This window comes from Rhipicephalus microplus, chromosome X, assembly GCF_043290135.1.
Source record: "Rhipicephalus microplus isolate Deutch F79 chromosome X, USDA_Rmic, whole genome shotgun sequence".
In the NCBI taxonomy this organism is placed as follows: domain Eukaryota; kingdom Metazoa; phylum Arthropoda; class Arachnida; order Ixodida; family Ixodidae; genus Rhipicephalus; species Rhipicephalus microplus.
Window position 1 is genome coordinate 305,341,858 of NC_134710.1, and position 72,089 is coordinate 305,413,946.

General features: G+C 44.0%; 1 protein-coding gene across 2 annotated transcripts; it reads left to right on the forward strand.

Moving 5' to 3' along the window:
- Positions 1-19,140: 19,140 nt before the first annotated feature.
- LOC142776214 (uncharacterized) lies at positions 19,141-37,052 on the forward strand. 2 transcript variants are annotated; one of them, XM_075879464.1, is made up of 4 exons: positions 19,141-19,392; positions 22,271-22,380; positions 25,668-25,877; positions 30,283-37,052. In XM_075879464.1, the coding sequence occupies exon 4, from the start codon at positions 34,529-34,531 to the stop codon at positions 35,669-35,671; it is 1,143 nt and encodes a 380-aa protein (XP_075735579.1). In that variant the 5' UTR covers positions 19,141-19,392; positions 22,271-22,380; positions 25,668-25,877; positions 30,283-34,528; the 3' UTR covers positions 35,672-37,052. Both variants share the same exon structure in this region, with proteins under 2 accessions (XP_075735579.1, XP_075735580.1).
- Positions 37,053-72,089: the final 35,037 nt, after the last annotated feature.

The window sequence follows — 72,089 nt, forward strand, 5'->3', positions numbered from 1 at the left end:
GAACTAACATAGTTTCGCATCATTTTTCACAGCTCGTTTTATGGAAATACCCGAATTTCCGCGATCTTCATCCCGATTTTAAGTGCCTCCCTGATACGCTGATTGTGTACGCAGTGGTCGCGGACAAGTTTGTATGTACAGTATTTTCGTAAGCTATCTCTGTTTGTAGGTAAGCGCTTGGGTATGACACTTATCCATATTGAAGTCACACCTGAAAATGCAAAGATCAACAAATTTCTTCAACAAATTTTTCTTAATCTGCGCCAGCCAAACACGCCGGTATTTTTCAGAAAGTCGTAATGTGCTTTCACAATTTTAGGTAATAACGTTCGGTGAAGTAACCCCCCGAAGCGCTCCTCCCTCTTCGTGGACTACTAAATCAACTTGCCACACTAGCAGCTGATAATTCCTCAAACTTGCATCGTGAGGCAAAACTAAACGGTAGGAAGCACAAGGAAACAACACAGCAATGGTAGGCGATGGAGTCGGTAGGTACCCGAACATGTCGGTGGCGCATTTCGGAAGTTACGAAGGGGCGCTGCGTGACGCACGTGCACACCATGTATACGCACCGCCGACCGCCTATCGACACAGTTGCGCGGGGGCGGTGCTGCCATCTTTAGCCCGATCACGCCGCCGATAGAGGTGAATGGTCGAACATGAAACTGGCTGGAGAAGGCTATGTCATAGTCTCGAAGTCAAGTTTGTTTCTTTTTTTATACTGTCGCACAGAAAGAAAGGACTGTGATGACAAAAAAGCTGTGTGTTAAAACAGCTTGGCTATAGTTAACAGCCCCATACAAAAAATAAAGCAGAAAAATAAAGTGAAACTCGCAGCAGTAGCAACCATGCGGTAAACATGGTGATACGGCACAGCAGGGCACATCTCGGGCCGTGTCACGGACAGTGCGTCACAACAGAGCATACACATTAAAGCTGTGATTTTTATACACTTATGAACAGCAGATTCAAAACGAACATGGCAACGTGATTGTCATTCAGAAACAAAGGGTAAGGCATACAATACACTGCATAAAAAAGACATTATATAGATTACAACACTATACAGTATATAGATTACAGTCGAAAACTTGCCTACATGTATACAATTGAAAAAGCAAATATATATCTAAGAGTTTTTGGACTGAGAGAAAGATGTAATTGAATGTGCTACTGATTTGAAGACCAAGTATTTGCGCCCCCCCCCCCTCCCATTCTCTTGGGTGATTTACGAAATACGCCTATTGGTTAAAAGAGGATCTCGCACACAACAAGTTTATGCTTTGACTTATTTTTGGGTCGAAGGCATTTTTTTGTGTGTGGGCATTTTAATAGGTAGTTGACAAAGTATGATCCGAAGTTTCTTTTTTTAAATAAAAAAAGAAGAAAGCTGGGGCTGGCTCATATTACCGCTAAATGTAACCCAGGTTCCACTTCCGGATTTTGCTCACCGAATACAGTCAAATAAAGATGAAGGAAAGCCACCAATGGAGTTGTGGCATAGCGTACATCGCAAATACGCTATGCCACTTCGAAGTTTCCGGCATGAGGAAATAAAAGAAACCAGAACCTGTGCTCCCGGGTTTTATTATCCGCGAAACACATCACAGCACACAGACTGTGCGTATCAATCATGAATTTAATTTTAATAAACCTCGTTTTTCAAGATGTTGAATCGGGTTTCGAACGCATACTTCACCGGAACAGACATATATAATATTGCTAATGATGAACACGGTGCAAGTTGGCATGCTGCTGACGAGTAAAGAAGAAAGTTGTAAGCAGAAAAGTGGCTAAAGAAAATGGTGGACCTCACAATCGAGCATAGATGGGGAGAACAATCAACGTGTCACAAATATTAACCGAATATGAGATATTCCTACCCAACCAGACAGACTTCTGTCAAATCCACTGGCAGAAACCAGAACAGCAGTCCAAACGGCTGCACAAATGGGACCCGGAAATGAAGTTCTGTACGCCTCACAAGTTAAAGCGAAGCATCTCATGCATTATCCACCGCATTCACCACGGTGTGGCTTACACGAGACACATACACCCACTTGATTGGCTGTAATGACACAGGTCCCGATTGTGGTCACTGTCGGTTGGCAGAAGCGCTCGAACATATATTTTGCGATTGTTCAGCGTATATGCAAGTGAACGTCAGCAACTGATATCTTCGATTGGCCGATATATTAGTCGAGCATCAACCGATGAGGTTGTGTTAGGTCGTTGGCTTGACGCCAGCAGCACACATGTGGTTATACGAACCGACAACGCTTTCTTAGAAGCCACTGAACTGGATGCAGGTCTGTAGAGTTACCCAGCCTAATAAGAACATATCATCTCTCTACCTTACCATCGTCAATCATCACTCTTCTACTCCCCAGTCACCCTTCCCCAGTTTAGTTTCAGTTTTATTGAGCATTTTCTTCAGAGAGTTGCAAAAAAGAAAACGCAAGGTTAAGAGCAAAAAGCTGCTATGTTAGCAGCTTGACGAGGCTCCTACCCCTTTTCACTTGGCATTACAAATCCGCAGAGCACAAACATGTAAAAACAATTTGACGTCGATTTTCAAAACTTCAAGAAATTAGGAAATAAAAAGAAACTGCATCAGAATTACATCAGTTTCAGGTTTACACGCCATGTTACACACGAGCACCATTATAGGGTGTTTCTTTTACATATAGTATAATAACCGGACAATGAGAAGCTAAACTACACGCCGCCATTCTGAATGAGAAGGTTCTTAAGTTATTTTTATGTATAATAAAGATGTCGATGTTTTTATTTTGAAACATGTTAAAACACGCAGGAATACAGTGTTCAAGTCTTCTCAAACCACGATTAGTTCGCGAATAAGGAACGAACCAGGAAGGCCTTTTTCGAATGTCATAATGAGATTGTGTATTTTTTCTGAGGTTACACAGTTTAAGAAAACAAGCATTTTTGATAGCAAGATTTGTTTGTATTCCATAATAAGGTTGAAGCTGTGTATGTGATCGATCGGTAAAAAGTTATATTCTCTGAATAAATTCCTTTTATGTGCGTCGTATGGTACGTTTGCAATATGACGAATCGCTTTTTTCTGCAGTAAAAATATTTTGTTCTGATTTGATTTAGATTTATCTGCCCACACTAGACTACAATAGTTTATGTGAGATGAGAACAACGTATTATAGAGTAAAAGTTTATTGCTTGCTGGAAGCCTCTGTCGAAGTTTACAGAGTGCACCACACGTCCTAGCTACGTTTTTAGTTACTTTATTAACGCGTTCGTCCCAAATAAGGTTTTCATTAAAATTTACTCCTAATGATGAAAGTTCTTTGACAACCTCCATTTTTTCGGGCCCTAGATGTATATCCAAACCACGACATACAGCCTTCTGAACCGGGGCGAATACCATAGCTTTGGATTTGTTTGTGTTGATCATTAAATGATTTACAGTACTCTATATGAAGATGTCGTTAAGAATGTTGTTGGCTGTGTCTGCAAGCTTACCTAAATCATTACCATGAAAAAATGTACTAGTTTCATCTGCTTTAATTATAAATTCCAAATATTTGCTGACATTTGTTATGTCGTTTATATAAATATTAAACAGTAGGGGCCCTAATATGCTGCCCTGAGGTACACCCGACGTTATGGTTAGTAGGGAGGATTGGCTGTCATTTATAACTACAGATTGCTTTCTTTGTGATAAATAAGATTTCAGAATGTCAAGTGGGGTTCCGCGAAAACCATAATGACGCAATTTTGCATAGAGTACTTCGTGGTTGATTCTATCGAATGCTTTGGAATAGTCAATAAAAACACCCAGTGTTAACATTTTCTCTTCAAATGAGTTAAGTATGAGTTACTTTTGTGTCAGGAGAGCCAGTTCCGTGGACATGCCCCATCGGAAGCCGAATTGATGCGGTGATATTATAGAGTACTTTTCACAAAAGACGTGGCACATTGATATACGATTTTCTCTAGCCCTTTAGATATGAGAGGAAGTATGGAAATCGGACGATAATTAGAAAAGATAATTCAGTGACCAGATTTGTACAAGACACTAACTCTCGCATGCTTCATTCTTTCTGGGAAAACTCCCGTAGATAAGCAGATATTAAACAGATGGGTAAGAACAGGTAACAAAAGATCAAGTGCTGCTTTATTAGGCTAAATTTGTAGGTCATCTATGTCCAGAGCAGGAGTGTTTTTAGTGACATAAATACACACAATACTTCTTCACGAGTTGTGTTCAAAAAATATGCAGTGCTCATGTTTGGCACACCTAGAAAGTCCCTGTAATCACTATTACAGGCACGAGAAGGGTTTGATAAATTGGAAGACACCAGCGTTGTGAAGTACACGTTAAAGTTATTTGCAACTTCTTCACCTTTTACCATCTTGTGTCTGTGTTTAATTCAAATGCGTTGTCTCTAGAGCAACTTCTATTTAGAAGCTTATTCATTACTCGCCAAAGCACGTCGCCACGAGTGCTAACCCTCTTGAAGAGAGCTTCATAGTACGCATTCTTAGTTTTTCTCAGGTGTTTTGTTACAGAATTTCTATACCGCTTCAATTCCGAAAGATCGTTATAGTGTCTTATTTTCACGAATGTTGCGTACACTACATTTTTCTTCCTAATCATTTCCAGACATTCTCGCGTCATCCATTGTTTCCGACCTTTCTTTAGTGTTTCGACCGTTTTATATTCAAAGCACTTATGGTAAGTTTTCCTTAACAGGCACATGAATATTTCATTTGCCTCATTAGCGTTAACTGATTTATAGGCAGGGTTCCAACTAATCTGGGCAATTTCACGCCTAAAAGTGTCTAATGTTTTGTTATTAACTTTCTGTATTCTGATGATTCTGGAGTTGATACTTTTGCACGAATAAGATACTCGTTGCGATTTTGAAACATGTATATAGGGTAGTCTAATATCGGCATCAACAGCTCCAGATACGGTTGAATCACTTATGTCATTTGTAATAAGTAAGTCGATAAGGCTTTCAGTATATGAAGTGACACGTGTAGGTTCAGTAATAATAGTAGCGCACGCAAAAGAATCAAATAGTAGTTTGAAATTACCAAAGGTTTTAGTTTGCTGTAGAAGGTGAATGTTGCAGTCGCCTTCTATCATAATGTGCAACTTGTTAGTGCCCGCATACGTAAGCAGATTGTTGAGAAATCGAAAAAAAAAAACGCTTCTGTTTTTCCGTCAGGTGGACGATAAACTACCACATATACATACTTGTGACATGCTAGTGATAATGCTTCATAGTCTGGTGTAATCGCTGAAAAGTCTGAGAGAAGGCTGCAAACTAAATGGTCAGCAATTAGTTGCAACACACCTCCCCCTCGACGAGAGGGCCTGTTTAGAAAGAACGATTTATACGTTGGCAAGCATAGTACCTCGTCATCGCACGTGTACCAAGTTTCAGAAATCATAAAGATGTCGAATTTAAACGAGAATTCGTCGAGAAACGTAGGTATATCATCGTGCTTGTTGCGAGCTGATCGAGCATTTAAGTGCATGATACTGCAATATCTACTAGTGTAAGGTATATGGATATCACGTGGTAATATCGCCATCTTAACAAACGGAAAAGAGAAAAGGAAAAAATTGGTCATGCCGCAAAAAACGAAAGCGCTAATCAGATAAGCCTACGGCATGCTAGATGCCCCGTGGCTGCTTGAAGTGGCCGCGCGCATCTTATGCAAGTCGGCTTCACATGCGATTTTGAACTGCACGAAATGTTTCACTTTTACGCAAAAATATTTTGTCACCACTTGCCCACGCGAAGCGCCAGTTCATTTCCCGTTTCCGAGCAATTGTCATACCAGCAATTTTTTCAGTTGCGGACAAAGGTGCTCATTTACGAAAACAGACTGTTTAGTTGTGAATCCCAGTTCCTGAGCTGTGAATCGAGTTCTCTGTGCTTTTTTAACGATGACATCCCTCTTAGCTCGGCGATTGGAAACAACCACGATGATTTTGTTCAGGGGGGCGTCACTGCCAGCTGTGCTACCCCGATCGGCAACAGCGCTTGCGCGAGGGCGTACCTCGTTGTTCTTTGCAACACCTGTGCCTGGCGCCGTGTTACTTTGCAAAGCGGCACTCCTCGCTGGCAAACGGTAGCATATTTCTATGTCTTGTTCACTTATTAGCTCCCCCAAGGCGTCACCAACTTTGGCAAGCAATTGCACAAGGTTTTCATTAGGGGTACGTGGGATCCCTTTAATTTTTATATTTTTGTTTCGGGAGTATTGATCCTGAGCAGTTAGGCGCATAGAATTTTTGGTCACCGACTTTCTCAAACGGTCTATCTCACATTGCATTCCCCCTTGAGATGCCCTGAGAGCAGCGTTTTCCTTCCTAATTTCAGTGCACTCTTGTTTTATTTTTTCGTAGTCTTTGTTTCTGTAGTCAAGGCTTTTGTTTAACTCTCTGATTTCTTTCCGAATGTCGCGTTTAAAGTCCGCGAACTCAGTACCCATGATTAAAGGCCAGTTTACAGATTCAACAGTGGGCAAAACAAGTACGAACTTTGAAAATCGGCAACAGAGACAGCGTTAGGATAGCGAATGAACTATACAAAACAGGAGGGCAAATGCCTAACCTGGGAAAACAACAGCAATAAGCGTCCCCGTCGTATGCTGTCCCTGCTGCCAAGTGAACGAGGGAGGCGTTTCCGCTGTCTTATTGAAGGGCCAGGGGTGGTTGATGTGACGTGGTATGGTGCCGGGAGCAAAAACGTAGCCGGTCGGTCAGTGCGGCACTCTTGCAAGGCGCTGGATGCAGCACGTTCCGCTATCAATGTTGATGGTCGGCCACGGGTGCGCGTCGAACACCTGGGAAAACAACAACAATAAGCGTCCCCGTCGTATGCTGTCCCTGCTGCCAAGTGATCGAGGGAGTAGCAGGCCAGAGCAAACTATAGCGCAGGCCGACCTCTCTCTCTTTCTGCAAATAAATTCTCTCTCTCTCTCTAACATTCAAGATAAACTGCAGTGTATGGGCGCAGTCATCGACATCCGTACACGAAGGTGCGTCACGGTGGTGTAGCGGCTACGTTGCTCGACTGCTGACCCGAAGGTCGAGGGTTCGATTCCGGCAGCACCGGTAGCATTTCGGTGGAAGCGAGGTATAGTCCAAGGCTCGACGAAAACTTGTCAGCAGGCGAGAGGGGTTCATTGGAAGAAATAAAACAGCCATTCGTACCTAAATGAGCGCTGCCACAGTTCAGTGTTGAATACCAGTCATTGATTTCCCTTGAGAGATTAAACATAGACACAAGTTAGGCACGTGTGGGGTGAAACACACGAGAAAGGGGGCGCCATGTATTGACCTGAACTTAGCACATGCGAGATACACTATTTTTGCGATGTGACGCAAGCATGAAGCGCGCTGGCCGCACTGCGTTTTCTTTGGATCAAGTGTGCAGCTTCAGAGATCATGGATGCACTTTGTACTCTCACGCGGCGTGGTAGTCTAGTATAGTTATGGTGATTGACAGCTGGCCCGAACTTCGCGGGGCCAAATTCTGACCACAGTGGACGCATTTCTATGACGGGGAAAGTGCGAGAGGCACGCGTGTACACTTATAATAAGGACCATGTTAACCAATACCAGAGGGTGTGAATTTCCAGAGGCCTCCACTACAATGTCTCTCGTAATCACATCGTGGATTTGGGACGTGAGACCTCAACAGTTAAGTGAAACCTGAACCGGTAACTTTTTTCCTTCATGTACGCAGTAAGCTGCGTCTTTAGGGCTGAAAAAAAAATGAATTTACAATATCCGGCTCCAGAAGACGTAGATCTTTTGCAAACTTTGGCATTGCTAATGCGGCCTTCATCTTCGTAATCCAATTATCAGCTTGTTTTATTTTATGTACACATATATAAGCGAAAAAATGGAATTACGCGTAGATGTTTTAATGTGTCACTCCCGCTTGACTATTTTGACGCAGTCACGATCTGCCGAGTGCTTATCAGACAATTTCTGTACAAGATGCACATCGCTATATCTCTTCATAACCCTGATATGCATAAACTTGAATATTCTAGTTTAATTAGGGCAATCGGAGCATGCGCGACCCGTTTTTGTAACCTTCTGAAATGAAAAAGAACTGTATCTGATATGAATTTTTAATATTTGAAGGGTATGCCTGTAGTATTTTTTTCATTGGGGTTTTCTTGTGTTCAAAAGTTTTACAGAAAACTTAAAGTGTGACGACGTGGCAACCTTTTATTTCTGTCTGCAGTATCTGTTGCCTGTCGGTTGATTTCGACACTTACACTGTGACGTACGTTGTCGAAGCGATAGTTTCATCTTGGCTGTGTTATTTTAGTTCATAAAGAAGAAGTGCTATCAACAGCAAAAGTTTGCGGGACAGTGGATCTACTACAAATGTAAATTTCTGCTTTGTCTTCAGTGCCTAATGCTTGCAATCAAGCAGTTCTGATTGTTCTCAATGCCAAGTGCAGTATAATAAATCATTTATTTTGAAAGTATAATCTCAGGCAAAGCGGGAATTCAGCTTTATCGAACATTTTGCGTGCCGTCAACTTCTGGTGTTGATAGTACATGGGTCGTATTTAAGCTTTTAAGAAACATCAATATTGTATGTTTGTACACACACGAAGAATGTCGTCCAAGCTGGCTTCACTGCGTGTACTGCTTAATGCAGGAGACTACTTCTGATTCAAAACTTACAGCCTTGTACTTGATAGTGTACGTATATTGCTGTATGATGCATCCAATGTCTAGAAACAATCCAATGACAGCCAGTAGCGCCGTTAAGCGAGGGAGGCCACAGTATTCATTTGATAGCTTTTCACGGTCCTTTCTAGAAGTCACTACGGGAACTGCAAGAAACGGGTGAGATTATTTTTGCAAGACATCTAGGAAGGAAAAAATTGTCACAAAAAATCCGTGTAGTGCGGAGGTTGGGCTCGATGATGAAGGCATCATTTCTTTTTTTTTCACCTTCGTAGGGCCGCGGGGCTCCTTCTTTTCGGTTTTCTTTTTTCCCTCTTTCCTCTCTTTCGGTTGGGCTGAACGAGCGCCGTTAGTTTGCGACGTGCCTGTGTGCGTGCGGCGCGTGTGGTGTGTTCTGTGTGCGGTTCGCTGCATGTGTTGCCGTGAAGATGGCGACTCACGCGGCAACCTGAAGTTGGACACAAGCTTAACCAGAGGTATTTGGCTGCCGTCAGCTAAAGGTATGCTGTGCAGACAGTAAGAGACCTGGACAAGTCGTCCTAATGTAAGAAAGCATCGATTGCTTCTTAATGGTTCACTATGTTCCTTAATTTAGCATTAAAAAACTTTTCAACCAGAAACTCTACTCAAGCATGGAAGGCAGTGTTCGAAGTAGTCGTAACACAACCTAGATTCTGGTACATAACGACACGACTTCAATCAAAACTTTGCTAATTTAGTAGAGAAGTTACAATAATCGAATTACACTTTTTCTTGAGTTATATATTTTGGTTACATAGTTTGACTACATGGTCCTAGCCGAAAAAGGCAGTGGCGTGCGACCAGCCGCTGCACTCAGCTTAGCTCAACTGAAGATGTTCTTCTTGCCACAGAACACCTACCAGTTTGGTTATTGCCACACCCTGGTGACGTAGGTACCCAGTGTTGCGAGACAATGCTCCAGGTTGAGCCAGATGACGGCGAAAGGCACGGTTTCGTTTTGAAACCCAGGCCATCGCATGAGCAGCACACTCCCCGTCCGGTGCTTCACCCTGTGGGCGCCACTATCGTTTCATGAAGTCAACAGATGCACGAAGTCTGATATGGGACGAACAAATGTCTTAACAGATCCGTTCTTTGCCGTCCTCACTTCAGTCTTTCGGACGTCGCCGTCTGCACTAAGCAGGCATTTCACGATCACGCTGACTGGCCGCTCAAAAAGAATGACCTCTTTGTTATTTATCAACACCAAGTCGTCAGTCCTAAGGTTTGGTCGGTTGATTTGCCACTTTCTTCGTTGTTGAAATGTGGTCAAATAGGCGGTGCGCCATCTTTTCTAGAACTGGCCCGCTAGATTCTGGACCTTATGCCATTCGCTTTTGTAGAGGTTTCCGATAGCAGCGTTCTCCAAGACTGATTCCGTGCATCCCAACTTCTGCGTCAGGGTTGCCTTTGGGGTTCAAATTACATGCGTTTGTGGATCAGACAAAACAGAAATAAGGGGCCTAGCATCTACGATTGTGGAAACCTCGGCCATGAAAGTTGTCAGGATTTCGTGGGTCAGTCGATGATGCTGGGATTGCAGCAGCATCGAGTGGGAGATCCGACGTGCAATCCCTAGCATCTTTTCCCATACTCCACCAATGTGAGAGCTATGTGGTGGGTTGAATAACCACGTACTTCCCTTCTCAGATAGGTGAGTTTTGGCAGTGAACGATCCATGTCTTGTGAGCTGATGTTTAGCTCCCTGCAAGCACCCACAAAGTTGGTGCCGCGGTCGGAGCGAATTTGCTTGATAGGCCCTCGTATGGCGAGAAAAAAACGCCGCAATGCGTTTATGAAACTGGATGCCTTCTACGATTTCGATGTGCAATACCCGAATGCTGAGGCAAGTGAATAACACTGCCACACGTTTGTTGTTAGACACTCCGCCTCTTGTGTGGTGGGAAGTGACCATCCATGAGCCAAAAACGTCGACTGCACATTAGTGAATGGGGCGTCGGTGGTCAGTTGGTCCTTTGGCAGATCAGCTATTTTTTGTTCCTGTGGTTGGCCTCTCAGTCTCTTGCACAAGGCGCATCTTCTTATGATGGATGTGATGCGTTCCTTGTCGGCGATAATCCACAACCCGGCTGATCTTACTGCTCCTTCCGTAAAGTGTCTGTCCTGATGTTGAACCTGTTCATGGTAGTGACGTATGAGAAGCGTGGTAACGTGGTGCCGGCCTGGAATGATGAAAGGCCCTGCCACGGTGGTCTAGTGGCTAAGGTACTCGGCTGCTGACCCGCAGGTCGTGGGATCAAATCCCGGCTGTGGCGGCTGCATTTCCGATGGAGGCGGAAATGTTGTAGGCCCATGTACTCAGATTTGGGTGCACGTTAAGGAACCCCAGGTGGTCGAAATTTCCGGAGCCCTCCACTACGGCGTCTCTCATAATCATATGGTGGTTTTGGGACGTTAAGCCCCACAAATCAATGGAATGATGAAAGGATGCTTTTCGTCTTCTGGCAGATCACTTCTGCGCAAGTGGCCACCAACACGTAGGAGGCCTTTATCATCATGAAATGGATCAAGCTTTCGAAGCGGGCTTCTCTTGGAAACAGGTCTTTTATCTTCGAAGACACTTATCTATTCAGGAAAGAAATTTTCACGAACAGCACGAAGCACAGTCTCTCTGGCTGTTAAAATACATTCGATCGCATTTTTTGCTGAACGTCACCCTTAACACGATCAACAATTCTTAAAAGAAATGCGAAGGCGTGAATGAGTTTCTTCAAGCTCGAAAACCTGCTGAATCGTCCAGCCCTTAGTACCTGCTTTGTCACAACCGATGTCGTCAAGGTGTTAACCTTTGGGCGTACATCTTTATCTTCATTTGGGGACACCAAGCGGAAAGTCAATGGCCGCGACACAGTTTTTTAGCTTTGTAGAAGAAAGTCAGGGCCTATAAACCATGATGTGTGTCCGAGTTTCGTCGCTGAGACCATTCTTGTACCGTGATCTTCAAGTTGATCATCAGTGTGAATGTAGTTCCACTGCTCTGACGTAATTGTTTTGCGAATGCGATGCCTCTTATTTGCCACGTACAGGTAGAACCTCCTTTTTTGTTGCATATGTCGCCTAATAGACCTTGCTGTCGATGTAGAACTTCAGCATGTCTACTTGCCCATCCAGTTCCCACTGAATTAGTTCAGCCAATTCGACTGCGAGTAGCATTACACAGAGTTCCGATCTCGGACTGGTAAGCACAGCTAGAGGAGCCAACTTTACCTCCCTCATTAGGAATCCGACGTCATGTCTTCCTGTCTTGCCGGTGACCTTTAGGTATGCTACAGCTGCGACTGCTTATGTTGATGCATCGCAGAAAATGTGGATCTTCTAGCGCTCAGCTTCTGAGACTGATAATGGTGCATAGGGTCTTCTGATTTGAAAACTTTCCAGCGCTTGAACAGAGCCTTTCCAGTCTTCCCATTAATGTGCTGTGTGAAGTGGTGATCGTGTTTTCCGGTCATATTTGTCGGCCGTGATCTCGCGTAGAAAGGATTTGCCTTGTGCAGTCACTGGAGCCACGAATTCTAATGGGTCATACAAGCCGTTGACCATAGCGAGAACACCACGACTCGTACATGGTTCGTCCTCAGGTGAAGTTCGGAAAAGGAACGCATCTTCGTTCACATTCCACAGTATCCCTAGGCTACGTTGCGCAGGCAATGTGTCTTTGATGAAGTCTATTTTTTGGAGGTCTGCCGCTCATTCTTGAGCGGGAAAAGCTTGAAGTAAATTTTCGTTATTCGAGACAATTTCACGTTGCCGTATCTTCGCTGTTTCAAGCAATTGCTGCGTTTTCTGCAGTAGCTTCATTGCCTCTTACTTTGTGGGAACGAACTTCAGTGCGTCGTCGACGTAGAAGTAATTCTCCACAAACTTCGCTGCCTTCTCTCCAAACACACCCAAGCCCTCTCGGGCTGTTCGTCGAAGCCCATTCATGGCTACGGCTGGGGATGCACTATTTTCAAATACATGCTCTGTCACTCTGCATTCCACGATATCTTCTGATATGTCGTTGATATTGAACCACAAGTACCTGAGAAAATCGCGATGATCTTCTCGGACTAAGAACTTGTAGTATATTTGCTGTATGCCTGCCATCACCGCAACCTGCCCCTTTTTGAAACGTATTAGCACTCCAATGAGGCTGTTGGTGAAGCCCGGTCCCGTCAGGATGACATTGTTGTTCTACGAAACTACCTTGTACTCCGTGCTGGAGTCAAACACAACACTGATCTTCCCAGGCTTCTGCGGGTGGTAGACACCGAAGAGAGGCAAATACAAGCACTCCTTCGAGTCAGAAAGTGGTGAAACTACCTCCGCGTAGTCCTTCGAGAATAAATCTTTCATAAAATCCAAGAAATCTTCCCTCATTTCGGAGTTCTTACACAACGTGCGAAGCAGACCCACAGGTCGAGACTATTGCTGACTATTGTTCGGGAGGTGGCACCTTGGCTTGCGGAATGGAGGAGGACCTAACCAGCTATTCAAGCTATCTGTAACAAACTCTTTATTCATGATCTCAAGGACTATTCTATCTTCTTTGGACAGCGCAAGTTCATAGTCTTCCTTCGTTGTTTCGAACAGCGTTTCGGCAAAGTTGCCTCCGACTTTCACTACCGGTAGGGCAGTCGACCGAGACAATCGTTCGTCTTGATGATTAATAACTCCCCACTTCTTTACATTGAAGTGAGATTCACAAGGCTCTAGGATGGGTGGTCTACCACTACTCAACACATGAGTTTTCAAAACACTTGCAGTGCTTGGCCGCCGTACATGGCCGATGCAAATGTTCCCACCAATCACCCAACCTAGGTCATGCTACTTAGGGAACGAAGCACTTCGTGGCCAGTTGCGTGTTTCACACACCTTGTGTGCCGCAATAACGCCCCGACCAAAAAGAAGCCATATCTGTGCCCGAGAATCCACAGAAGGAATGTAGCCTGCTATAGGGCGCAAGTGTTGGTAACATTCAGCAGCTTGAGGGGTCGGTATTTTGTTTCTATTGTCAGGAATGTCGTTGCACTCCAGCAATGGCGGAAGCTCAAGGCTGATTTATTCTGCAAATCCCCGCACCGAGAAACCTTCGGCCTGTCTTTCGTTGACTTTGGTAGTTACTGCGCATGTTGTAAAGGTGTAGTTGGTTGGAGACCCCTCTATACGGAAGACGTCCAGTAGCTCAGATCTGACCAGTGACCGATTGCTTTGGTCGTCCGAAATGACATAGGGATTTACCGTTTTGAGTGGCTGAGACTTTTAATTTAGCTCCACAAGGCAAATCTTTGCACACGACTTGCTCTCATTCTTTTTGCATACTTCTGCATACTTCAGTACGTGTGGTGGTGACGTTCACTGAAGATTTTTGAACGTCAGCTTCTTCCGCAGCTCTGGATGAATCCCGGGTGCACGTATCCGAGGAATGAAGCGCTTCGGAGTGCTTATCAGAGCCACATATCCAGCACTTCAAAGGGATGTCACATTGATTTGAAATATGGCTTGTCGACTCGCAGCAACAGAAGCAAATGTCATGATTCCTGAGGAAATCCTTCCTTTAGTCGAAGCTTTGGTTGGCGAACGCACGGCAACCCTCGAAGGAATGGGGTTTTTTGTGGAAAGGACACCACTTGTCCAAGCTCCGTGATTCTTTAGCATTGTTGACACCCGCCGGCAACGTATTATTTTTTTTGGAACGACATCTGCTTTCGTTTTCCTCGTTGACACCGTGGCTCCACCGCAGGAGCTTTTCGGGACCTGTTTTCTTTTCTTCGTGTTGTGATCCGGCATGGCATCGTTCGTGCGTATAAGGAAGCTGGGGTCGTTCCTCATCTCGGCCTCGTCCTTCACGAACTTTGAGAAGAAAGAATACGATGGCAAGGCCATGTTGTTCTCTTTCGTGTACCTTGAGCCTGCGATTATCCATTTCTCCTGGAGACCTGGTGGGAGCTTTGAGATGATAATGTTCACACCTCACGCAGTGTCGAAGTATTTTAGCCCTGCCAAATAGGGGTCTGCTTTCGCTACCTCCAGTTCGAGTAGCAAGTCGCCGATTTCTCAAAGCCTCACATTGTCTCTTCCCAATAACTTTGGGAAACCCTCTAAGCGTTTTATCAGCGTATCCTCCACAACTTCAGGACTACCAAAGGTGTCGTTCAATCTCTTCCAAAAGCCTTCAGCCATGCTTCGAAGTCGTGTATGTAGACTGACTCGAGCCTATTGGTTTGAACTGATGACTCTGGGCCTAACCAAGCAATGAGTAAGTCGAGTTCTTCTTTAGCGGAAAGTTCCAGGCAACGCTTTGTTGCTCTGAATAATAATTTCCATGCTCGAAAGCTAGCTGTCGGTCATGAAATTTAGTGAGGCTCGTAGAGAGGAGATCCCTTCGGCTGAAGAACTTTAGTATTCCAGTTAGCTGGGAACTTGTGTTACGTGAGGCCGGAGTGAGTACAGACAACTGGTCACCCTGCCAGACTGTCTGGTGTTCATGAACTGCATGGTCGCTCCATTTCCCGTTGAGGTCGTCAGGGAGAGCAATCTATGCTGTATGAAGCTCAGAATGTCGATGAATTGGCCCATGCGTGGCCTCTTGGTTCTGTGCGTAATCTGCGATGCGTTGTTCGGGATTTAGAACTGGTAGTGAGTGCAAGCTCTCCCCGCCATACTACACCACGGCTGCCTCGAGAGCACCAGCTGCAGCTGCTTCCTTTTCATGACGAAGAATTTCAAGCTCGGCGTCGACCTTGGTCCTCTCTAGCTTCATAGCTGAAATGTAAAAACTGTCCGTGAGAGGCACGGCAAAGATTTAGGTAAAGCTCATGGGTGCCTCTCAGTTTGTGGGAAGAAGAAAATGGCCGTGGATGCCAATGGACGTATTGCTGTTATTGTAGGTACGGAGACAATATCCTTCTTCAGTGGGCCTTAATAAAAGTTTAGAAGTTGGCTGCTCTGATTAGTTATTTTCTAGCCGAAATTGCACTACTAGGCCAATTTTTTATTTGGGCACGACGTGTTGACAAATAGCCTGGGTGCGTGTAACTAACATTTGTTCATTCTTTTTTACTGTAATATGAATACCCTTGACGTGTTTCCGATATTGCCATCGCTGTCACGCACCACACAAAGTCCAAATTGATAACAGCCCCTCACAAATTGTATGCTCTAGCCGCGGGTACCCTACTGAAAAGTTCCGTATGAAATCTTACGGAAAATATATGGACTCCGTAACATCTCCTTATGCTACATACGGAAAACATATGGAGTTTTATGGAAATTTACGGAAGTTGTATGGCATTTCCGGAAAGCTTCTTATGGAGTATATGGAAGGATAAGGAAATTGTATGGCGTATACGGAAAGCTTTTCATGGAGCATACAGAAAGATAAGGAAAATGTATGGCATATATGGAAAGCTTTTTATGGAGTATATGGAAGGATAAGGAAGTTTTATGGCGTGGATGGAGTGAGTTTTATGGAAAATATGGAAAGGTAAGGAAACTTACGGAGCATACGGAGACTTCATTATGGAAGATATGGGAGGATAAGGAAAGTGTATGGAGTGTACAGAAGCTTTCATAAGGAAAATACAGAATGTAAGGTCTTACGGAAATATACAGATTTTGTAAGGTGCTTACGAAAATGTGCAATAGTGTATGAAAGGAATGTGGATTGTTGCAAAAATGTGGAAACTCTACAGTTGTCACATTTTCAGCAGGAAATCCGAGCTCTATAAAGTTATAAATGAATGCTTAGTGACATATATAGTACAAAAGAATAACGCAGGCTAGTCTGTGTTGTCAGTCACCACTGTTCGCCCTTTTCCAGAATGAATACAACTTCTGCAGATGACCAGGTGCTAAAGTCTGTCACACGGAAAATGTGTCATTCACAAGGACTGACAATAACTGTCATTTTACTTGCATGCTGTCACACGAAAACAAATCAAGCAAGAAAAGCACAACTTCAAGGGCTCGTTTTTGGTAGAAACAATAATAATGAGAACTTAATTCAATGTGAATGAACTTGTCAATATTAATGAAACTATTCTCATTAACATTGGCAAAGAGAAATGTCGTTTTAAAATATCGACCATGAGCTTAGCTCTCCTGAGCACCGACAAAAGAAATGAAAATCTATGAAAACTAATTGCATGTAGCCTAAAAATAATTTTTTATTGATAGTATATGTGCTCCTACAATATAAATACAGCTATACACAACTTGCCACAGCTTCACGACAGAAACGAGGTAGGGGCAGAGGGAGTGGTCAGAAAAATAAGTATGAGAGCACAACTGATATGTACGGACACATATTGGTGCTAATCATTGATGCACGGATGGTCGTGTATAGAGCGGGGTCGTTTTGAGATCTTCGAAAGCATTGTTTCAGACCACCATGCAGATTACGCTTCAATTGTAGTGCTACATAAGACACAACTTATGGGCCAGCTTTAATGAATAAGAAGATTATAGGTTAAACAAATTCTTCAAAATATATCATATCATGGCTGCATGGACGCATACAAGCTATGTAAAGCGCAATAAAGTGAGGACGCATGAGCTTCTCTTGATGCTTCAGTTCTACATAGATGCTTCAACTGTGCTGCAAAGAAATTTAATCAATGTCTGTGTGTGCAACATTGTCCATTTTAAACTATCTATATGTATATATAAAATTCCTACTGCGGGTTAAGCTACGTAGCACTCCATAACTCTTCCTTTTATTAAGGGCAATTTTTCAAACAATCAACATTATTCATTTTCTGTCTCATGGCTTCGTGCCCGCAATTCTTGGTTTGGCTCGATCACAATTGTGCAGCCCTTATTTTGGAGGAATTAAAAACATCAACCAAAATATATTTTGGAACTGCTTCTCGGTGATATTGCCTTCCCTCAAATGCCACAGCTTGAGATGAGTCATATAGCAAGTCTCGCGCATACCTAGGGCCTACTCTTGAAGAAACTGGTCCGGCTTTGAAATGCTCAGTTTTTTCTCAAATAAACTTTTTGGTTTGAGTTTTCTCAGTTCTCGAGTCCCTTCACAATCAAGCAGACCCAATGTTCCCCTTAGTCCTTAATTTTGTTATATTATGAAATAAATAAAAAATTATTAATGAAAATAAAAATACTAATAACTGTTGTGCAAAAAACACAGTCTCACATACGTACATGAACGCAATATTGCTTTTATTTTGTTTTATAACCTAAGGCATTAGAAAAGATAGCAGTACAATAAAAACGTTGAAAAAAACAAAAAAACTTAGATTTGGCGGGACTCGAACCTGCGCCACTTAGTTGTGCTCGCGCACGTGAACTGCGTGTGTTAACTTGCTAAACCATTCGCGCTGAGCAGTACACTTGAGTTTAGTTTATGCATATAAATTTGCTTTTCACACGCTATGTGTTGACATATTTATGTACGATATGCGATCGTATCTATTGTTGTGTGCATATGTTTTGTGATTGTATATACGTCACATGCTTTTCGCATGTCTTTAAACTATAGATTGCTGGACCGCCGCGGATGAAAACAAGTATTTTTACACCCACACACATGCTTGAGCAGTTGAAGGTTGTTTCCCGGGGCTCTCTTGCGATTGAGTTGGCCACCACAGGGAATTAGAGTGATACGCCATTAATCCCTGCATCTAGCTGTATTCCACTTAGTAGCTCTATCGCTTGATGAGAAATCGAGCGCGGGGCGCGACGCTATTGCGCACGACCATGCCTCGCGTAGTGGCGACATCAGCTGATTGCGCCGGCCGGCTTGCTTAGATTTGATTGATTGATTGATATGTGGGGTTTAACGTCCCAAAGCCACTATATGATTATGAGAGACGCCGTAGTGGAGGGCTCCGGAAATTTAGACCACCTGGGGTTCTTTAACGTGCACCCAAATCTGAGCACACGGGCCTACAACATTTCCGCCTCCATCGGAAATGCAGCCGCCGCAGCCGGGATTCGAACCCGCGCCCTGCGGGTCAGTATTGCTTAGATTTGCTTCAGAGCAAAGAAATGTCATACCTTGAAAGATTGCGTACTGCACTATGTCAAAATGTACTGCTTTGTAGCCATCCTATGATTCATTGAGAATTGATAACTCTGATATCACTACTGTAGAGCTTTGCGTCGGCGACACGCACCGAACGTGAAACCGCGCTACGTCTGTCGTAGAAGCAGTAGGAGGCTGTCGTCTGCTAGAACAAAAACAAAACAAAGACCTGCGAAAATATTCATAAGTTGTAACTTGTTTTTTGAATAAACGTTTATCACTTTTAAAGTTATTTTGCCAGATAACATACTTTTTTTTTTCAGTTTATAGCAGCGACAGATGTTTTTATTCTCACACAGATATCCAAGCCAAATCCATTCACAGCTAAAGCCACATGTTGTTTGTCTTTGTCTCCGTGGGCATGCTCTCTCATGTGTTCGCGCTGCTACACGCGAGAGCACGAAATGTTAAATTTACGCAAGGAAGCGCCGTTCCTCGTTCGTGTGATGTGCTAAGATTGCGCCCTATTCCCGCGGTTGTTCGAGTGCGGATCAAGTGCGAGTCGTCCAAGGAATCGGCGGGTTGGGCGGGCGCTCGAAGGACTCCGAGGTGACGGCTGACGCCTGTGGTTGCTTCCCTCAGGACAGTGTGAAAGAAACTAAAGGTAAGGGGGACACTTTTTTATGTAGACCAAGTATGCCACTCAGTGCAAGTGTGTGTTGCTGCACTCTAACGAGGCGTCGTGAAACGGCAACCTTACGCGCCTTTGCGAGTGCGGTTGCCGATTCGCTTTGACAACGCTAACGATAGCAGAGCCATGGCGCATCGGCGCGGCCTTACTTGAGCTAATTCGAGACAACTGCGGCAACATGGATGTGTATGGTGATCGATTTTTTCATATGTGCAATGTAGTGAGGAAGACGCACACGGCGCTTGCTACGTTGTTGATTAAACGAAGCCTGTAGTGCCATTTGATGGAAAGCAGCATTTTGTTTACGTTCGCGGGCGATACAATTTGTAACTTGGCTCGATTCACCTAGCCAACCGCCTAAGTGGGTTGATTAGCATACATTCACGGTAGAGCGTTATTATGCCCCTAAACAGTGTCGTGTGCTTGTTAAAAGATATAATGTGTGTGCCTAGTGTAGAGAGAGAGGTGTTCGTGCAATCTGCATATGTACCGGCAAGACGCTTTTGCTTGTAACTAATAATGTACCGGCCAGCACCTACATTGTACGCCTGACTTTGAAGAAAACTTGCATGCACAATGTGAGATTTTGTAATCTGCCAGAATTGCTTTTTATAAAATAATACACTGCCAGCATGTTCAAATTATGTTTCGCTGCTGTGTGGCAGGGGTGCGGTTATCACACTGTTGTGTAGTTGCTGATGCAAGCACTTATAGTTTTGATGCGTTAATATTTCTCATCTAACTCATCAGGTGTTTGGCTGTTTCAGCACAAACAAGGCAAAGAGAGAAGGAAGACGGGTAATGACAGGACCAGTGCCGACTTTTGTTTGCAGGAGAATACCCATGTTGGTGTATTTATTGTGACAGCCTTTCTGTGTTGCTTTTTTGCCCAATTTATGCAACAACACAGTTGTCAGCAATATGAGAGAGAACACTGAAATTAGCTTTTAAAGGTCATGGTGACTAAATGCCTAGTAATTCACAGCACAAAGTAACAACAAAAGACATCAGTATGATCAATGTGGACGAGTACAGTCTTGCATCTAAAAAATATATTGTGCAAAATGTTGCCTAAGTAAGAAACCTCTCTATGTTTGCAAATGATGTGACGTCACTTCAAGCGCCGTGCCAGCCATTCCCTCCCTCTGTGCAAGGGCTGGTTGGCAAGGAAGTTGTTTGTGACGTTCCTGATAGACCACTGAGATGTATGCGATTCTAAACCTGTAGCCTAATATATACATAATCTTTTGCGCAGTTACATCGCTGCATCTGACACCTACAACTTATTTGCATATTTACATTGCTCCCTTAGGACCTAACACACAAACTTGTTGTTTGCATTGTCACTTCATGAATATCGAGCGGTAAAGGTACTGAGTATATGTGAAACAAGAATCTCTGCTTATTACATGAAGACATATGAGGCCTTCGATAAAACGAGTTATACCTTTATTGGGCTTGCGTACTCGTCGGGGCGATTCATACATGCAACTTCAGCAAATGGTATCTTCCAGCCCGGTGACCATGCAATTTTTTTCTGCACACAGCGCAAACACCGAGATGTACCCACTCGCAGATGGTCGCGTCAAGTGCATATTTACCTTGACTAAAATGTCGAATCAAGTTTTTTGATCGACCAGTCCCTGCCATGAGTGCTAATGTCTTCGCAAACAAGACACATTGTTATTGACACTGCACACACCACACACAATATTCTCAGTTGAACCAATATTCTCAATACCTTTCAATGCACACTACATGCCGCAATCAACAGTGCACATTTTTGAAGACTATGCCACTGTTCCTCGCACAGGCCACCACGTGTGTTCACTTCTTCAAGATAAACAGACAGCGTGGCAAATATTTTACCACACAGCTTGATGTTTGCTGACACATACTACAGCTAATGTCGACATTGTAACGTGAAGTGTAAGCTTTGAAAAATTAAAACTTGCCCCAAACACCGCACGACTGTACCGGGCTGAGCCACCAGCGGGAGTGTTTTTCCAGCCACACCTTTTACATTTGCCAGTGACATCATGCTGTGACGTACCTCGGTAGGGGCCTATCGCTGCATACTTTATGTGAATGAGGGTCCTGTTAGTGAAAGCAGGCATTGTTGATTTCGTAACTTGTTCATTCCCAACTGGACCTTCATTTGCACGAGTTGTCTGACTGATATTCAGGCGAACTTTTGTGCAATAAATTATACAGTTGGCAGTCTGTGCTTGCTCCATACTGTTGTTACTGGTGTTTCTTGTTGTTACTTTGCACGGCTCATTACTGCTCACCTACAGAAACTAGCCTATCCTGCTGCTGTTTTGGACAAGTTGCCGCTGGCAAGTGCGATCGTGTTCATAACTCTAAATTCTCAAGCAAAAATTGTCGTCTCATATTCAGTTAGTTGCATTCATATCAGTACATCATAAAAAATCATTGATTAAACATTAATCTATGTTCCTTCACATAATGCTCACAACTTTTATATCAAATTGAATGGTGTTTATAAAAAACATGGGTTTTAGCTAAACTTCATGCTCTTTTCTTGAACAGCTGACAAAACGCTATTGAATGCTTACTTGCCATGAATTGGACTGTGTTTGAAATACATTGCAATTCTTCACCGGACTGCCAGTACACTTCACATTGGGGGAACACTTATTAACCATAGATTGATTAATTAAGAACGGAAAGAAAGAAGCGGCAGGCCAGGATACTTGATATTGGCATTCGTTTTGCTACCCAGCGCATTATCATGCAAACTTCCTATAGAGTGGTTATGCGTCTTGCATGTGTATCTGTAAACCAAGAACTTTGGGTAGAACTATGTTTATCTTACAAATGGTTGCAGGACTGTGGAGGCTGTAGGGCTGCTTAGGAATGGGGGAATCCCTGGACATGTGTTCAACCTTGCTGCATGAGCTCTTTGGTGTTTCCACGGCATCTTTACAGATGTGTTAGGTGAGTAAAGCAAGCAGGTTTCAACACAAGGAAAAGTATAATATGGCAGCACCTCTTGTGCGTGCCTTACATCCCAAGTATATCAAATATTTATCTTGCACCTTGTGGCCTGTAATTTTTAAAGAGACACTTCTTTTTGCTTTATATTTGAGTCTTGATGCTTCGACAGCAATGTATTTGTGTTTGACAGCAAGTGTTCTTGAACAAATAACTGATCTCAATAATGACAAAACACCCTTCATACTTGGTCCTTAGTATAAGCTAGCACTTATCTGTAGCAGATTCAATTATTCATTTTTAGCTGGGATGATAATGGGCAAGTAGCAAAGGCAAGTTCAGATTGGAGTGGTCGGTGACGTCTGTTTAGGCTCTGCCATATTGCTTTGCAACCAGAGTTACTTGTAGCCACATATACAATGAAGCCACATGATGTGCATTCTAAATGAGATTACCATATCACATTTTGCTGCATCTCAATGTGTGCCAAACAAATGCAGATATCATTAGCTTGCCACTCTAAAGGGATACTAAACCAACACAAGGTTGAAATTTAGTCGTGGTGTTGCAGCTGTGTATGACTCTACAATGGATGCATAGCCGTGATAATTTGTCTATATGTTGTCGCAATAGTAATGTTACACACATTGTACAATACAAAAGAGGTCCTCGCTTATTTCGCTTTTTTTCGCAATGCTTCTTTCTTGTCTCTTCTTGCCATGTGCTCCTCCTCACTGTACAAGGAGCAAGAGTAGTGGGCACACAAACACGTATTTAAAAAAAAATGTTGTAAGGTGAGCACTGAGAAGCTGAACACTTCCGAAAGGCTCAAAGAGGTAAAGGTATTGTTTCTAGCTACTTTTTGGGCACCCACAGCTAGTTGTGCTGCTGCAGTTAAAAAATGAGTTAAATGTTAAAAATTAATTGGAGGTGGTTTGGCACCCATAATTGCAGTTACATACAGAACTAGGTTTCAATGCGTAAGCAAAATCTTTTCACTCTAAGTCAATCCTAATAATATCTGAAATTCAGGAAATATTCACAGAAAAGCTCAGCAAAAGGGTAAGTGGTTGCCCCTTGAACGTGAAGGAGATACCCTTCTTCTAAAAGGTCAATAGACAGTCTAGTAGTCTCGATATTACATGCACTATAAAATATTCTGGTGTGGTGCTTTTCATGCATATTATAATGAGAGGGGTTTTTAATAGAACTGTTGTCACTTTGCCCTGCGTTGCTGAAATTGTTCACATAGCTATAATACATGAATCACTTTATGCCTTTTGATTTTATGCAAATGGTTTGCTTACCCAGTCGGTTTAACTTGATTTGGATAAAAACATAAATGCTCTAAACTTTTTTTATTATACAGCAGGTTTATTTTTAAAATACGCGACCATTGATGGGAACACAGTTGGTGGCGTGCTTGATTAATCCTTCACTATCACCACTCTAACTACACCTGCTACAGTGCATAGTGTGACAAAAGTAATGGTACTTAACATTACTGGCAGCATACACTTTTATGTCTCAAAATGTGTTAAAAAGCCTGGTAACAATGTGTGTACATTTGTTTTTTTCGCTCCAACTAAATATTCTGGTCTACTCAAAGTAGCTTCCGCTCTTTTAAGGTCCTCAAACTATTAGGTGTTCAAAAGAAGTATCAATGCCATATATGCTTTCTTTGTCAGCCTACTCACCACTCTAATAATGAGAATTACCCGACAACATTACCCAGTAAAATATAGGGATGTTATAAAAAGTAATGTCAATTCAATTGTCAAAAAACGTTGCCAAGTTACGTTTTTGTTCACTTTTCTTTTCACAATTTTGTTAAAGTTACCTTTGATAACATCCCCTATAGTTTGTTTGGCATCATTTTCTGCTAGTTCTCATTATAATGTGTTCAACAAAGACAACAAACCCTTAAATTTATAGTTCTTTCCTTTACTCATGAATCTGAAACAGTGAATCTCAGTAATCTTAGCAGTGTGTGACTTGTTTTTTATTTCAATCAGTTGTGCATGTGTTCAAGTACATGCATTTAGGTGGGAGGGTGAACCATTGCCACCTCCTGTGACTAGCAGATTTTCTGAGAACTGACAGATGCATAATGCTGCCAAAGAAGTATAGGGATATTGGAAGTAATCGTAACGTAGTTGCAATCGTAATGTAATTGCCAGTAGGCAAAAAAAAAAAAGCTGTCCCGCACTCGCCATAATGGTAACAAGCAGTGCTGACTGACTCTTCCATGTATAAATGCACATATATACCATACAAAATGGAAGAGGGATAGCCGCCATGGTAGCTCAGTTGATAGAGCATCGGACATGTTATTCGAAGTTCGCAGGCTCGGACCCTGTACAGGGCAGGTTATCTTTTTTTCCTTCTACTTTTCTTTCTTCACAATTACAACACATCTATTCTTCTTGAAGACTTTCTGGTGTAAAAAAGGTACCTTATAATCTGAAGAGGCAAACAGAATGTGCCAGTGCACGAGTTACCTCTTGTAGTGGTTACAAGTAAGATATGTTTTGAAGAATAAATCATTCTGTCACTTGCCTAAAGAATGGCTACAAGACATGGCACTGGATGCACTTTGTTATTTTTGAATCAAGCTATCTTGTATTTTATTTTTATAAATTACATGGGATACACATGACGGTGTCACACACTTTAATGCCACAAAGATTATGCAGCGAACAATGTTATAAAGGCGAAATTGCATAAGGATAAGGTGAAAACTGCACCCTCAACGAGAATGTACAGGGAGCACAGGGTGCAGGCATCATTCCTTCTGCCCGTGCTTTTCAAGTGCGAGCTGTTTTCACCTCGTTCTGACCAACTAACTAAATTGAGATGTGTTGTTATAGTGCAAGAGGATGCTCCACGGGAAACTAGGTTTGTCTCAAACTCTGTGTGTGTCTTTCAATCTATATGGTGCTCGGTTCAAGAGTTCATGCAGACCAGATCGTGTAAAACAGGACCGTGTAAAATGGACCGTGTAAATAAAATAAAATGGACCATGTAAATAAACAGGATCGTGTAAAATGTCGTTTTCGTGTGCAACTGTAGTTGTGGTTGTGCTGAATGACCTTTCTTTATATACACTACATAACAAACTTGCTCCTTTAGAGTCGAGTGCATCTTCGGATCGATTGTAAATGTTTGCATATGCGAGGCCTTAGGTTTTATAAGAAATTCCTCAGTGTGCCACGAGGAAATGTGTGTTCAGCAAAAATTTGTATATCATTATATACAACTCCTAAAGCCTCGTCTACAACTTTGTGCAGGTTGACCTTGAGCAGAAAACGAGGAGCGGCAGCAGCCCCCAGAAAAGAGCAAGCACCCTCCAAGCTCCCGAAGCTCTCTTCGACAGGAACATCATGGTCATTGTGTGGCATTGAAAACCATTGCAAGGAGTGCCTTATCAGTACACTGTGCTGCTCTTTCATCGCAGAAGACGAAGTTGACCACTCCAGAGGAACTTCACGCTGTGTATTGTGAGTGCTTCAGTGGTTTTGTTTTTGTCCAGCCAGCAGTTAAGAAATCATGTGTCAGATTCAGCCGGGATGGCTAGAGGGAGTCGGGCAGGCATGTTTGGACATTTGTCTAGCCAAGTAGTGCCAATTTTCGCACTGGTCCTGTTGGAGTTACTGCCACAATCACAGAAGCTACGTCACCTCTCTAAATGTACAGATGTGTCGGGGAAGATTAGCTGCATTAGGTTTTTCTATAACTGATAGCTGCCAACATTCTTCATTATACAGGAGTTTTGTTCCTCACTTATGGGTGTAAAGCCCTCCACAGAAAAAATGCAACACGTCTACTTCCAGAAGGCTCCAAGGCCCTACTTGTAGGTTTTTTCGGCTTGTATTATAAGCACCTCGTTTGGGTGTACATGAACATTTTATAAACATGTACAGCGAAAAATTTGGGTGGCCGGTCATTTTGTCGTTATCATGTTCCTCGCAGTATTCTTAAGCATGTTGTGCATTACGTTGTCAATCTGGTTCATGTGCATAGAAGACATTACGAAGTTTCAGACTACAGTATAAAAAGCCTGGAAGCAAGCTATCAATAATTTTTTAACAGAGTTGCTTAATTTCATACATGATACATCACTAAACTTTTGTGCGTATTCATCATTGTAAGCTCGTCTTAGTGTTATCCAAAATGAAGATGTGAGTCGACAGATGGAAACATCTAGTGGAGTAATCAAGGTGAACAGTGGAAGTGCCTCAGACAGGCTGGCCGATGTTGCGATAGGAGGACCTATTTTTTAGAAGTCACCTTGTCATCCTTGGCGTGTTAGTTTAAATGGGGTCAGTAATGACATCATCTTTTGGTGTAGGCGTGTGTGCCTGTTGGAAATGTTTGTCTGAAAAAAAAACCTATAATGCAGAAGAGCGCAGCCCTTGCTTCTTTTCAAGTTAGGTTGCAGTGATACAAAGTGTTCTCCTGTTGGAGGTTGGGGGTAAGAAAAGCAAAAAAAAAAAGATAAATGATAGAAAAGAAGAAAAAAGAAGAAAGAAAAGGGGGGTGCAAAGTAAAAGTAGTGCTACACTGCTCCTACTTTGCATCTTCCTTTTCTTCTTTTTTTTCCTTGTTTTCTTTTTTCACCTTTTTTGTTACATTTGCATTGTCCCATCTAGTGCATGAATCAATGACACATGGCATTGCTATAGCAAAGATGCCTATGTGGTGTTGGATTGAACAGTGCATGGTACTTCATTCAGTTAATTACAGACTGATCAGTCTTGCAATAAGTGCTTCCTGTCTATCACCACACATGTTCAAATGAAAAGTTTGTGCTTGGCTCTTAGTATGCTGGTATATAGCTTGTGTCTTGGACTACTCAAAATGAATGTTATTTTGCTGCTGTTTATGGTGATGAATTTATCCAACATGAAAATATCTTGCCTTGCGAACTTTGTCGGACCTGCCTTTGTTTTTCTTTCCTATGCAGGCATTGTATGTGAGGGAGGCAGTAACAGAGATGTGATAGCTAGAGCTTCGGAAGAATAAATGCTGGCAGTGAAGCAATTACACATCAAACATCCCAGCCATTTTGCCAACCGTACTAAATGTGTTTTGAAAAAAAAATATTGTGCTCGGTTACTGCATGGAAAACAGCAAAATGCTAAAATATATCGCAGAGAACAAAATATTAGGCCACGTTGGTGCCTTTTTGACTTCCCAGGATGTCGTCTGGGTGTTGTTTGTAAAAAGTAAAGTGTTTCAAAAAATACTGCCTCTTCTACACCAAATTCGGTCTCGGTATTAAGTAAAGGTGATTGTGTGTAGTGCATGAAGCTCAGTAATATAAGTGGCCCCGCCGCGGTGGTCTAGTGGTTAAGGTACTCGGCTGCTGACCCGCAGGGCGCGGGTTCGAATCCCGGCTGCGGCGGCTGCATTTCCGATGGTGGTGGAAATGTTGTAGGCCCGTGTGCTCAGATTTGGGTGCACGTTAAAGAACCCCAGGTGGTCTAAATTTCCGGAGCCCTCCACTACGGCGTCTCTCATAATCATATAGTGGTTTTGGGACGTTAAACCCCACATATCAATCAATCAATCAGTAATAATAGTGCAATTTTTTGCCACATCAAAAGCAAGGAAGCAGTTCTCTTTATATGGCAAGTTATATGATTACACTTTGTCTTAAAGTAGAAATAAATTTTTGAAGTTTTCTTATGATGGCTGTTTTCTGCATTTGATATACGACAGCTTTCGTTCCGAAGTTCTCCATGGCCCTCAATAGGAGACTTCAAAGATCATTTTCCTCGTTTAAACAAAAATTGTAATGATAACAATTGCCATATAACAAGAACTGTTTATTTGCTTTCAACACACACATAAAAGTAATTTTCAATTAGATAAACACACAGCTCAAGTTGCATCTCAATGTGGACAAAAACGATTATGTAGTGATATTTGTAATCTGGACCTAACATTATTTTTTTTCGTGAAATATAACTTCTGTGCAGTGAGTATTTGTGGCTCAAATATTCATACAAAGTGCAGTATTGCCATACAAGAAATGCAAACGATAAACAGTTTGGCTGAATTCTTCAAAGCCTATGTAGGGGAAAAATTGCACTAATGTTACTCGGCTTCAAATACTTTAAGAAGCACCTTTACTTAATATGTAGATCAAATTTGATATGGCAAGAAAAAGCGGTACTTTGAAATTTTTCTCACAAATAACACCCGCACGACATTCTGCGAAATTCTGAAGGTACCCACGTGACCACTACTTTTTTCTCTTCAAAACATTTCTGCAAATAGCTATTTTCAGAAGAGTAAATTACCATCATTTTTTAAACTATACATCTGTGATGGTCGCCAGGCAGTATGGTTTGTATGTTTGGTGTAGAATAGCCCAGTGCGAAAAACAACAAATGTCTGAGCATCCTTTGACGCTCGGGCAATTTCGAAAGCATTTGTTTGTTAGCAGCAATTCAGTAAGCCCTTGTCTTTATGCTTAGGCCCAGAAACAAAACACAAGTAACCAAAGTAGTCCTAAGAGTCATGCAGTCTCGCTGTTCTAAGGCTTGTGGAGCCTAATTTAGTGCAAGCTTCACCATTTTTTAAAAATTCAGATTCAACCAACAGGTTTTGGAGGCACAGTGCATTTTCAGCTAACTTGTTTTACACCAGTTACTTTGATAAAAAGCGGGAAGTAGAGGTAAAAATACCATTTTAAAGGCATTGTAGGTAATAACAAAAAGGACTGCTTTCTTTTTTTGTGTGGTGCTTTGCCTGAACGCTGTGCTTTTTGTGGTATAGTTCATTGTCTAGTGAACATAGGCCTTAAAAACTAACATTAGCCATGTTGAGGTCGATTTCTTGGTTATAGTCATAGTAGCCATATTAAAAATATATGACTTCAAACTTGATTGTTCTTTTGAAGATGTTTTCTTGCATAATGATATTTCAGAGTCTTAGTCAATTTTGTTATAAGAAAACGTGATGTCATAATAGGGTCACTTTTTGTAGAGTCGTTCAGTTCTACCTTACCTTTTACATTCCTAATAGAGCAGTTATTTTCAATATCGGTATTTAAAATGGATTGAGCATGCTGTATGTAGTAAGGTGTAAGCACTTACAGATAGCACATGCACCTAACTTTTCTGTTGGCAGTTTATTTCTGTTATTCTTGATTTATATGTGGGGTTTCACGTCCGAAAACCAGGATATGATTATGAGAGACGCCATAGTGGAGGGCACTGGAAACTTCGACCACTTGGGGTTCTTTAACGTACACTCAAATCTGAGCACACGTGCCTACAGCATTTCTGCCTCCATCAGAAATGAAGCCGGGATTTGATACTGCGACCTGCGAGTCAGCAGCCGAATTTCTGGTACTCTTGCCCCCTTATATGTGTGCAGTTCGGTTATAGTTATCTGGCTTGCACAGATTTTAATGGCACCTGCCCTGTCCTGCTTGCTTTCATGGTGATTTTAACCTTCATAAGTTGCATAGGTTTAACTCTCAAAACTGTTCAAGATGCCAATTTTGTGCACAAACTATATAGTATAAAGGCAGCAGATGTACATGCACACACTATTAAATTTACATTGAGAGCTTTCACTTGCAGTTTCTAAAGTTTTACTGTGCAGGAAGCATTCAAACTGTAATTTCATAAGGACATATTAATCTATTATCTCTACCATTGAAAATTATGACAACCTAGTTATTTTCACTGTGATAAGCATGCTGTTTTCTTTGATGTGGCAGAACTAATTTATACACTCATTCCTTCTATTATTCACATATGCATACCATGAAGGATTGTGTGCCTTAGATTTTCAGTTTCATTCTGTGTGTTATATTTCTTGTGCATGTGAACTAATGCGCTAACATGTGTCTCTGACACTATTTGTGCCAATTATTTTCATTTCCAGGTGCCTATGAAGGACACTTAAGTTATATGGCAGTGACCTTCCAAATTTACAGTGGTGCTGGAGCCTCAAGCAGCATTTCGCCGATCTCCACAAGGCGTTCATGAGACAAACACAGCGCCACACTTTCACAGTGCTATGATTATTATTTATGTTTAAACATTTCGTTCTAAAATTGCTGTTACATTGTGTTTTGTGCCACCATCCTGTGGCTTAGGTGGCGCTCGTGAAATTACGGTGTAGTCACCTCATTTGTGTACCATCAACACTGCAATGTCACCATTCACAGCTGGAGCATACAGACAAATGAAAAAATATATTGATTGTAGCAGGGATGGTGTGTACAATAATGCTTCTCTATTGATAATAATAACTTTAAAAGTTCTTTAGGTCTTGCATAGAACACTGCTATAATGTGTTGCAATGTAACCACCATTTATGATCACTAGCATGTTAATTCAGTAGTTTTGTAATGTATTTTATTTGAAAGGTAATTTTGCTTCCGCATCACGACAATTAGAAAGATGCCGATGATTCAATCCCTCATTAAGTAGCTTCTTAACACATTTGTTTCTTTCAAGCCTTTGTTTACTCATCAAGGCTGTTTCAGATAGCAAACATATTTCACCTTCATGCAACATATTAAGAATGAAATATTCATGTATATATCTACACAGTACTTGCTTTTGCAAACAACGTGAATGGCCAATTGCTTTTACTCGAGATCTAGGATGTCCATTTGATCTTTGCAAGATGCAGCAGATAGATGCATGGTTTCTGCATTATGCTGATTTCCGTAAGCTGCTTATCGGGTAATTTAGCATGATATGGCACTTTCCGTAAGCTGCGGACGTCCGCATCTTTCTGCACAATATGACGCTTTCCGTAAGCTGCGGATGTCCGCATCTTTTCGCATGATATGGCGCTTTCCGTAAGCTGCGGATGTTCGCATCTTTCCGCATGATGCGGCTTTCCGTAGTCCAATAATTGCGTATGTACGGATCCGTATATGCGGAACGTTTCAGTAGGGTAAATGAACGAGAGCGAGCAATACGAACGCCGCTGAAGAAAAGGGGAATCAAGCCGACCCATCTCAGTCGCACGAAGGGCGCATGCGAGGACATCAGCAACGTGCGAGGCATGTTGTCGCTTTATACTCAGGCAGAGAGGAAACGCCTTGTCTGTCTTGAGAAATGCCGGGGCCAGGAGGAACTAGAGGAACACTACCATATAACCAAATAGAATAGCCGCCAATTGTAAACTTCAAAAATAATTTTCTTCCATGAAACAAAAATTGTAATGATAAAACTTGGTATATCAAAAGAACTAGTTATTTTCTTTCCAGTTAGATATAAATGTTATCTTTACTTAGGCAACCATGTGGTGCAAATTGGCCTCAATGTCGACAAAGTTGTTTTGGGAAATTAGTGATTTTCTTTCTCGTAAATTTTAGTGACTTGAGGGGTGCAAAGGCAATTTTTTTGTAAAATATACCTTCTATGGAGTAAATATTTATTTCTCAGACATACATTAAAACAGCAGTATTGCAATAGAAAAACTACAAACATAACCGCTTTCGCCTTAATTCTTGTAGATGTATGTGGCCAAAAAAATGAGCTAATGATGATTAGCTCAAAGTACCTTGCACAGTCACCATTACTTATATAATCTAAATTTAGTATGTAAAGAGAAGTGGCACAATAAAAATACTTTTTATGAACATTAGCCACACCACATTTGGATAAATTCGGAAAAACTCACGTGGCTACAATTTTTACTTGCCGAAACATTCTATTGATTCACTGCTTTCAATGCAGTAAATCAGTAGGATATTTTTTGAATCGATTTGAGGTGGTCGCTGTCACAGAACGAGCGCTAAAAATGGGCGCGCCGCCAAATTCTTGCGATAACGCGCGGGAGAGACGCCGGGAGGTCAAAAGAAAAAAAAGAAAACAAACATCCAAGGCTCCGCGGGCGCGCGCTCCCCCCTCGGAAGCGTGGCTTCGCCCACGAACCTCCTCACCCCACATCCGCGGCCGAGCAAGCCCGTGAAATTTCCAGAACGAAAGAGGCGTGGTCACGCCAGGTTGAGTCATCCATCGCGGAGGGCATTCCAACCGTCTCGCCTTCTCCCCAGCCTTCGCTGCGTATCGCGCCGACGAAATGACGAGAACTTTCTGGAATGTCGCGCGGAAGGTATTTAACCGAGCAGCCGAGATGAGAGGTCAGGAGAAGACGGAAGTTAGCGCCAGAGCGCGTAGGGATTCCGCCGCGTAGTCGGCGAAGGTTTTGTCCGTAGGGACAAAGCAGGAGAAGAAGAGGATTTCCACCTGAGGGGTGAAGGCTCGAGCTACAGGCAAGAGCGTGTGTTTACCGCTATCGAGCGAAGACGCGTGGCAACAGCTGCGTGTGTGAAGTCGACGTGTTTCCGGCGAAGAAGTTGGAAGCTTGGAGAGAGGCCAACTGAAGACGCGAGGTTTCCTGGAAGAGAAACTTCAGGGGACAGCGGAACGACAACAACGCTGGACTTTGAGTGAGTGATTCTCGGAAGAGTATCATCCAGACTTTTGTTCCAAAAACTTTGGACTGAATAGGTTCTCTATCTCTTTAGTCTCTAAGTGTCTTGGTTGTTCAATGCATGCGACTGCATTGTAGTGTGTATTTTTGTCTGTGTCCGTTGTTTCGAGTGTGGCTGATTGTACTGTGTAGTACGTTGTTTGGTGGGTGACATATTGTATTCAACTATTGTGAAGTGTGCATTCTTGTGTGTTGTTTTCGATCTGCCATTATTGAGAATATAATTTTGTTTGTTTATCAACTCTCGTCTCTGACTTGTTCTTTGTGCCACAGCCGGCGTCCGCTGGCGCGCCGGAAAGGACCACTTCTAAATTGTCCACGCTTTCGTAGTGCGGTTCGGGGGGCCGATACTTCGGCCCTTAGAATTAGCCCGGCGATTGCCTCCCGAATTAACGGGATCTGTGTGACAATTAATCTGGCGTCCGCGACAGGACCTTTTGGTGCACAGTGTGTCCAAAGTAGTGAGAAAGAGCCTCGAGTTGTTGATAGTGCTATCGGAACGATTTTGTGTGTTCTTCAGTGTTCTCGTTAACGAGTGCAGGGGAGTGTTCCAATAGACTGATTTAGGCAGATACTTTTTGCACGCGGCAAGGTTTTATTTGCGAGTTGCGAGACACCATCGATCTCGAAAAGTTAGTCGCTCTTGGTGAGAAGATGGGTCTTTCTGGCACCGAACTACGGAAGTGGGTCACCCAGAAGGAAAAGAAGAAAAAGAGAGGGCCAAAGAAGCAAAGGCAGCTGAGCTGGAAAAAGAAAGGCTGGCGGTCGAAAGAGCCAAAGCGGAAAAAGAAGCTGAGTTGGAACGAGAGAGGTTGGCAGCTGAGAGAGCCAAGGAAGAAAAAGCAGCTGAGTTGGAACGAGAGAGGTTGGCAGCTGAGAGAGCCAAGGAACAAAAAGCAGCTGAGTTGGAACGAGAGAAGTTGGCAGCTGAAAAGGCGAGAGAAGAAAGAGAAGCAAAGGAGCGACAGCTGAAAAAAAAAGAGAGGCAAAGGAGCCTTAGCTGAAAGAAGAAAGAGAGCTGCAATTGAAGTTGGAGCTGGAGAAAGAAAGACTGGCAGCTGAGAGGGCGAAAGAAGAAAAAGAGGAAAGGGAACAGCAGCAACAGCATGAGATGGAACTCGAGCGGCTCTGTTTGCAACAGCGAAGTGAAACTCCTGTCCAAGCTAGAGTTGAAAGCAGCGAACGGGAAGATCATGGATTCCGCTTGAACCCAAGCAAGCTGCTCGTGGCGTTTGATGAAAGAACGGACGACCTTGACGCGTACCTTCACCGATTTGAGACGATTGCGAGGAGCCAGAATTGGCCGGAACATCAATGGGCAACTGCTTTGAGTACTTGCTTGAGTGGGGAAGCGCTCAGTGTGTACGGTAGGCTGACGCCGACCGATGCAGCCAAAAATGCAAAGTTGAAAGCTGCTTTGCTGAAGCGATTTAGATTTACTGTAGAAGGATTCCGGGACAGATTTCGGACAGGAAAGCCAGCTGATGGTGAGACGGCTACACAGTACGCTGCCCGACTTAGCCATTATTTCGACAGATAGATTGAACTTTCAGGGACAGCGCAGGAGTACGATGAACTTAGAGAGCTCCTAATTAGAGAACAATTTCTTACTAGTTGCCACCCAAGCCTGTCGCTGTACTTGAAAGAGAAGAACGCTGAGTCACTTGAAGGAATGCTTGAATTGGCTGATCAACTCCTGGAAGCGCAAGGTGGAACTAATTTGGCCGAGGTCAAGATGGATTGTCCCGAGGAGTCGAAGAAATTGGCTCCCGAAGAAAAGAAGCGTGCACCAGAGAGCATTCCGCGATGTTTTCTGTGTAACCGACTAGGTCATCGCGCGAAAAACTGTCGAACAATCCTTACGAGCCCTACGGTTGTAAAATGTTTCAAGTGTGGTCAGACTGGGCACAAAGCAGACGCATGTCGAAACGGAGCCAGTCAAACTCACCAGGTGTCCTGTGTGCTAGCAGCACCGAAATCCGATGATAAGGCCATCACAGATGAATTCGTAGAGTTGAAAAGTGGGGAGAAAATTCCTATTGTGGGTGCGGTAATGGCAAAACAGCCAACCGGTGTTTCTAAGGGAATGCCAACGCTGCCTGGCAAAGTTGCAGACAAAATGAGTACGGTGTTAAGAGATACCGGCAGCTCCACTGTTATTGTGCGGAGAGATCTGGTACGGGAAAGTGAGTTAACAGGCAAAACGAAACCGGTTTGCCTAATTGACCTTACCGTTCGGATGCTTCCCGAAGGAGAAATTGAGGTTAAAACCCCGTACTTCAGCGGGAAGGTTACTGCTTTATGCATGACGACCCCCCTGTACGACCTTGTCATTGGAAACATCGACGGGGCGCGAGGACCGAAAGATCCGGAATGCTTGGGAGAAGACCCTAAGATAGAGCCCTCGCCAACCCAGCGACCGCGAGATACAGTGGAGGAGCATCCCGTGACGGATCTCACTAGAGCCCAAGGTGAAGCCGCGGCGCAAGAGACAGTGAATGAGATGATGATTGTGTTGAATGAGTTCACGGGCAGAACAGCTGGACGTGCGTCGACACAACCTCAACCGGCAGACAGTGTAAAGGGGACGGAGTCGGCCAGCCAGGCCCAATGTCATGACATGAACAAGCGGGTGACAGGATCGGTTGAGCGTTATCACCCGTTAACAGTGTCAGAAGTGACAACGATGGCTGAGACGCCGCCTCAGACCCCGTCGTTGGAAAAGGCTCGCCCAAAAAGAACAAGGAAAAACAAGAAGAGATCGAGTGAGCACCGCAAGAAAGGACGCAAGCGCTGCTCGAAATACACAGGATAGGTGCTGAGGTGGAATCGAATTGTGTTTGGCAGGGCTGAGTGCCATATGTTGTGTTAATGTTCTTGTTGTCCTGTGTCGCAACTGTATGTTGAGTGAGTCAAAATGTTTGTTACGGTGATGTGATGTATAGTAATGATGTGAGTATAGTAATTGTTGTATTGAGAGAACTTTATACATTTGTATTGTTTGGAATGTGTGATGAAGTGTTGTAGTCATGTACCTGTGGCTATATTTCATGTGTTGTGGAATTGAATTACAATGTACAGTTGTATTGAGTGATCTATTGTGAATGTGAAGTGTCATGAGCGCCGGAGTGTGTTACAGTCTGTGAGAGTGTGTGGTGACTGTTCGCGCTCGTTTGTGTGGTTTTAAATATTATGAGATAATATTCTGAAAGTGGGGGGCAGTGTCACAGAACGAGCGCTAAAAATGGACGCGCCGCCAAACTCTTGCGATAACGTGTGAGAGAGACGCCAGGAGGTCAAAAGGAAAAAAAAGAAAACAAACATCCAAGGCTGCCCGGGCGCGCGCTCTCCCCTCGGAAGCGTGGCTTCGCCGATGAACCTCCTCACCCAACATCGGCGGCTGAGCAAGCCCGCGAAATTTGTAGAACGAAAGAGGCGTGGTCACGCCGGGTTGAGTCATCCGTCTCGCCTTCTGGTCACGCCGGGTTGAGTCAACCGTCTCGCCTTCTCCCCAGCCTTCGCTGCGTATCGCGCCGACGAAATGACGAGAACTTTCTGGAATGCCGCGCGGAAGGTATTTAACCGAGCAGCCGAGATGAGAGATCAGGAGAAGACGGAAGTTAGCGCCAGAGCGCGTAGGGATTCCGCCGCGTAGTCGGCGAAGGTTTTGTCCGTAGGGACAAAGCAGGAGAAGAAGAGGATTTCCACCTGAGGGGTGAAGGCTCGAGCTACAGGCAAGAGCGTGTGTTTACCGCTATCGAGCGAAGACGCGTGGCAACAGCTGCGTGTGTGAAGTCGACGTGTTTCCGGCGAAGAAGTTGGAAGCTTGGAGAGAGGCCAACTGAAGACGCGAGGTTTCCTGGAAGAGAAACTTCAGGGGACAGCGGAACGACAACAACGCTGGACTTTGAGTGAGTGATTCTCGGAAGAGTATCATCCAGACTTTTGTTCCAAGAACTTTGGACTGAATAGGTTCTCTATCTCTTTAGTCTCTAAGTGTCTTGGTTGTTTAATGCATACGACTGCATTGTAGTGTGTATTGTTGTCTGTGTCCGTTGTTTCGAGTGTGGCTGATTGTACTGTGTAGTACGTTGTTTGGTGGGTGACATAGTGTATTCAACTATTGTGAAGTGTGCATTCTTGTGTGTTGTTTTCGATCTGCCATTATTGAGAATATAATTTTGTTTGTTTATCAACTCTCGGCTCTGACTTGTTCTTTGTGCCACAGCCGGCGTCCGCTGGCGCGCCGGGAAGGACCACTTCTAAATTGTCCACGCTTTCGTAGTGCGGTTCGGGGGGCCGATACTTCGGCCCTTGGAATTAGCCCGGCGATTGCCTCCCGAATTAACAAGACCTGTGTGACAGTCGCCTAAATGACTGGTATTGTTACGGGGAATAAAGTATACACTGGCGAGGAAATGCGTACCGGTGAATATACTGGCGAGTAAATGGGTACAACGCTGCTGCAGTCTGAGCACGTTCACATTCAGCACTTCATCGTCGTCATCCTCAGGAACCTACTTAGCCCGTGACATTACCCGCCGGCAGCAGAAGCACCGTTTTGGTGCGATCAATTCTCGGGGCGTGAGTAGTATGGTTTAAGCCGTGAGACGTGCACTATATCGGTCGGGACTGAAGCTGGTAATGACGTGGTATGGAGTGGAGCTATCTCATAGGTCACGCTAGTGACCTTGCGTATGACGCGGTGGGGGCCAACGTAACGGGACATCAGTTTTTCGCAGAGACCAACACGACGTGATGGTAACCACTGCAAGACAAGCGACCCCGGGGAGTACTGGACGTCACGGTGCCGGCGATCGTAAGCACTCTTTTGGTTGAGCTGTGAGGCACATAGACGATCCCGGGCAACTTGGTGGGCAATGTCAGCTCGGGCCAGAGCATCACGAGCATAAGCAGTCGATGAGGGGGCGTCAGATTGGAGCATGGTGTTTATGGGCAAAGGCGGGTCATAACCAAACAGTAGGTAAAAAGGTGAAAATCCAGCTTTATTATGACGTGAACTGTTGTATGCGAAGGTAACGAAAGGTAAGTGGATGTCCCAATCTTTGTGATCCTTTGAGACATACATCGCTAACATATTCGTCAGGGTACGGTTGAGGCGTTCCGTGAGGCTGTTGGTTTGCGGATAGTACGCTGTAGTGAACTTGTGGTGGGTAGAGCAGCATCGCGGGAGCTCGTCGACTACTTCAGATAGAAAACAGCGGCCGTGGTCGGTGATCAACTGACGAGGAGCACCATGACGCAGAACGATGTCATGAAGAAGGAAAGCGGCTTCATCAGTAGCGCAGCTGGTGGGGAGGGCGCGTTTAACGGCACATCGCGTTGCGTAGTCGGTAGCAGTAGCAATCCACTTATTACCGGTGGCCGACACGGGAAAAGGTCCTAGAAGATCGTGGCCGACTCAGAAAAATGGCTCATCTGGTACTTCAATGGGCTGGAGGGTACCAGCAGGTCCCTAAGCAGGTGTCTTGCAGCGCTGGCAGAGGTCGCATGCCACAACGTACTGTCGCACAGAATGGTAGAGGCCAGGCCAAAAGAATCGGCGGCGAATGCGGTCATACGTGCGTGACACCCCTAGGTGTCCAGCGGAGGGGGCATCATGAAGCTGGGCCAAAAAGTCTGAGCGAAGATGCACAGAGTTGTGAAGAACGAACAGTTGTGAGGAGTGGTCAGGGTGAGATGAGTGCAGACCATTGATAATAGCACGCAAAGAGGGGTCGCAACGTTGTTCAGCAGCTATGTCGGTGAAGTCGGTAATTAAAAGAACGAGGGTCTCTTGTCCATCTTCCATCGTGTCAGAGGGATCGACTGGGTAACGGGACAAGCAGTCGGCATCCTTGTGAAGTTGTCCGGATTTATAGGATACGGAAAAAGTGTACTCTTGTAAGTGCAGCGCCCAGCGACCAAGGCGTCCCGAAGGGTCCTTAAGTGAGGAGAGCCAGCAAAGCGCATGGTGGTCCGTAATAACTGAGAATGATCGGCCATACAGGTACGGTCGGAATTTCGCAATGGCCCAGACGAGAGCTAAGCACTCGCGTTCTGTGATGGAATAATTTTGTTCCGAGCGCGACAACAGCATATGCGACGACCCGGTGCATATGCATATGCGACGACCCGGTGCATGCCTTGTTGCCGCTGCGCCAGCACTGCGCCTATGCCGTGGCCACTGGTGTCAGTACGAAGCTCCGTGGCGGCAGATGGGTCGAAGTGTGCTAGGACTGGTGGATTGGTGAGAATGTCAACGAGCGACGAGAAGGCGTTTGCTTGCTGTTGGCCCCAGGTGAATGTGACATCCGTTTTTAGAAGGCAGGTTAGAAGACGGGCTACTTCAGCAAACTTCTCGACAAAACAACGGAAATAGGAACACAGTCCCAGAAAACTTCGGACGTCCTGGCTGAGCGGGGTGTGGGGAAGTCGCGAACTACTCGAACTTTCGCAAGGTCTGGTTGAACGCCCATAGCATTAACAAGATGGCCGAGTACGCCGATTTGGCGTTGCCCAAAGCGGCATTTGGACGAGTTAAGTTGCAAGTTGGCACGTCGGAAAACATCAAGCACTGTGGACAGACGGGTAAGATGGTCGTCGAAAGTAGTCGAAAAAGCAATAAGGTCGTCAAGATAGCAGAGGCAGATGGTCCACTTCATGTCTCGAAAGAGAGAGTCCATTACGCGCTCAAAAGTCGCGGGGGCATTGCATAATCCAAAAGGCATCAACTTGAACTGATAAAGTCCATTAGGAGTCACGAAGGCCGTCTTCTCTCTGTCTTTGTCGTCCACAGCGATCTGCCAGTAGCCTGAGCGAAGGTCTGTTGAAGAGAAATATTTGGCACCGTGCAAGCAATCGAGTGCATCATCTGTGCGCGTTAGGGGATAGACATCTTTCTTGGTAATAAGGTTGAGATGGTGGGAATAAACACAGAATCTCCAGCTATTGTCTTTCTTTTTAACAAGTACAACGGGTGAGGACCAGGGACTAGATGAGGGTTCGATTATGCCCTTATGAAGCATTTTATCGACTTCTCGCTGTATAATAGCACGCTCCGGGGCTGACACACGGTAGGCTCGTCGGCGAATGGGTCGAGCGTCACCGGTGTCGATGCGATGGGTTACCACGGATGTCTGGCCCAAATTACGGTCGCCGAAGTCAAAGATGTCCTGATAAGAAGCAAGCACACGGCAGAGAGCAGAGACTTGTTCAGAGGTGAGCTTGTCAGATAGCATTGGCTTGAAAAGGTCGGAACAGGAACGTGACGAGAGCGACGTTGATGAAAAATCAGGTGACGAATCGGTGGTTAGGGCGGAAACTGTGTGGTCGACCAGTGGTGTCAGATGCACAAGTGACATGCCGCGAGGAATAACTTGCGCTGAGAAGCCAAAATTGAGGACGGGAAATGAAGTTCGATTGTCCTTAACGGTAACCATTTTGTTGGCGAGTGCAACATTACGTGTCATGTCCACGTCAGAAATTGGGGCAGCAACATAATCACCATCGGGTACTGAAGGATATGGCGAGAGTTGGACTTGGACTGCGGCTTGCGGCGGCAGTCTGAGGAAATCGACAGAGCGTAGGCGAGGTGGGCTGGTAGAAACGGTCTCTGAGAAGGATGGTAGTTCAAGCCGAAGAAGACCTTTAGAATAGTCAATGAGCGCAGCGTTTGAAGTCAGACAGTCGAGTCCATGGATGAGGTCATGAGGGCAATTTTCCAGTACAGCGAACAGAACTAAAGTTTGATGCTCAGAAATAGTTAATCGCGCAGTGCACATTCCAAGCGCAGCAGGAGTACTCCCATCCGCTGTACGAACGGTAGGTGCAATCGAGGCGTCAGAACTTTTTGGAGGCGGCGGCGGAGGTCTGAGCTCATCACAGATATTTGTGCACCGGTATCAATAAGAGCAGTTACAGGTAAACCATCAACGAGAATTGTAAGAAGGTTCCACCGCTGGCCGGGAGTAATCAGAGCATTTGCTCTCCGAGTCGTGTATGCAGCGTCACCTCCGGGGGCTGCACTGGCTAGTTTTCCAAGCGACGGTCGTAGGGAGACCGAGAACGGCGGGGTTGGGGCGAGTGGGACTGACGACACATGGGCGATGGCGAGCGGCTGGTCCGACGTTCTGGATTATGCTCTGCATCTGTCTCAGCACGGTAGGACGGGGCATAAGGTGCACGTTCGGAGTGAGGCCCCCAATCATAGAAGCTCGGTCGAGGTTATGAGGTCCAACGGCTGCGGCAATGGCGCGCGATGTGTCCTATCCGATGGCACTTGAAACATATGGGCCGATCATCACGAGTGTGCCATTCAGCTGGGTTTCGTCTTGGCACGAACGTGCGGTTTGGAGTGGCAGCCGCAACGACTGGAGCCGAGCTGGAAGTAGCAGGGGCATTTTGATGAGGTGGCGAAATGCCCATATTCACGATCTCTTGGTGAACCACGGCCTGTATCATTGAAGCAGTATCGAGGTTGTGTCCTGGCGCGCTGACGCTAGTTATAGCGGGTGCCATAGCCTCGAGTTCCCGACGGACTATTCTGGTGACGTTTTCAAGCGCTGGTGGTTGATGTAGTGTCTGAAAATCTTCGCAAGAGGACGAAGCCATCGTGTTGGGAAGACGGTCAAATCAGTGAACTGTGCGCCTACTTTTTGCCTGTTCGAAGCGATGACATGCTTCGATGACCGACTCCACCGTCGAGCAGTCCTTGCACAGGAGAAAATTGAAGGCGTCATCGGCAATTCCTTTCAGGATGTGTCCGACTTTGTCCTCGTCGAGCATGTCCTTGTCGACCTTGCGGCACAAAGCCAACACGTCCTGGATGTTCGCGATGTACGGCTCTGTGGTTGTCTGGGCACGAGTCGCAAGCTCTTAGCGGCCACTTGACATCCGATGGGTTTCCCAAATAGATAGCGCAATTTCTGCTTACAAACGTCCCAGCTAGTCAACTCTCCTTGATGTTTCTCGTACCAGAGTCTTAGAGTCTTGCCGTGCCATACAAGTAGAAGATGATGTTTGCCAACATAAGCGTCGGATCCCAATGGTTGCTGCTGCTGACGCGCTCATATAGAACCAGCCAGTTATCGACGTCTATGCCACTTGTGCCGTCGAATGGTCCTGGGTCACGAGGTTGCACCACAACGATCGGTCGCGGGGCTGACGGATCTTGTTGACATTGAGTAGCCTGGTCAGTCATCGTGGTAGTTGCAATGCGCCGTCCGCTGCGAAGACCCAGCTCGTTGGGCTGTATAGCAAGTGGTACCCCGCACCTTCCACCAATGACGTTACGGGAAATAAAGTATACACTGGCGAGCAAATGCGTACTGGCGAATATACTGGCGAGCAAATGGGTACAACGCCGCTGCAGTCCGAGCACTTTCACATTCAGCACTTCGTCGTCGTCATCCTCAGGCATCTACTTAGCCCGTGACAGTACGTTTCGCGTGGAGTGACCCTACTACTACGAACAGCACCGGCAGCGAGTAATGCTCCCAGCTTGGAGCTGAAGTATAAGTGCATTTATGTAAGGAAAAAGTAGGATGAAAGGAGAGGTGTAAAAAGGGAAGAGAAGGGTCTGAACACCTGCACCCTGCGTGCGCCTCAGAGGATGTGACGAGAAGGGTCACGTGCTGCCGCCGCGCGCTGACAATCTACCAAACTACATCCAAATTACTCAAAAATGTGTGAACTTTGTTTAGCGAAACATTCGCACCTTCTTAATAGAATTTACGCGTTTTCTTCAATTTTTCATAATTTTTCTTCAGTATGTCTTTAAATGGCAGATAGTGAAGTTTCTACAGACCACTACCCCACCCAGTCCCTCATACACTCTAAGGCAAAAGGGTGCATAGTGCGTCCTTTTGGGGACTAATGGGGCTGCAACAACCATTAATCTCTTTAAGGACTAACGGCACCGGGTCTAACAGCCCCCACAGATAATCTCAAGGGACCAACATTTATTCCTCGCATTTACACCTCAGTTAGTAACCGTTAGTCAAACAATTCAGCTCAAAGGACTACATTTAGTCCTCACATTTTCATCTTATAAGGAAACTGCCAATTCTCGCATTTACACATTACCGGGCACTCGTTAGTCCTCACAATTGCACCTTGCCGGACGAACGGTTGATCGATTCAAATACTCCAATCGGAGGAACTTTTTGTCCCAAGTTCAAACATTGTTTTTTGTTTATTTTCCGCCAGGCCTAATACTTCTTTTCGCCTGTTTCTCTGCGCAGTGAGCAACGAATTGCGCAGAAAAAAAACGCGCGAAAAAGTAGTCAGCCACCTATGTGTAACTGCTTTCGCAGTCATGGCAACAACGAAAGACAAAAGTGAGACATCGAAATCTTTTATTTTTCTACATACACATGAAGTTTGTCCATTCTGCTAAGTGAATTTATGGTGAAGTGTACAAGTCCAGTCTCGTTGTCAAATCTAGTTCACTCTTTGGGGAGCTCCTCCGACGGAAGCAATAGATGACAGGCGTTGCAGACGTCAGCGCACACAGCCTTCTGCCTGTTTTCCCACGGCTGCACGTGCAATAGTATAGTAAAAAAAGACACACGTGGCAGAAGATGAAGATGCACACATATGACAAGTACGTGCACGTTATTATAAAAACAAGCGATAAAAATGACACACAAATAACTTTACCTTCCCATCTCGCACAGTCCCTCTGAAGCTGCTCTGCCGAAAGAGATGGATGACAGGCATCGCAGACGCCAGCGCTCACAGTCTTCAGCACGGTGTGTGCCCACGGCTGCACAATAAGTATTTAAATTAGTGAGTCACACGTGACAAAAGATGAATACAAATGCATATGATAAATACGTGCAAGCTGAAATGAAAACATACGTGAGATATGAAATGCTACTAATTTCACCGAGACGTCACACATCGTCAAAAACTCATTTCGTTCCCCGTAGCGCAACTGCTTATAGAAGCGGCGGCCGCAACCACAACTCCGCAAACCACCGTGCCGCTAACGAGTCGGCGAGTCCTAAGCGAGCGACGTCGTTCAGCTCGAGCAAGTGAACGCGAGACCAAACACGGCGCTGCACGCGGAGCGTCTGCCGCCAGCGAACTTCGAACAGGAGAGCGAGCGTACGCTTGGGCGCCGCCACGAATTGCGCTGAGTTGGTTTTGAACTAGCGCCGAAGAAATCGACGGTGATGCGGCCTTTTTCTACAAACTCGAGTGAGGGCAGCGTGCAAACGCGAGTCCGCCGCCGCGGCCAACGGACGGTGCCGAGCTGCTTGCGACCAACTGACGGGAAAGCCAACGGTAATGGCAAGCAATTTTCAGTGAGGTCCTACTCTAGCGAAAGCCTCGCCAGCCCGTGCTGGTGCACTTACAGAGCACGACATACTACAACCAAGCTCTTTACGAGAACCCGCAACGTGCTTTCGATGACTACCAACACAGCGACGAGTTCTCAGCCCAATATCGTCAGCCCGGAGCGCATCGTGGTGGTACAGTGTACTAGAGGCGGCGAAAACAGGCGAGCACTCGATGAGCGATTGTACGGGAGGCCGACAGCAATGGCGGCCGATTTCCAGGTGGTTGCAAAGCACAGGCAACCTGCACACGCCCAAGCTGACGATCGCGATGGATTTCGTGCGTGCGATGTACATGACCGAGCTCGTTGCCGGCAAGCGCGATCCGTATCGCACACGCGACAAGTAGAGTAGAATAAAAAATGATAACCCACTTGCCCTTGAATCTAGCGTCGTTTTCTGCCCTGAGTCGGACTGAAGTATATATTCGATAGACCTGTTGTCTTCTCGGCCGCCATATTGGCCTTCCCAACTGTTGCTGTCATGTGTTAGTCATGACTATCTTGAAGCCAGAAATATACAGCGCGGCGTGGTCACGTGTCAAGACTTGCTCCAGACTTCATGGGTGCAGCGAAACGCAAAAGCAGCAGCCCACGCTAATCCAAGCGTACATACAAGCATAAGGTCGTAATCCTTAGATCGTCGAATTCAGGCGGCCGTGGTTGAACAGTCCGAGCGCGATGCAACGCCAACCGTCGCAGGCAAAATGCGGGAAAAGATTGAGCCAGCAGAGGAGGAGAAGGAAGGAGAAGGAGGGTATTCACCTTGGCAACGCTTTTCGCGCTGCCTGCAATCCCCGGGTGGTTCATCCGTTTGGAGCGTGTTTGGAGAAGAGTGGTTTCGCGTGGCACGCTTCTTTCGCTGGTTGCTCCTCAACGGTCCATTCGTTCATCGCGTGCGCCTATTGGGCTCCGTTACTCCTTTTTCGGGTAAGTATGCCTTAGAGTGTAACAATAAAGAGATGTTGGGGCGCAAACATTTCTCGTTTTCTTTTTTTTCGAGGATTGCACGTCATGCGCATCAACCCTTTTTTTTTCTTGGCCCGAACACACAGCAGGCACACTTAATTTGTTTGATATACCTGATAATGCGGCACAGTGCCATTGTTGTAAACAAGATCTTTTGCCAAAGAGAGCATATAAACATTGGTGGTTCTATCTAATTATCATCACTGATATGCAGTTGAAACCAGTATCGATGTAATGTGGGTTCCACACGTTATGAGCTTGCGGGAATTTATGAATTATTGTGATCTCTCTGATATGAAAATTCGCATCTCTTGTTAGCCAGCATTTCAGGGTTGTCAGATCGTGCTACAACAACAAATAAAAAACAAAGTGTGTAGAAACTAAAATAGCTGGCGCAAAATCATTTTTTATTCTCGGTAAGGAAGTTTTTTCTCTTTTATTTGCTTTTAATTGAAAAAGTGGTCGTAATTGTTAGCAAAAAATAGCGTATACGTGCTTTGCACAACTGACTGCGTGAGTTCATCTGGTCAGACAAACAGTGCGTACGTGTAATTCCATGGCGTACCTATAATGTTTTTGCATGCGAAAGTTAACTATGACCACCCCACCATTTCTACAAACAGTCTTATTTTCAATTACACAAATTGCTGTACGTCATTGGATGTGTAGCGAATACAACGAGCTTATACCGCAACCGAAAAGCATGCTTTCATTATTGTTTCAACAAGAAACTTCTCAGAACGTGGGCTCCTTCGCGACACCAGAAAATCACCACGCACACAGATCCATGCGGCCGTGCGCCGGCGGGCCAGCTCGCGATCACATCTCTCCGACGTGGCTGTACGCGGCGCATGAATGGTCGCACATGCGCGGCGCTCGCCAGCCAACATGGACTCTTGTCACCGCGGAACGTCGCGGCCGAGGACTCGTTATAAACGACCATGTTCAATGGCGATTCGCGACACCAAGACGTGTATACGTTGTCCTATTCTTATCGGCTCACCTGTGGTTGCGTGAAGTCGGACAATATGCCACCAGAAGTTTGCGAAGGGTGTTGTTAACTTCACTGCTTGAAGTCATCACTGTGTCGGAGCTTTCCCACCAAACTGAGCAGCGAACGAGTTTTGGGGACTTCGCTATCAGGTAAGTCCTATCTTACGGCTCTCGTGAATTTTCCCTGCCTTCGGCCTCTTCGACTGCCGACAAAATGCTCATGCCTTGATTGTTTACGCTGCTTCGAAGTCGCACAGATGCTTACTCGAAAGGGGCTTTTCTTTTTTTTGCGCGCGCGGCTTCGGTGTATTTGCGAGTTCTTTACAACGGTGTCACGTGCCCCTGACCGTGAAGTTGGTTACCAGGACTTCAGCGATGTGGGCTTGGTAGCTGCTGTCGCGTGTCGTGTTACCGTACGCATTGCGTTATAGCTGACGAAAATTCCTCCACGTCCCGGGTGAGTGGCCGACAAAACTACGCATTCCATCCTTTGCATTGCAGTTGCGTTATCAGGCGACACGATCGAAGTTCAGTTGGCGTGTTTAGTGAGATAAACAAGCCACTTTTATTAGCAGGGTTGTGACAGCTGGGCTGTATCAGATTACAATTATGCACTTATGAATATTAGTGCAGCACATTCTGCCGGCAGCGTTTATTTCACTGTTTGCAGGTCTTGTGCCGGCAGTAGTTGCTTAAGTTACGTCCAGCTTGTAGTGCTTTTGGCTCTCGCTATATTCGCATTGTCCGTTAGTGATTTACTCGTCTCCGTTGGGCGCCAGTAACTTATGCTATGGCGCATCGCGGCTCTCGCTATCTGGCTATCAGAAAAAAAGTATTAAAAAAGAAGAAAACGAAAACACCATATGGAAGAGATCGCCTGATTCAAGAACCCCGAGGGATGCACAGCGCGTTGGCACGGGCGCTTCGCAAGCTGATAGGGCAAAAAGGGACAAAGAAGCTGCCTTCGCTGTAACGGTTGGGCAAGAGTGCCGGCACATCAACTCTGAATGGTATAGTCCCCGTTGCCGGGGCGCGTGTTTCCATATCATATTCAGAGAGATGTTTGGGAAAAATGCGGCGCCGCTATTGGCTGAAAGAGGTCAGGTGATCTAAACGCGCTTCCGGTTTATTGTGTTTATATTTGTTACTTTTTATTGAAGATGGTGGCGCACACAGAGTGGTTTTTGCAAAGCTGGTTAAAGCCGTACCATAGAACGTACGCTGTAGAAATTTGGGTTTGCCCCGCCGCGGTCATCTAGTGGCTAAGGTACTCGGCTCCTGACCCGCACGTCGCGGGATCGAATCCCGGCTGTGGCGGCTGCATTTCCTGTGGAAGCGGAAATGCTTTATGCCCATGTGCTTAGATTTGGGTGCACGTTAAAGAACCCCAAGCGGTCGAAATTTCCCGAGCCCTCCACTACGGCGTCTCTCATAATCATATAGTATTACTGGGACGTTAAACCCTACAAATCAATCAATCAGATATTTGGGTTTTTCCCTCGGCGTGGGTCTCCCCTATATGTAACGCGCGGCTGTACAGATCGTTTAACGATACAACTTTCGTTTGCGCAGCCCCGCTGAAGCCCAGCGCCGTACAGATTAAGCCGTCGTGCGCTGCAGGCATGACGGACGCCGAAATGTTCGGGCTTTTTGCTGCCAAGTGTTTTCGCGGTTGCTGGTGATGTATGGACCGTTTACCGATGGACGATGTGGTGTATGCGTGGATTGTGTCGCGATGGGCGAAGTGGTGCACAACGTAAATCCGGGAGCGGGTGGGTACCCCTTTGGCGTGATATTTATCATGGCATCGTGTGTTTGCCATGACGCAAGAAACCCTAGGACTTGATTTCACTTGGGTATGAGCGCAAGCTTCTTCAACAACGGTGAAAAAAGGGCGTTTTGTGAATATTTGTTGTGAAAATAGAGCTATTTGTAAATATTTGTTCATTTGACACAACTCAGCTTGATGACATTTCAATTAAACTTGATGCTGTTGAAATGTAAAAAAAGAAATGTGTTTCAGGAATAGCGTCATGATAAAGTTCTAAGCTGCTTCTGGTAAGTGTAGAACATTTTGGGAAAGGCAGGGAGCACTCATCTCCCAACCTTTCATGTGAACTTTTCTAATGTTATTGCTATGACTTGAGCATGTTATAAAACACCTTAAATATCCGCGTGCAATTCATTCGTCACAGTGAATGAGGCATGCATAACCAAGTAGTAACATCAATAGATTGCCCATCAGTACCGTAGTGTCTAAACGAAAAAAATTCAGCAGATCCCACGTACCTGGGAATCAACTTTATGCGAAGCACGCGGAGGGAAGTTGACCGTGTTGCATATTTTATGAAATGACGCTAAACGTATGTACAAATGTTGCACGCAGAGACATATGTTGAACAGAGACAGGTGTTTATATAACCAGTTTTCCCCTTGCCAACGATGTCAGCTGGAAATGGGTTTTAGCAACACCAAAAGCTGATATGAAGCGCTGATGCTCGCGAAGATGCTGACCCTTGACACTGCTACCTAAATCAATTTCAGCACAAGGCACTTCACCACAATTGACGTTAACCCGACGTGACGGCTGTAAAAAAGCAGTACATTTGTATCGTTCATAAAATTGGGAGGCAGAACTACAATCTCTTGACGTTTCACGAAGATTAGCGTGTATCTGAAAAGTAGTTCTGAGACCTGGCGTAGCTCGATCTGTGGTAGACTGCTTGACTGCCACGCAGAATGCTTGGGTTCGATTCCTGCTGGCACCCTAAAATTTATTATTTGCATTCGTCGGGTGGCCAACGCTGCCTATGAAAGGTTTTTCTTAACACTGACGTTTATTCTATGCCTTCCTTGGGTCGACGCTACAGATGTCGGGTATTGCTTAACGCTCACGCGTTAAAAATGTCCATGTGTGTTCTCGTTGTTCCTGGGTAGATACGAAGTGTCAATCAGCTGTGGCTCACCCCTGCTTACCCGCGACACATACTCGCCCGTGAGTATGTGCCACTGTCCGACGGGAAGTGTTTGACGACGTACGCGAGGGATTATGAGATCATTCATGTCTTGACCATCGCGTCATATTCACCATACCATCTTACCCTCCCATGCTAATTTTGGTTCACGCCAAGTCTAGGGGGTGACCATGAGAGTACCCAAACTTAGGCGGCTAGATAGATAGATAGATAGATAGATACGCTCAAAGTCACCAAAGTTCGCTAAGAAATGCTTTGCATTTGAAGGAAAAGTACATTTAGGCGCTTGTTTTCTTTGTTAGACACAATAATAATGAGATCGAACAGGTAATCATGCCAAACAAAAAAGTACATTGAAGGGCTTGTTTTCTTTGTTAGACACAATAATAATGAGATCTAATGGACATTCATGTCAAATGACATGATTGTCTGTTAGATCTCATTATTGGTGTTTCTAACAAAGAAAACAAGCCCTAAATATTTTTACTTCATTCATAGCGAAGGACCCGTTCTGGCAGACTTGGTGCCTTCAGGTAGTATGCCAGAAGTTATTGGTCAGCTGCCAACTCATAATAGGCTCTCAAACTACGTGACGCCACACAGACACAAAAAAAAAGTGTTATACACTAACCATCATGGCTACTGGCCATGCTCTTACATACAATCTACATATACCTCGTTAAGCGGACGGGGAGATAGCCGCCAAGGTAGCTCAGCTGGTCGAGTATCGCACGTGTTATTCGAAGGTTGCAAATTCGGTCCCGGCCCACGGCAACTTATCTTTTCGTCTAATTTTCTCTCTACACATTTACATTACAAAACCAAAGAGGGCATATTGTGAAACGAAGGACATTTTAAAAGCTTAGCACCTTTGGTAGGAAACAAAATACATGAGTGCTTGGGGAACAATTGGCAGACATCGATTCACAAAATGTGCGTGTTGAATGTACCCACATTTTGTAAATTCCTGCAATGTCGATTGTGATACACGGTGGTGGGAACATGTCTGCTGTAGGAAATATCTTAAAATGCACCTCTCTCTCAACTACCCCTCCCCCCCAAACCTCCAGTAATCACACACATGTATGTTGCACATACCACGTAGACTCGCAGTGCTGAAAGAATGGTATGTGTCATGGTATTCAGCACGTGCTCTTCTCAATGCAATGTGTAAGGTTCACTAATGACATTAATATAACAATGAAAAATCCCAGGCTCTCCCCAAAAAGCATTTGTTTTTCTTTTAAACTCGTGTAACAGAAAAGTACATTATTTATTCAGATGTAATTATTACTTGCCCAACAGGACGTATTTCTTAACTAGAAACCAATGACAGCACATTGTACATTTCTTAACGCAAAACCAGCACCACCTAGAGCCTCTTTGACATTTAAACTTTCTGCTATTTTCTACCATAATAGATTTCCTGTTCAAATGCATACTGCTTCTAGATTTTCATCAGGCTAGCTTATTACAAAACTAAATAGATTGCTAGTACAATATTGTTTACTAGAGGCTCAATACTTCATTGAAGATGTGATGTTTAACGTATAACAGCTACTTGATGCTGGCCAAAAGATCATTGAGGTTGCTTCAATAAGCTATCACCATCTGTTATTACGAAATAAGCACCTGTTTTCAAAGTAGGTAATAAGGTATACACATGCTATAGTAATCTTTCTCAAAAAAATGTTGACAATTTTGAACAAAATGAACCAGGATGATTAACAGGTCAGGTAAGGTCTCCATTGAATAAAAGACGATACATTTGACATTACTTCGCACTGACCAGTGTCTTAAGAGACATATGTATATGAAGAGGGGGGTCTAAACATGCATTACTCATGTGACGCTTTTTAAAAGGCATTTGTATCTTACACAAATAACAAGGTGCTCCATATATGTCATGGCAATGAACAATCAGTATGCATTAAGAATGCTTCCAGATTTCATGTATTTATATTACCTGTGAAGAATTGGACAATAATTTTTCAAGAGAGACCAGTCGGCCTGAGCACTACAATAACAAAGCTGAGCTAGTTGGTTTGTCTTTCTGTTAAGGGACGGGGCATGGAAACATGGACACCAGAGAAAAATGTAGGTGCGCAAATGCCGGCTAACAACTGAAAAGATGCACAGCAGCAAAAAAGAAAGCAGACATTCCAACTTTTTTGCGCATACCTCATGTGTGCGTTTTTGCATGCCCCATATTTTAACTTTGCGCTTGTGATAACTATAAACTAGTGGTAAAGATTTTAACCTACGCATTTTCATTTCAGTTCAAGCACTTAGTCATATTGATGAGTGGGCGAAGCTCCGGAGGTAAACCTGGTAAACCATGAATCCTCTGTACATTTTGCCCACTCGATTTTATTACATCGCTCCCCCTAGCGTACGTCGCATCTATTGCTTCGGTGCTAAAACGCTGCTCAAGTCTTTTTTTTTTCTAAGGCCTAGGGAATCTGATAGCATTTCTTATGAAACGTTTGTAGATAAACTGCAAGTGATTCATGACTTCCTACCTTTCTTGGGAGCCCTTACCAGGTAAAATGTTAAGCATTAAGCTAAGTGCATCTTAATAAAGAAACAAAGCTTTCTTAACTTTCATTTATACTGCTAGATTCACATGCATACATCAAAAGTACTGAAACAATTGTGTTTTTAAGTTGTCCTATGTCTCGATTGATATTGTCCATTGTTGTCTTATGTCTCAAAGGACAAAACTTCCTTTTCAGGGAATCTAAGGTCACCTAGCGTTTCTTTACAAGCATAATTATGTACTTTTGTCTTTTGTAAACCCCGTGCTCTTATTACAAAAGTGTGTCGGTTGTGGTTGCTAAATAACTGACAAATATTTATGGGTAGGACCAGTTTTTCTGGTAGTATCCTTGTTGTGAATAATGGTGGTTGTTTGGCAAAGCAATAAAAATGTGTCCCGAAAGAAACTAAATTTTGAACAAGTTCATATGCTGTAAGTAGGTGAAAAATACATTAGTTCATTATGATGAAAAGTGTTAAGTGTGAGGTCATCATTTATTGAAATAGGGGAAAAACGTCAAAAGACACTTGGGGGGAGGATGTTCGTTCTACATCACAGTATGTTCTCCAATATAATGTTAAATGGAATTTCCAGTGGAGTGTCCAGGTTTTCTTCTGAAAATGAAAATAGGAGCAAGACAAAGAAAATTAAAAGAAAACAGCAGACTCCAGGGTTTTCTAAGCTTTCACCAGCACCAAAAACTTCTATAAAATATTCCTCTTTGAGCATCTTTAAGAAAAGCAAATTTCTCTTTTCATGTTATTGCTGGCAGTAACTTCCACACTTACCAATCCAAAGAGAACATGTTTCCTTCTGAACTATTTTTACTAACAAGTAAACCCCTGCACGCAAAGTGGCACACGTCATAAATTGCAGTTTCAAAACCTTCGTGAGGCAAGGCTTACAGCAGGCGTTATACTAGTGTTAATGACCAATACCAGAATGCTCATCACTTTATCAAACTTTAAATGCAGGCTGTAAAATTATACCTTATTTGAAAGGTATGTGTTCACTTTGACTGTGCAATATTTTTATAGTTAACTAGTACACTAAAGTGACACAAGGCATAGGACCCTTCAGGTTGGTTCATCAAAAAGCAGCAGGTTCGAATGAACTGTGCAATGAGCTCAGAGATAACAGCAGGCAGTGAGCTATGGTAACATCAACAATATATAAGCATAAACCCTTGAGAGTTCTCTTTCTGTCGGTAATTTTCTTGAACTGACAAAGTAAAAAAAGTGTGGCTGAAAAAAAAACACCATGAAAAAGAATCCCTCACACAAAAACAAGTGGGCTAAAGATGTCAGGCTTGTGTGGACGACGTAGCACGATTGCAGCATAGGCTGGAATTGTGGCCTTCCAAAGAGCTTTCAGGAAACTCTCATAGGGTGCCTACTGTAGGTACACTTGCTTGGTATTCACTACACCGATTCGCCATCATTTTTCATAATAACGAAGCACCCAGTGTGCATCTGTAAGGTGTTTAGGTAGCTTGCACGTTTCGTTAATGCTGTGACCGATGATGATGAGGATGGTGAATTATGGTTCCACCCTTCATAACGAGTGGGAAGATTTCGACCATCCACTCATAAAGCACTTCACATGAAGTGAAGTCTTGTGCAACTCTACTCTTCTTCTAAGCAATTATTGTGATTTATCACTTAACATGATGCCTGCAGAGAAGGTTTTTGTGAAGAATATTTAAGAACTTTCATGATTTTATGGCGAGATGAATGATCACTATCTGGATTCCAGCCTAGATCGCTCACACGCTGAGCTTCCTTGTTCAATAAGGATGACAGCTGCGGACAATATTGCCACTAAAACTGGTTATTGTGAGCTCATAACTTACACTTCTCAATGTTTTTATTTTGTGTCCACAAATCATATCGCCCTACCAATGAAGAACAGCGTTGTGATACGATTGTACGCTTATCATGAAAGAATCGCACACTTGGACAGTGATAAGAGCATAGTTTTTAGCAAAAGCACATAATCTTAGGCCTAATTAGTCATTCGCTGGAACCAAGTTAGGCCTTGGGGCCATTCTTAAGTTTTGTACTTTTGAGCAAAAATGAGCCTCACGTTGTACGCTATGACCTTTATACATGAGTTTAAATTGACAACTCCCTCACCACCAAGATAGAGCAGTAGGTTTTAAGAGGATTGCTGGATGACAAGAAGAATCTGATAAGACTTGACAGAATTACAGCTGGCTGCTGTCTCTGCAGTCATGCACAATACACGCATTCAACACTTTTTCCATGGCCCACAATGAGCGCATGCCAATTTCAGTTCATTTCAGATGGATGCCCTCTTCAATTGGGATGCACTCTTGAACATTTAAAGCCCTTTAAATTATGAAGTATTTACATTAAAAATTAAAGTATAAATTTTAAAGTAATATTGTACTAGTACAGAAGTAGTGAATCTGGGCCTTTTGTCCTATGAAGGTTAGTGAATATCAGCACAAAACATGTTCATCTGCAGCCATGCCTATATTTGAAAGGATTTCCCAGTCGAGCTTCTTCAATGCCAGACTAGTTAGTTCGTATTCAGTGCCCTTGATTGTTCATATTAGTTCGTTTTGGGCCTTCCGTACACTTTTGATGCATCTTCGTTATACAGTCTGGCTAACCTCCCTGTCCTTCCTCATTTATTCCTCCTTCTCGTTATACAGCAATTCTCTTCTATTTTGCTTTACTAGCCTTGATTTTTAGTCCTTACTTCTCATATGGGAGGGCATCAAGATGCTGTAAATGTCAATTTTTCACATGCAATCTCACACTGCTTGCTGTGATTTCTATGCTCATATCTTTTTACTTTGTTTATGAACAATGAGCTGCGTGATTGTATTCTTCGCTTGCTTTTCATTAACTAGCTATGTAATTCAACAATTACTTTGCCACGTTCAGTGCTGAATGCTGTCACATGCAGCACTAAAATTCCGTATACAGTAATTTTTCAGATGTATTTGCATGTTTTATTAATTTTCTTATCGTTTTAAATTCACTCCTGCTCAAAACCAGCAGTGTGTACGAGATAACTAAAGAAACAAGAAAAAAAAATAAGTGAATCAATAAAGAAATCAGATGTTCAAGCTCGCGTCTGTGCTTAACAAGTGGTATCATAAGCTTAGTGCTACCTCTAAGGCAACACTAATATTCATGAACAATTTAAAAAGGGAGTTCATGCTTACTAAATAACATATTACCATTAAAAATAGATAAATTATAGATTACAATAGATAAATAGATAAATAAAATTAGATAAAACTAGAATACTTGCGGCTGGATCCAAACTTAAAGGCTCTAATTTCCAAATTCGTGATGACTATTCTTCTGGTGTTCGTCTAGCCCGTAAGGATCTTTACTTGTTTGCTCAAGAAAAGAAACGCCCATTTAAAATCAGGTTTGATAAGCTTTTCATGGAAAATAAACAGTTCACGTTCAATGCTGATACGGCATCTGTTGTCGAAGTAAAGTGGCAATTGCTACATGCTTCCACGAATTCAGTATGTAATAAAGCTGCACCTGTGCCTTCTCCGCCCCGTTCACGTCATACTTTGTCGGTCCTACTTGCGAATGTGCGCAGTTACCTGCCAAAAAAAGAAGCTATGGAGGCACTTCTACTTGAACACAACACCGAAGTAGTAATTTTTACTGAAGCGTGGCTAAATGAAAACATACAGTGCAACGAAATTCTACGTGATTTTGGGTGCTTCACAATTTACAGACGAGATAGGGTTGAGAGAAGGGGAGGTGAATTCTGGTTCTAGTCAAATCCCACTTGCACTCCTATAAGGTAGATATAAACAGCAGCTATGAAATCCTCTGCATTAATCTGCCTGTTGCCTCGGGTAATCACATACTGGTCACCTGCTATCGACCTCCATACTGTGACTATGCTTTTATTAAGGACCTGCACTCGGTGTTAGCTGATTTGAACTCCCGATTTCCTCGTGCAACATTCCTTCTGTGCGGGGACTTAATCTTCCCGATATAGACTGGGCCAGCCTTAAGGCCCCTTCCCGGTTATCAAATGACTTCATTCAACTGTCCCTTCTGTTCAACCTCACGCAGACAATAATACTCTGACTCGTGCTAACAACATACTCGATCTCGTCTTTGCTTCCCACCCCGACCTTATTCACTCACCTACGTGTATAGAAGGCCTGAGTGATCACTGTACTATACTATTCAATCTCTCTATTCCAGTACCTAGGAACATTCACGAAAGAAGCTCATACGCGACTACAACAAAGCCAACATCCACGCAATCATTACCGAATTGGAAAGCTTTTATAGTTTCTTCTCTCAAACGGCCATCTCCAGAAGCGTAGAACAGAACTGGCTACTGTATAAACAAAAGGTCTTCACGCTAATCGAAGAATACGTTCCTGTAGTGTTGATTGATTTGTGGGGTTTAACGTCCCAAAACCACTATTTGATTATGAGAGACGCCGTAGTGGAGGGCTCCGGAAATTTTGACCACCTGGGGTTCTTTAACGTGCACCCGAATCTGAGTACACGGGCCTACAACATTTCCGCCTCCATCGGAAATGCAGCCGCCACAGCCGGGATTTGATCCTGTGACCTGCGGGTCAGCAGCCGAGTACCTTAGCCACTAGACCACCGTGGCGGGGCTCCACTAGTGTCTGTTCGCTGTGACGATGACAGTCCTTGGTATACAACTTCTATCAAAAAACTCTCACGAAAGAAGAAACGCCTTTTTCGCGAGGAAAAACGTAGCATTTCTCCATCGAAATGGAAAAAATATTTCACTTGCCTTCGGGAATATACTAGCGCGCTGAAAAAAGCCAAAAAGAAGTATTACCTTGAAGATGTCCTGCGGAACGACGTCCTATACAAGCACAACTTCGTAAACACCGGTGAGACCTTCCTGCTTCTTGCACCATCATCACTGCGATCAGAAATCTTTGATGCGCGTCATGACGACCCATCGGCTGGCCATATGGGTAGTAGTCTCCCTTTGGCCAAAATTCGCCAGAAGTAATATTGGCCGAAATTAATGGATTCGGTGCACCATTATGTTAAGTCATGGTGGGATTGCCTGAGACGCAAAATACCACCATCGAAACCAGCGGGTCTGTTGCAACCGATAGAGCCACCAAAAGGGCCATTTCAGCAAGTGGGAATGGATTTGCTTGGTCCATTTCTTCTCTCTTCACCGGGAAAGCGCTGGATTGTTGTAGCAACAGACCACATGATTCGATATGCTGAGACATCACCTCTCGCGAAAGGAACGGCGAACGAAGTAGCCCAGTTTTTTGTCCCTCAGATTGTACTACGACATGGCGCACCGCAGGTTGTCATTACAGACAAAGGAACAGCATTTACTGCCCGTTTGATGCAGTCTGTTATGAAGCTCACCCACACCGACCATAGATGAACTACAGCATACCATCCGCAAACAAACGGATTAACCGAAAGGCCCAATAGAACTCTCGCCGACATGATCTCGATGTATGTGGACGGTAAGCATCAGACATGGGGCAGTATTTTGCCTTATGCTACATTTGCGTACAATCCTGCCGTACAAGAAACGACATACTTCACGCCATTTCAACTTGCTTATGGTCGGACGGTCACAACGACCTTAGACGCGATGTTACCTGTCAACGATTCGAATGAGAGTGACACACACATAAGCGACTACATAGAAAGGGCAGAAGAGGCACGGCAATCAGCATGGCATTGTATCCTTTTGCAACAAGGCTCCGACGCAAGCCGCTATAATCTGAAGCGGAGAGACGTACAGTACAACCCCGGAGACAAAGTGTGGTTGTGGACGCCTATGCGCACACCTGGCCTATCGGAAAAACTGATGCGGCGCTATTTTGGCCCTTACAAAGTACTTCGCCAGTTAGGCACGCTAAACTACGAAGTAATTCCTTAAGGGCAAGTGTGCTCAACCCGACGCAAGAATCGCCCAGATGTCGTATACGTAGTACGAATGATACCGTACTACGCAAGGCACTGAACGAGACAACTGATAAATGTGCTCAAACATCAGAAAAATACTTCTTTACAAAACTGTTCGACGTCAGCGTACGCATCGGGACGATGCGTTTCAAGAGGAGGACTAATGCCACATGTTGTTAGGCACCTACCGAAGTATTGCGCCACTTCCTGCTTTTATGAATTCTGCCACACCAACTTACAAATCAAACGCGCCAAGCTGAACACGCCATGCAACGCTGGCTGCACGTGTCACCACACCACGCGCTGGAAAAAGAACGCTGGCGGTTTTTCGAGGAGCAGCTCGAGGCGAGACGCTAGAGAGGAAGTTGACGAGGTTTTCACTAGTGAGCTGACAACCTTTGTGTATCTAGTTGACGGGCAGAAGTTCGCCATTAATAAATAGCTGTTTTAGCTGCCGGCGCTGTATTTGTTCGTTACAATATATATATATATATATATATATATATATATATATATATATATATATATATATATATATATATATATATATATATATATATATATATATATATATATATATATATATATATATATATATATAAATATATATATATATATATATATAAGGGAAAGAAGTGGATACCTAAGGGCTCGTTTTTCCGTGTTTTAACACAATATTAATGAGATATAACAGACAGTAATGCCAAGGAATGTACAGGGAAAGCTATTAGAACCAATGGAATGTAAACACTAAAAAAAAGTGGATGAAAAATAACCAGCCGTGAGCAGGAAATAACCTCCTCACGGCTGCTTATTTTTTCATCCACTTTTCATTCTTCTTATTTAAATTCCATTGGTTCTAATACCTTCCCCTGTACATTCCTTGGCATTAATGTCTGTTATATCTATCTATCTATCTATCTATCTATCTATCTATCTATCTATCTATCTATCTATCTATCCATCTCTCTCTCTCTCTCTCTCTCTCTATATATATATATATATATATATATATATATATATATATATATATATATATATATATATATATATATATATATATATATATATATATATATATATATATATATATATATATATATATATATATATATATATATATATATATATATATATATATATACCGCTTGCACAGAACACTCTGAGCACATGCTGTAACGTCATTAACTTATTCTATAAGATCGCGTTAGTTTTTTTTTACCATTCGAGGGTCTCTTTCCAGCGCGCGGAATTTTCTAAGTGGTCCTAAAAGTACTGGAATTTGCTTTAGGTCAGCATGTAAAACCTGTAAAAGTCAGGGATTTTTGAAAAAGCAATGCGGTAGACACCCTAAGGTAGCATGGCAGTTGCTGTATTCAAATATTTGAAGACGTTTATTCCGTTACTCGTATGGCAGAAACATTACGATTCATTCATTAACCATGCACCTTTATTCGATTTCAACATCCCTTTCAATCCACCTCAACCCAGATATCAGAAAATGTTATGCCGGCGTAGACGGCGCTTTCAATGTGTAAAAACTTGCGATGGGAGAAACGAACAGAAACTACGACTCATGCGGGAACCGAAACGAACCATTCCACACGGCATTTCACCACAGAGCCACGACAGTGCTTCGAACTGTTTTGCGATTAAACCCTATACGCCGAAACAATACTTTCGTAAGAACGTATTTCCGCATATTTCCTTGAATACCAGTGGTGTTCTGTGCGAAGAAATTTCCCTTTTTTGGAGAATTACCACCGGTCTTCTTGAGCCAAAAAAAAGGGGAGTCTTCGTGAATTTCAGAAATGGTTAAATTCTCTTATGACGACCCATAATTAGTGGTTACAGCAAGCCTTTATCTGCTGTAATCGGTTCTGGGGCATGCACCACGCTAGCATGGCCTTTGAAATTACTTTCTGGTATTTACGCAGAGCGATTTCCAGTTCACTAGTTGTGTTAGACTTGAAGCCCACAACGTTGAGTGCATGCAGTATATGAATTGATAAAGTCATGCTTTTGATGTGTGGCAGGGGAGGTACTAGTCATGATTTAGAAAGTCGCGTACGTGAGAAACATGTAATTATAGTGTGCGTGTGCGTAGATGGGGGCGAGGAATTAGTACTGTTGTGCAGAAAATTTTGCTGGGAATTTCATCAATGTTTGCAGGGGAAAATCTCCAAGATAAGAAATTTTCTTGTTTCCGAATGGGAATTCTTCGGCGTAGCTCGGAATATCGCGGTCGAATACGCTTATGACTGCTACTTATCTTTCCAATATTACACCCCCGCGAAACTTTCTTTGCGATGAAAGTGGAGTCTGTGCTGTAATGTCAGTAACAATTATGTCCATGAGCTACCTTTTACACGCCAGTGTAACAGACATGCCTAGCATTGGCCCCCCATATAAACAAAATTGCTCAATTTAGACAAAGACATCTATCCAACTCGGCATGCTAGGCTCAAAGCATGAAATAATGCATAGGTTGTCGCTTGCATTGCCCCTTGAATCAATTGTACCTTTTTTGTTCTATTGTCTAGATAATCTTATCATTTTTCGACATCACCTTTATCTGGTTTTATTGTTTGCGCACGTCATACGACTGACCCCGCTACCAGCCAGCTAGGGTATGGGACCAACAAAGATGTTTAATCTGCGAGTATCTTGACAAAAAAGTTTACAGATTGAAATCGAACTGGCTTACGCAAGCTTGTGTACACCAGACGTCATCGAGAAGGGTCTTTGTCTTGCAACTGGAATCTATAAGGCTGATCATGTATTACCTCTTGAATTACTCGCATTACTGGAAAAATATTGAACAACTCACATTCCGAAACATGATAGATAGCCGACAGCCAGCCCTATCATCTTCGTTTTCCAACACTCCTATTTGTGGTGACAAACATCAAGACGCAAAGTGAGTGAGCACCCATACACACGCGACGGGTTTCGGAGATTCAGTATTGTTAAATGATTCACTGATAAGTGGGGTGGTTCAACGTCCCAAAACCACCATATGAATATGAGAGACGCCATAGTGGAGGGCTCCGGAAATTTCTACCACCTGGAGTTCTTTAACCTGCAAAATTGTTAAAGGGCTTGTTCTGCTGGCAAAAATGTAAAGTGACATTCTAACACAGCCACACTGGTGCCTGAAGAAGTGTAAGGGCAATGGCGTTTGTTGACTTCTGACCGAGCGGAAAATGAAGCCATCGCTTCCTTATTTTGAAGAGAAACGCTAGTTTTGAAACATTTATTGAATGCATCGTAGCACACTCATCTTTACATCTTTGTAGCCTACACTCGCTTCTGATCTTCTCTTTTTTCAACTGAATGACAACATACCTTTCCCTTTTACACAATACTCAATGCAAAATGCTTGTAAATTGATGCATCTTTAGACCAACACACACAAACACATGTATAAAATCAAATTTCAGAGGAAACACACCACGTGTAGAATATGATATCATTTATGAAATACCCAGAAGAAAAAAGAAGACGTTCTTATATAACTACAAAAGAAACATACAAATGCAAAATAGCAAAAACTGCACATACTGCTGCAGAATTGCAACACTCAAATAAAAATAAATTTTCTGCAAGCTACCACAGCACAAACCTCAAGGCATGCACTTTTTGCTGCCTACTTGGCCTGCATTTTATAAGAATGCAGGTTCCACTTCTGTATACGGGTCCGTGAAAAGTGTGTACAACCTTTATACTTCAGCATCGTCATCTTACGCATGACTACGTCCCTTTAGGAGACAAAGGCCTCTTCCATGTTCTGCCAGTGAACTCGGCCCGTCCCCACTCAAGTTCGTGTACCGCTAACTCGCTTGCCTTCTCTGGGAATCTAGTCAGTTACCCTTATTGACCAGCGGTTGTCCTGCCTATGCGTTATTTGCACAGCGCACATCCATTTGTTCTTCCTGATTCCAAGTATGACATCCTTAACCCTAGTTTGTTCCCTGATGCACTCCGGTTATACCTGATCCACTTCGGTTACACCTATCATTATTGTTTCCATCGCTCATAGCTTCGTATTTAATTTAAGCTGAACCCTGTTTGTAAGCCTCCAGCTTCCTGATCCGTAATTAAGTACTGGTAAGATGGAACTGTAATACACGTTCCTCTTGACGTACAGTGGCAATCTCCCAGTCATGATTTGAGTGCTTGCCGAAAATGTTCCACCCCATTCTTAATCTTCTAGTTTCTTCAGTCTCGTGGTTCACCTTCGCGGTTACTATCTGTACTAAGTAGACAAATTCCTTTACCACTTCATGTACCCTATTACCCATATCGAAGCGCTGTTCTCTACTGAATTTTTTGTACATTACTTTTGTTTACCGCAAAGTAATTTTGAAGACTTACCCTTCTGCTCTCTTCACTAAATGCAGTAATCATGAGTTGCAATCTTTTTATTTATTTTAACACAAATGACAAGCTAATCAATTGAATTTCTAAATGATAATATGACAGCATATAAGACGCACACAAGTTATGTTAACTCTCACAAATAATGAAAAAAAACATAACTCTTTGAACAGTCATGCCACTTGTTGTTGCTGTAGATATTGCAAGTTCGTCTTCATGTTGCTATTTTTGCCCGGCACATCCACAGGTTCCCAGGAAAATATCTTGGTCCTCACCTCAATTCTTTTTTTCCTTTTCTTTAAACATGGTATCTAGCCCTTGGCGTAAAACCCCGCTTTGACCGTGTGTGAGGATGTGCCTACAACAAGGAAAAGTAAAAGAATCAGCACACCACATACGGCGCAACATTTTCGAAGCTTTTTAGTACGTTCGTATGTACCGATATGACAATATTATTATAAGGAATGCCAAATTTGAGGCCTTCCGAAACTTGGACCATCTGGTTATTTTATGTACACTGACATTGCGCTGCCCAGAAGCCTGTAGCACTTCGCCTTCATCAAAATGCGACCGCAGTGGCCAGGATTGAACCCGCGATCCTCAGGTCAGCAGTCAAGCCATGTAACCACTACACCGTTGTAGTGGACTGCAGACCTTTATCTTTAGCCTAATGTTCAATATTTACAGGACAGATAATCGCAATGTCATCCCAAGTGGCACCTAGCGGCACATCAAAAGTCTACGCCACATATGTAAATCATCTCAAGTGCTTACCTCGAAAGCTGTGTCCTCAGTTTATTTGAAAGCGAATGGGTTTAAAGTTGTCGATACAAGAACCCCGTAAGCATCAGTTTCAGCAGAACGCCCACTCCAACTGGATGGAGTGGGCATTCTGTTAAAAGGTAGTGCACCACCACCAGCACAAGTGTACTGAGGAGACTTTGCATGTTGGCATTGTGCTCAATGAAATTATAAATAACAATTAAAATGCTTAATTTGATCAGAGTACAAACATCAGTAGCATGAATAAAAAAGTTGAGCTAGTTTGTAAGGATTCACCTCAAAGACAGTAGGCACGTTCAACACAGACCCTCTTCAGCACCAAGTTCTCTTTGTGCCATTGTTTGCACACCTACCCTTTGTTTACAAGATGTAAAAGCAACACATCACAAGCCTTCATCCAACACTGCTCCTGTGTAGCCTCGAAACCTATGTGGTATAATGCCACAGTGTTTAAGAGGCCCTGTAATGGTTGTTTTTCTCCTTTTAAGCCTTTTGTAGAACTGAGTGCTGGTAAGAATGCCAAAAAAATAAACATCGTTAAAGTTCAAAAACTTGAGCCAAAAGAAAAATCGGATGTTTCCTTTTAAATTTCATACCTCCACTCACTGAGTGTTTTCAATCACAAAACACCTCTTGGGAATATACGGGATGTATTGCCTCATGGAGGCCTTTGCCGCATACCTTCCATGTGCTTCTTTTTTATTACAAGATTTTTACTATGGTTAAAACAAACCACAAGCGCTAGTTAAGAGACGCTCTTGTGGTTTGTCGTGTACAAGTTCAAAATCTAAACAACGTGGCTTGATGACGAGGCGCGAGCTGTTGTAGACGCGTCTCTTCAGTTTGGCTTCATCATACTAGCTGCTGTTAACAGCCGTTTTTGCTTATACACGATTACACATTTTCTCTCACTTTTCGTTTGGCTTTCCTGCCTGTCTTGTGACGCCATGCATATCCCCTGATCACACCAGTATTGGGCATGCATGACACGAGTCTAGAAAGCTGTATGTTAATCATCATAGGTTTTTATCAACACTTACAATAACGTGCCGCTAATTTCAAGGAGCCGGATTTTTCCATATTAACTAGCCAACATTTTTTACTGAAGTCAAGTTCAACGCAATATTTTTCATGCCATGACGTTTTTGAGGACTTAAGATTATTCATAACAATTTAATGACAGCCAGCTCACCAGTTGTTTTTGCAAAAATATACTTTATGCAGGGTTGAAACAGGGTACATAGTTTTTAGGGCAGTTCAGGGAGAGAGTGAAAGTGTCTTTAATAGCAGGCTCGGAGCATGCAGAACGACCTTTTAGATCAGCCTTGAAGCCACTAGAAATACCTTTTCCAGCAAGTTTGGAGCAGATGGAATGTTCAGATCATACGTAGCCCCATACCACAGCACTCGTGATGCAACATGCTACAATGCCACATTTTCAAACATCAAGCTGAATAATGCAGTAGCCTGATTATTGCCATAGCCGTTATGTGGACACAATCGACAGTTTTTGGCCGTTACCATCATGTGCTAAAAAAGTTAAAATTGAAAACATACCTTACCCGGAGGTAAAAGCGCGCACGCGGGGGAGACGAATTTGGCTGAAGCACAGATTGAGTAGAATTGAAATTTATTTCCGCAGAAGCCAAAGAAGTACACTTTGCCAAGAGAACCGGCTAAAAGGCATGAAAGCCTGACAAGGCATCTGCCCTCTGTTAACCTAAAACCCACCAAAATGACAATGCTCAGTGTAAAATTAACAGGGAATGAAGAAATAACAACGATCAAACAAGTTGGCCCATTTCAATTGCTCAGAGGGCGAATACAATAATATCACCCTACTCAAGAAGCCTTCTGTCGTAGCAGAGAGGATATCCCACGCCGGTCTTGAACAAACATGGAAATGGAAAGACGTTTCAAGAGGGAGGGACATTATTGAAGTAGCAACTGTAAACATTGCCTTTAGGGCGTGGTCGTGATCAGTGGCACGTGTGTTATCTCGGCAGCTGTCAGCGGGCTGCTCTAATTATTTGTGACGTGCTGTGCTCTAATCGCGGAGAGAGTAAGAAAAAGATATTAGATCTTTCTGTTGTGGCTGTATTCTCTTACACCAGCGTTTCGTAGAGTTACGCCACATCAGATCTAAAAGAGTTCACAGTGAGCCTCATTCTGTAGAAAAATACAATTCGTTGCTATCGCATTCGTTGCTGACCCCATGTGGTGCAACTTCTTTTTTTAGCTATGTACAATCAACCGTCGAGTCGATGAGTGCCGTACAACAGAGAATATTGGTGAAATGAACGAGAATGTGCGCGTGCACTTGATGAGCAATCCTGTGCACCTGTCTTTTTATACTAGGCAGTTTCGGGAACCTGATGCCATCACTTTGGCTTCTTCTAAACACCAATACCACTATCTTTAAATATATATATATATATATATATATATATATATATATATATATATATATATATATATATATATATATAGGCAAGAAAGAGACGACGAAACTTTCGTGAACTTTACTAAACGTTTTCAGCTGGTGGACCAGCCTTCGTCAGAGTAATGTGACAACAGTTCATACATGGCTTTAAAAGCTCCTTTCAATAACAAGTCAGCGCCATCTGCTCTGGTTAGCATTACAATGCGCATCATAAAATGTCAAGTGCTTCAGAAAAAAAGAAAAAAAAAGACAAAAATACGACAACCAGAAGGGTACACTCATACTAAAGACATAGTTAAAGATTCCCCTACATGTGCTGTGACGTGATACCATGCTTATAAGTAGTTAAGAGATGTAGATGTGCAATGACATTGCTTGGCAGCATGAGAACAATCTTAGTGATATGTGAACGTATAATGGAAGCCACTGTGAAATGATTGAAGATAAATAAAAAATAAAAATATAAAGGGCAGACATAGAAGACGTGATTTAGGTGGTACAATTTGAAACCAGTGCATCATCGCTCTTGATCTAGTGAAAGACAGGTCAGTTTTCCTTTGTTTTCGTTGATTCCAGCTGAAACAGTGTTAAATTTATGAATGAGATATGATTCGCGCAGTTCACGATCATGGCTGGTGCGGAATCCCGATTCTAGTATCGTGACTTTGAGGTTACTAAATGAGTGGCCGGGCATGATCACATGCTTTGATAATGGAAGGTTTGGTTGGGTTTTAGCATGCGATCTGTGATTGTTGAAACGCATTCTGAATGGGGTTTCAGTGTGGCCTATGTATTGCATATGGCAGGTGCCACACTCAAGTAAATACACTACATTGGATGAATCACAATTAAAGCTTCCCCTAATTGTGAAAATGAATTGGTTAATTGATTGATTTGTGGGGTTTAACGTCCCAAAACCACCATATGATTATGAGAGACGCCGTAGTGGAGGGCTCCGGAAATTTTGACCACCTGGGGTTCTTTAACGTGCACCCAAATCTGAGTACACGGGCCTACAACATTTCCGCCTCCATCGGAAATGCAGCCGCCACAGCCGGGATGCGAACCCGCGACCTGCGGAAATGAATTGGTTAGATGTGCTGGTGGCTGTTAATGACGGTTCTATATGAGGACAAACTTTACAACGGGGTTTGTTGCAGCGGCTACAACCAGTACGGTTAGTAGTAGCAAATTTAGATGACGTCAGGATGTCACCTATGTTTTTTTGAGCGCCTATACACTACTCGAGGGGGCTCAGGAAAGACCGCTTTTAGTCTGTCGCTTTGGGTGAGGATGTTGTGATGGTTACGCAGTATACCTTGAACTTTGGTAATGGACGCTGAGTGTGTTAGTACTAAATTGGCTGACTGAAGCCCGTTGCTTTTTATGCTACCTTTTAAAGAGTCCATTTGATTGCGTCCTCTGGCTCGGTGTATCGCGTCGTCAATAATTTTTTCTGGATATTTTCCCTTAAGAAAATTCTTTTTCAGATCATGGCAGCAAGAATTGATATCTTGATCTTCAGAGCATATGCGCCTAAAGCGCTGTGCCTGGCTATATGGAATTCCATCCAGTCTTCCAATAGCGCACGTGGCTACTTTCAAAATGAAGAAACTGGTGATTATCGGTTGGCTTTTTAAAAAGCTTCGTAATTAGGCGTCCACGGGAAATGTTAATCTTGACGTCGAGAAAGGCTACAGACAAGGGTGAGCAAGTATGGGAGAATGTTATAGCGGGATGTACCTGGTTGAATTTCGCTATAAAGTTTAGAAGTTCTGTTTCACCATGTGTCCAAATAAAAAAATATGTCATCGATGTAGCGTTTGAAATGCTCAGGCTTTAATGGCACAATCTTAAGAAACGAGTCTTCGAGCACTCCCATGAAGATGTTTGCGTATGTAGGGCCTATCTTTGTACCCATCGATGTTCCACTGATCTGTACGTAATGAGAGCCATTGAATTCGAAGTTATTCAACTCGAGAATGAGCTTCAGCAGTGTTTCGAGAGTTGACGTGTCAATTAGCTTGTCAGATTTGGAGTGGTCATATGAATTTAAAACAGCCTGTATACCGTCCTTGTGGGGTATGTTAGTGTAGAGGGAGGTGACGTCCATCGTCACCAGAAGCAAACCATCAGGCACTGTTAGGTGTGATATTCCATTGAGAAAATCGTTTGTATCCTTAACAAAAGAAGCGAATGTGGGTGGAAGAAATTTTATCAAACTCTCAGTGTAACGAGATATGTTTTCTGTTACTGTTCGAATGCCCGAAACAATGGGACGGCCTGGATTTCCTGAGTTGTGTATCTTTGGGAGCAGGTAAAATCTTCCGGCAACAGGGCTTAGCGGAATGAGGCTGCGTGCTGTCTTATCGTCAACCCCTTTCTTTTTTACTAATGCCTTAATGGTGTCTTTTATGATGACAAGAAAGTCAGTGGTAGGATCAGCGGGAAGTTGTTTGTAAAAAGCAGTGTCAGATAACTGTCGCTTCTTTTATGTAACTTTCTTTGCCCATTATCACAATCGAGCCACCCTTGTCTGCTGGTTTTATGCTAATATAATCACGTGCATTTAAACTTTTAAGAGCGTCAAATTCACTGGCAGAAAGGTTTTTTCGGAACGGGCTACGCGTTTTGTAAGCGTTGAGCACGTCACGCGAGACAGCTTTGATGTAAAGGTCTAGGCATTTATCCCTTTGCGAGGCTGGCGTCCATTGTGTCGTAAACGGTACAGCCGGGCGAGCTCCCTTGTTGCTAGCATGGTCGTGAAAATACTCTTTTAGCCTGAGATTACGAGTGACATTATCTATATTCTTCATCAACTGAAATTCATCAAACCCGCCTGAAGATGGACAGAAATTCAGGCCTTTTGAAAGAATCCTTTCCTCTGCAGGGAGGATTGTAACGTCAGAAAGGTTGACTATATTGGCGTCCTGTTGGCTTATCTCCGGCAATGTTTCAGGTGTTCTTATTAAAGCAATTGGCGAACTCCTGATTTTTTTCATGTAGGGTGCTGCTGGAACATCGTCCCGCAATAGTTTCCGAGCTTTTATTTTGCTTAAGGCGTTTAGCTTTCTTTCCTCATGAATACTCAGCAAATGTGCTTCGTGAGGGACGAGCTGCCTAGATAGGGTAGTTTCTTCTTTCAGAAGCTTACCAATCGACGTTTCACAGTGATTTATGATAATGCAAATAAGCTCAAGTGAAGCATTGGTCAGCACATCCCGCCACCTAAGCTTATTTGCATTTGACAGTTCAGAGGTAGCAGGGTTCACATAAAGCCTAAGATATTTGGGAATTTTGGAAGCATTTACATATTCCCTGAGGCACACAACATGCAGTTCCGCGCGAATGCGTTTTTCAGTCACCTTCCGGCACTTAAGAAAACATGCAGAAGCAGTACCTAAATTTTGATTACCAGAGAAGTCCTGTAGTCACTGGCTACTTGCGGCTGGATTGTTCGGATACTTGGAGTTCCGAACGTAGGTTGACACTCTGTCTCTTGATCCAGAATTCTGTTTCGGGGAGATTGGGGGCTGTTATGTCAAGTGGTCACACCAGGACGACGTGGCGCAAGAATTTTCCTGGGGAAAAGCTGGCGGATGTGGCTTGCTAAGAGGCTTGAACCCTCGAAGCTTGGATGTAGTCCATCGGCAGCGAGGACTCGATAGGCAGGTATCCATTGAAAACCATGATCAATGAAGTAGACTGCACTGGATCGATTACAGAAAATGCGCAGCATGCCGTTGAGCTTGCAGGCTTCCCAGTTACATCGTTGGACGAAACCTTGATTTCTGCCGCCATATCTTCGATTTGGGCTTCTTGGTAATATCAGGCGAACCTTCGAATAACGCGTTCGATGCTCTACCACTGAGCTACCACGACAGCTATCCCTCCAGCCACTTTATTGGGTATCTATATTGTTGCGTACATGCACGAAGAAAAAGAAGCATATACGGTGAACGCACTGGTCGCCCAGAACGAGAGAGGAAGAAGAGGATCAGGAGGATGTTTACCCAGTCGGCCGCTTCTGAGCTGCCTCTCACGACCTAATAAACGGCCCCTTTCAACGTCTACCAGTCTCTTTCAAACGTAACAGAGTGGTGGAGGAGCTGGGTAAGCGCTTCAACTACGGAAAGATCGCTGCCACAGCTTCGACGAAGCCTTCAACTTGCCGGTCTCCCACCATCTGCCGTGTGTGACTTCGACATGCCCGAAGAAGCAGGCGTTTCTAGGACGGCACCATCTGGCCCGCTTCCGTACTACCGAGTTCCACCGCCCTTCGGAGGAAAAGCTGAAGAAGATGTCGACGCCTGGCTCACCAAGTACAAACGTGTAGGCGAGTCCAATGGTTGGGATGCAGCCGCTATGCTAGCCAACGTAGTGTTCTCCCTTACCGACACCGCACTGGTATGGTACGAGAACGACGAGGACGCACTCACGACGTGGGATCTTTTTGTTGAAGAGCTCAGGGCGTGTTTCGGCGACTCGGTTGCTAGAAAGAAGCGGGCTGAGCAAACACTGTCGCAACGGGCACAGCTACCAGGTGAGACATGCACCACTTACATAGAAGAAGTGTTAAGGCTGTGCAAGGTGGTCTGTGCTACCATGTCGGAAGAGGACAAAGTTGGGCATCTGCTCAAAGGGATAGCTGAGGACGTGTATAGTTTTCTAATTGGAAAAGAAAGCCTCAGTTCTGCGTCCGACGTCATTCAGCATTGCCGAACGTTTGAAACGCTCAAGATGCGTCGAATTGCGCCCAAGTTTGGTCGGCTGGCTAACGTTACAACTGTTGCCAGTGTGGACACGAATCCTGGCCTCGACCTTTTTTCTACAATTCGACAGATAGTTCGTGAGGAACTGTCCCACCGAGAAATGACGTGTTCGACAGCTGACCATTGCGAGTTGTGTCTGCCACGTGAGGCTATGGATGTGCCTCCTTTGACTCCATGGCAACCGACGATGAGCGCGGCAACTGTGGAGTACAGCCCAGCCCCACAGTCAAGGATGACAACCAGACTTCCCGCGTCACGGTATGACCGACGCTCTCGGTGCATGCCTCCTCGACACCCGACGTCTCGGTACGACTCACCCAACCAGTACATCCGTCACACAAGAGCAAATGATGACGCTGTATTCATCGACGAGCGACCGACCTTTCGACCTCGGCCGGTGTGCTATTCCTGCGGTGTGCCAGGCCACATATCGCGATTTTGCAACCATCGGGTCACTCCTCGGTATCACCAACCATCTGACTTTTCAAGACCCTTCGAACAGCCTCATGGTGTCCGGCGGCCGGCCCACATACCACCTGATGACAACTATTGGCCCAGCAGCTTCCGCAACCACTCCCCGGCATCTGACAGGAGTTTAACGTCCCCACCGCGACCTCGTGCTCATCGTTCTCCTTCACCGCTGCGTCGCAAAGCGCCCTCTTCGCCACCGGAAAACTAGCCAGCGTGGCCAATAGGGGTGAGGTCACTGGAAACGTGCTACTGAGAGAAATACCTCCTGTGTGTATGTTTAAAAACAAAGTGTGTGTTTTGGTGGATCATGTGCCTGTGTAGGCCTTGGTGGACACAGGTGCAACGATTTCCGTGATGAGTGCTTCCTTTAAAGACGTGTTAGGGCGGAAAGTTGTTTTTACCTGGGATGAAACTTCGACGTTTTGTGGAGTGAGTGGAGAGCCATTGCGCCCTATTGGTGTGTGTAGTGCTGAGGTATTTTTGGGAGGCCTTATGATAACGACAGAGTTTGCGATTATTCCTCAGTCGACACATGATGTCATTCTCGGCATGGACTTCTTGCGAGAATGTGGTGCCACTGTAGACTGTCGCACGGGGAAAGTCTTTGTGAGGGGCCAGATGCCTTCAGAACTTCTGGACACTCCGGCAAATGACCAAACTACGCTGTGTGTCTGTGGCGATACGTTCATACCTGCGTTGTCTACCGTACGTGTTCCTGTTGTTTGTCGCGGCGCGGATTCTGACAGCTTCGATGCGAGCGTAGAACCAATGCACATAAACTGCGTGAAGAAGAATGTGTTGGTTCCCCATTGTGTGGTGTCGATTGATGGCGGACGAACTGGCCTATGGACTGTAAACTGTTCCTCTGAGCCCGTGACACTACCCAATGGTTTGAAATTAGCTTCGGTAAGCAAAGAACACGTGACCTTATCAGTGGTCGAGCTCACAGACGTGCCGGAAGAACGTGACGGAACTCGTTGTCACAATTTGGACGGGGCGCTTATGGCAACGATAAATAAGTCGCTTAGCTCAAGCGAGCGCCGAACTTTATTGAATGTGCTGTTGAAGCACGTTTCAGTATTTGACTTTGCGCAGAAGGGCAAAGTAGTCCCTATCCCCCTGTCTCGAACGCTCCATACCATCAACACTGGCGCGGCAAGTCCGATTCGCCAAAAACCATATCGTGTTTCCCCGTCAGAAAGACAAATTATCAACGACCAAGTGCAGGAAATGATGCAAAAGGAAGTGGTACAAGAGTCAGCCAGTCCGTGGGCAGCACCGGTAATCCTCGTTAAGAAGAAAGATGGATCTTGGAGATATTGCGTCGACTATCGCCGACTGAATGCCGTGACTAAAAAGGACGTATACCCGCTGCCACGTAAAAAGGACGCAACAGACTGCTTACATTCGGCCTCTTAATTTTCCTCCGTAGACTTACGATCCGGTTATTGGCAAATTCCGATGCACCCAGAGGACAAGGAAAAGACTGCCTTTGTAACCCCTGATGGGCTCTTTGAATTCAACGTGATGCCATTTGGACTGTGCAATGCACCGGCCACGTTCGAGAGGTTTATGGACACCATTCTGCTTGGCTTGAAGTGGAACATCTGCATGTGCTA

What these genes read in the sequence shown, in the direction of transcription:
- LOC142776214 (XM_075879464.1), top strand. Translation starts at nt 34,529, where the DNA reads ATGCTTGAATTGGCTGATCAACTCCTGGAAGCGCAAGGTGGAACTAAT.